The sequence below is a fragment of the Sipha flava genome, unplaced genomic scaffold, assembly GCF_003268045.1.
Source record: "Sipha flava isolate LNK unplaced genomic scaffold, YSA_version1 170_pilon_pilon, whole genome shotgun sequence".
Classification (NCBI taxonomy): Eukaryota; Metazoa; Arthropoda; class Insecta; order Hemiptera; family Aphididae; genus Sipha; species Sipha flava.
Window position 1 is genome coordinate 778219 of NW_020271906.1, and position 62454 is coordinate 840672.

Here is a 62454-nt window from a genome sequence, read left to right on the forward strand (position 1 = left end):
TATTTATTGCAGGTGCGATCACAAAGGGAGGGTGGAGGGGTTCAACTCTCCCCGAAATATCAGAAAAAAAATGTATAAAAAAAATTACCTGAACTAAAAATGTAATAGATATTTTAAAGTCTCTCGTGAGACTTACAAATAAAATATATAATGAGTAATAAAGCATGCTATTTAACAACATTTTACAATTTTTTTCGAACCTCCTCCCTAAAATATCTTTAGTTTCCCGATTTATCGTATTAGGTATGAGTTTGAATTCGAAAATTATGATAATTCATTTGAAAAATAATTCTGCTTTATCAGTATAGTATTATAGTATGTATCGTAGTAATAATATTTTATAAATAAAAAAGAAAAGACATTTTTTTCGTCATTATTGATCACGAATATATTCAACTAATTCAAAATTGAAACGTTGATGAAACGTTTGAGAATTTTATTTTATTTTCAACACTAGGAAAAATATAAAATATAGTTAGTTTTGTATAACAATTATATGTCATATAGAATAAAAATATTTGATTTATCCAAACAATTTTAAACGTTTGTTAAATTTATTTTCACATATTTTTTAGATTTTATTTTATATAAGTTAAAAGTGACCTCAAGGTACCTTCTGAATTCGATTTCCATTTTTGTAAAAATTTATTAAAATATTATGTTAAAAATTTAAAATTCGAATATTTGATTACAGAAAATAACTTATCAATAATCGCCAACAATGGTAAAAATAATAGGTTTTACTGTATTTCGAAATTCCCAAATCGTCTTTTTTAAACACAATTTACCGGGACAAATCTTTTGATTGTTTATGTTCAGAATAAAGATTTTATGTTATCCTTAATATATTTTTCAGGAAACTATTAGATAAACCATTGTGTGTTGCTGCTAACTATTTTGTCATAATTTATGACATTAACCGTCATTATGTATAAGAACTGACTGTTGGAATATATTGATTTTACAATTATGTGTTTCCGTGATCAAACTTACGATTGTACAACACATAAATAAAACCATAACTGTCTAATTTCATTTACTCATTCTACTAACTAACTGTATAGATTGTAAATATTGATAAAAATATTTTTATAAATAAGAAAAAATACTCCAGTTTAAAGTATATCAACCAATAAAAGTCAGGTTATTTATCAATATTTTATTTATGTTTTCCGATATGAACGAAATAATAAAAAAAAAAAAAATTAAAAATAATACTATTTCGTTTGGGGAGTGTTTTTATTTTTTTTAATTATTTTTTCGTTTATGGAGTGTGATACGCGTATAAAACGCGATGAGTGAGAGATATTGAGTAATATTCGAACACTTGCGTTGGTATAATTCTTCTATAGCTTGAAAGTTATTTGCATAAATACTCAAAATAAAACATTATCAAAAAATATCATTTTTAATTTTTATTTTATAATGATATACAGCACACGTTCGTTTTATTTTTTTTTAGCAGAAAGGTTTTCTTTTAACATCATTTTGTACACGCCATATCATCATTTGTACACCTATATCTATAGTACAAACTTTAATTCATATTTATAGGTGACAACATTTTGATTTATTTATGCGATTCGAAATTTAAATTCAATATTTCTTAAAACTTTTACTTAAAAGTAACTGAATATACACGAATATATATATGTATGTATGTATGTATAAATAAAGGAGAAAAATCGTTAACTTACATGTTTTGTACCAACGTTTTGGACTCACTGACACGTAATATATATTATATTTGCAAAACATAAAAGTTGAACCCAGAATCGCGTAGCGTTACAACTCATAAATATACGACACATGAATTTCAACCAATATGGCATTTGTGCAGTTCAAAGCGAGAAAAGTTTGACTCCGTCGTACACTTTCCGTTTATAACACAATAATATGTGCGGGGCTTCATGAACAGCGTAGACACCTACTATGAAACGTGTACACATTTTCATCGATCGCATTAGGCGCTCGACACCGTATATGCAACGACGAAGGACTGAAATCCAAACGATTTATTAATGTTTGATGCCATTGAAAAATCAAATGGTCAAGGCACATCGCCATAATCTTCGAAGTCTTCGAATCGATAATTTTCGAATCGACGAAGGCATAAAGTGTGTAGGACCTACACCAAAGATAGCACGTTGATCAAATTGTAATGGCACACGCAAAAAATTTAAATGGTTAAAAATTGTATATGAAAAAAAAAATTATACCTACTATTTGTAAAATGTTGATTATAAGAAATTCAAAGAAAATATATATGTTTTAAAAATGACAATATTCCTTATGCTTTCGTATTATTCGTCGACTTAATGTTTGTGAAAGCTTATTCGCCATAACGCATTTAATTAAATCGAAGGAAAGAAATGTTTTGACTGATGAAACAATTGCTGCTTGTGTTTCACTAAGAATGACTAAAATTTAATAAAAACAATGTAATAAATATGTAATTTTATTTTTATTCTTAGAAAATATAATTTTCTTTGGGAACGTGAACCATTTTCAAAACCTTAAATGGAAAAATTTGGCATTTGAATCAAAAAAGGTTTGCCACCCCTGGTGTAGGTGATCGTGCAACGGGTTTACCGTGAACTATTGTATTTATTCAATAACTAATCGATCGGCTTCCCTACCGCGGCTACACTTCAAACATTAATATTATTATTTATTTTATCATTTTTCCTTTAAATCGCGACGCAGGAAGTCATGTCGATAACATGCTTTATTCACTACGCCGCACATAATGCACATAATACATTTTTCGCGTATTCATTCGTATTCGTTTTTTATCCTTAAAAGATAAAACGAATACACTGTCAAATTATCAACACATCAAAAACATCTATGTCCGTCGTCGAACAAGTTAGTAGGAAATGATCAGATCCTAAGTTTGTTCGTGAAATGTTTTAATATTTAAATATTTCAATATAAATTATTTAATTTTTTACATCATAATTTTAATTCTTCATTTGCACCATATTTTCTATTTAACCGTAAACAAACGGGCTTGTCGGTTATCTCAATAGTAATAAACATGACACGAATACGTTTCTACATAGACTTGTATCTTATTCTTATCGTCGTACCCATATATTTTTAGAATAATTTAAACTTTGTTGATTATAAACAGGGATTGGATAGCATTTGCTAATTTTTATAGGATACAGATAAAAATAGCAAAATGAGAAATAAATTTGTTTTATGCGCCAAAAACTCAGAAAATGAAATTTAATTTTGATATTTTTTGCGTGTTTGAAGTGTTTTAGATGTAATACAATGTAAATATCATTGTTGCAGGTAACTATAACTTTCGCGCCACGACCTTTTTATTTAACAATACTGCTTTATTCATTGTTGGTTACCGCTCGGCATCTGTTGATATAATTTATGATTGTATTCCCGTTCACAATTTATCATAATATAATTTTATGAGTAAGTAATCCTTACAGAAATACACTTTAAATTTTTAAAACATAAATTTAATATCCGTTAAATTGTGTCTCTAAAGTCCTCTAGTTACAGTGGATAAACCACATTCTAAATTAATTATTATGTATAATATAATATATTATATTTTATAAAATAAAGAATAACTCTATTCCAATACAGGTGTATCGAAATTTCAGTCAAAATTAATTTTGACAATGTATCAATTGCTTTAAATAAAATTGATTTATGTAATCTAATTTCTTGTAATAATGATACGATATGTGATGGGATAGATATATCTTTACAAATTTCACAACACTATTTTTAGTTTTTTATAGTTATATATATCAGATAATTTACTGATATGATAATATATGGTAGTAAACCTATAACAAGCAAAAAAATTTAAATTATTAACAATTTTACTGAAAAAAAAAAAATTATAAAAATAGGCTATTTATAAAATTTTAGTTATAAGAAAAATTTAAAAGAAATGAAATAAATTATATACATTTTATAAAATGATAATATTCCTTACACTTTCAATTTTTCTTCAACCTATGCTTGTAAAAGTTTATTTTTCATAGCGAATTTAATTAAATCAGAGGAAAGAAATGATTTGACCGATGAAACAATTGCTGCTTGAGTTTTACTAAAAAACGACAATGTACACTCCAAACATCAAAACTTTATCCATTAAAAAACAGCATAAAATAATTAAATATATAACACAAAACTTGAGGATTTTTAATAAAACATAATTTATAAAACTACAAAAAATAAATATGTGCCTTCTTAATAAAAAATAATGTAATAATTCTGTAGTTTTATTTTTATCCTTAAAATTTCCTTTGGGCACGTGTACGATTCTTAAAACGTTGATTAAAAAAAAATTTGCCACTTGACCCAAAAAGTTTCGCCACCTCCGATACATAATACATAGTTATATAATCAATAATAAATATGATAATATAATATATCATATTATATTATATAATGAAAGTATACGAGCGATAAAAGTTTATATGAACCGTCGATAACGAACGTACACATCGAAATACATTTATTGTTGCCGATCCTGGACGTTTTTCATAATATTCGACGGACGTTATTTCATTCCCCCCCCCCCCCCCGAAAAGATAGCGGACAATTAGCCAACCTAAAGGCCCGATTATGTTATCCGTTCGTAAACCGAGCGTTAATTAATGATGGCAACCCGAACCGTCGGCGGTGATCCCGCGGGATACCGTACGCGGTTGACGTCGATGCGTAGAGATATTCTCTTTCGTGATTGTCGCGGGACGCGCAGAACGGTTGACAATAATGAGATCGTAGGCTCGAGTCGTTTTCGTGTACACGAGTCGAGTCGGTAATGCCGATAAGGTGCTTTCAAAGTTGTACACTGCAAAAATCTTAAATCAATTTGTACTTATTGTTGAACATCACATATACTTAATCCTCTTGGTTCGACAGCAATCCGCGTACCTCGGTATCTCGATACGCAGAACTGGACACGACAAGATCGGAGGGTTTGCCGATGAAATGTTGTAGAACGGGCGGTACTCAGGATGCCGTTTTCCTTTTAGCATTGTTAGCGCTGTTTTAGCCAATACTACTAGATCTCGATATCGTTATAATCACATCACCAACACACACTTCATCTATTTCCAGGAGTATCCGCTGGGGCGGCACTGGTTTTGATAGATATAAAATGACTCCCCGCCCAACCTATAACAGTCCGTAAACATAGTAATTATCTCGTACCCAGTCCTGTGAGTCTCAGTCCGTGGTTCTTACGTCGAGTGAAGAAAAACCGCTTACCGCACACTGAACATCATATAAATTCCAGTCAAACGTCTTGCGTGCAATTTTCCGAATTACGAACTAAATGTTAACACATTTTTAACCGATGCCGTTATCAGTATTTATTAAAAATACTAAACAACCCATCCGCTAATCCTCGACGCTTTCGGAAATATATAAAAAAAAATAATAAAAACAACAACGGATTACCCTCGTCTACGAATCACATCAATGTAAAATATGTTAGTAGTGAAGACCATATGCAACGCTTTTGCCGATTATTTATCATTTCGGTGTACACCGAGTAGGATTGTAAAAGTATTTCTAATTAAATTAACTTTGATCACGAGTCACTGATTAATATATCTTCTTTGCATATTTATAACTGAAGTTCTTAGTATCATTGGTAAAAAAAGGACAAGTTGACGCCATTTATACTAACCTTAGTAAGCCATTCGACACGGAGGACCATACATTGTTAATTATTTAACTTAATATCCTCCGTATTAGTGACCCATTATTATTCTGGTCAAGCTCACATTTAATAGGGCAAACGCAGCAGATTATCGTTTTACTCAACGTTTTTACTCCATTCGCCATAACTTCGTGAGTCCCCCGGAGAGGACAACTATTACTTTTGCTCTTTCAATTATCTATGAACAATGTAGAACGGCGATTTTTAACCTTTTGTAAATCACGGATCCCCGATAAAAGATTTTTAGAAATCGCAGACCCCCTTATCAATTTTTTTTCGTATACATTTTTTTTTTACAAATCATCTTGTGTTATTTAAAACCAAAAACATAATAATTATTTTATATACCTAATAAATTACATAAGTAAACATAAAAAAACAGGCATATTTATAATTATTTTTATTACACTTAATTTTTGAAACACGATTTTTTGAACATCCTAATGTAATCTCTTATGTAATGAAAAAAATAATAATAATCCAACAATATTGTAATAATGCACTTATGTCACGTATTGACGTGTGTTATGTGTTAAAGCTGTCGCGGACACCTAAAAGGCCGCGGACCACAGGTTAAGAACCCCTGATGTGAAACATATGTTTGATTTCTGTACAGTTTCGCTATTTACTGATGACCTGGAAATGTTTATATCAAGGTCAATTCTATAAAAAGTTATGAAAAACTGCAGTTGGATATTGTGAATTTATCACATTGGTGTACCATAAACAGATTAAAATAAATATCAATGAATGCGTCAGTACCGTTCACGAGACTTAAAAATCATTAAATCTTTAACCACTCTATATACAGCCATATGATAAAATCAGTTTTTTCTATTCAAAATCTCGGTTTAATCCTGTCTGCTGGTTTTTCATTTAACGAACATATATACTTTATTTACTCAGAATCATTGCATATGCCGATATTTGTTAGACGTTAATGTTGAGATTTCACCAGTATTATTTGCTTAAAAACCCTTTATTGCTCAATCGTTCGTTCTCATATTGAATCCATAATATGAAGTCCTTACGAAGCCTAGTTAAACGTTTGACAATGTTCAATTCTGTTTTTTAATGTACATACTTATATAATATAAGTTTAAATTAAACATGTTGGTTGCTAACTTTGAACTCGAACTTGGCTTATATATTCTTACATTGACACGTAAATTCAATGATAGATAATTTATTCATAAATTATTAAACAACAAAATAAACTGTCCTAAAATACTTAATAAAGTAAGCTAACATATTCTCACTTTTAATACTCGTTCCACGACTACTTTTTAGGTGATTTTCCACTCACAGTAATATTGTTTTAATGAACCTATAATTCGTATGTTAAGAGAATGCAACAGTGTTGCTTTTGACTTAAATTTTGATACCGAATTTAAACTTTGCTATTTGTGACTTGGTTTTGGATAAATAACTGCCATGTACTTTTAATACTAATACTTTATAGTTAATGTTCTTAATATTCTATTGTTAATATTTTTTATTTTTTCCCTTTGTTTTGTTTATTGTAACTCTATGTATACTCTTTGTCCGGATGGGCGTTAATTAATAAAAACTAATTTTTCTTAAATATTGTTTAAATTTAATGAAAAATAGTATTAATTTATGTTTAATAAAAAAAAATCCCATATTTGTTTTTTGTCAAGTTATTTTTAAATTGTTAACAAATTAAGGTAATTTTAGTTTTTTTTTTTATAAATTTATTAATTCATAAGATCATTTTGTAGATAGTAATTTAAAAGGTTAAACAAACTATCAGTAAAATATAATAAATTTAATTAAATTTTGATATACATAATTTATTTTTTACTGTTTTTAATGTTTTAACTTTTCAATGTTATACAATTCGAACTCGAATTATAAACTTCTCACGCAAATGTAATAATCGCAGTGATTTATGGTGGCTATTAATAATATTTGAACTACGAAATCTGGTTTAAAAACATTAATTGTTTATTTGATTTTCTCTCCGTTTTAAAAAACAGCTTATAGACATTATAGAAATTACATTGTTAAAAAATACAAAAGAGTCGTACAGAGACAATGTTAAAATGTTGTTCTACTCTTTGTTAAAAATGGTTGAAGTTTGTCTCGGTCATCAAGTAAATAAAAAAAAACATTTGTTAATAAGTATTTTCTAGTAGCACCAACCTTATAGAAAACGTATAAATGTGGGCATGAATAATTGTACCGATTAATAAAAAACAATAATTATTAAAATCGTATAGAAATCAAAAAATAAATTCGTATTTTATAAGATACTATGATATTCGATTAAACGTTGTTATTTTATAAATATTAAAAATAGCAGCTTATATTAAATATTTTCTTCGAAATGAAATACGTAATAATACGTTTTAATATCAAAAAGATTAATCTTTTAATAAATCAAAAGGATTTGAAAAAAAAAAAAAATCCGACGGTTATTTCAGATTTGATTACTAGTTTTTTTTTCCTACATAAATTATGGCAGTATCGATTTTCAAGCTGTAGAATACTACTACTGGGAATCAAAACGGTCTCGCGTATTATGCAATCTCGCGTCCATATAGTTATTGACGTCTAGATAAAATGCCTCTTCTATTCAAATAAACTTGCTCTATTCATCATCACTCTTCTTCAAACCCATATACGTCCGCGAAAAACGGCAAAATCGAACAAATATGCTTGCCAAAATAAAAATATATCAACGCGGTTATCTTCATTTTCGTTAGTCAACCTATTGTGTGAAATGCACGTATTGCCGAAAGAAAATATACCGTAACCCGTGACCTCGCCGGTGAAAAAAGTGGTACACGGAAACGATATTATTTTACCTCAGAAAAGAATAATCATGATTTTCGACGTCAATAATAAACGGTTAGTTAATAGAATGTATTCATATACATTTAGCGATTTACTTAATATCGTAAACATTATATTCATTCGAACACATATTTATTTACATATTCGTTTTTATCGATTCATCGAGTTTAAAATATTTAAATAACAATTATTAATTTAAAATCGAAAAAATAATGATTTTATTTATTTAGACTGGTGTTCCGCTACAATACGAGTATAAAACAATTATATTAATACTATTACTTTAAAAAATTATTTAAATAAAATAAAAAATTAAATTGTTCTATATTTCAATATACATAATAATATGTTCGAGTACAATAGAAATGTATTTTTTCACCAAGTGAATGGATACGAAATTCGATCAAAATAATATTAATAGTTCAAATATTATCATTAACCTATGTGTCATTAGATATTTTGTCATTTGTCATTTCATTCTCTAATAATAAATGTCTTAAAATGTTTAGTTTTGTCAAACGTGATAACTTCTTTGTATTCTATAAAATATATCACGATAAATACAAAAAAAGATTTTAAATCATTGTAGAGCGAGGCGTATAACTTTTGTTGTTGAAAATCTAATTGACGTTCTCCACAAATCAGATTATATTGACTTTATGTCAAATATAATACAACCTTCTCACTCTTATGAAGTCAATAGGTTATATAAACGACTAAAAACGTCGACTAATACCTATAAACTACGTTTATAGGTATTAAACACAATATACACTATGAATAAAGGAGGTGGTTGAATGAAACACAAATTAAATTATATTTTGTGCTGAAAATCCCAAGCAATTTATCTAAAATTGGCTGTTATCAAAGAACGATTTAATCGAGAGAATATCTTCCATATATAATGGTACACAATGTACAATAAAAAACGTATTGTTGATTGATTTTTATTTTTCTCGTATTTTTTTTTTCTTTTTTTACTACTTTACGAACCAGTGAAGAGTTCAGGATTTTTATATATATTGCATCTCAGGTGCTACTGAAAAATGTTGGTGTTTTTTTTTTTTAATAAAATATAAAAAAAAGTTCTAAAAATCTACTGCATAAGTTCTATTTCATATCTCTCTCTTTCTCTCTCTCTCTCTCTCTCTCTTTTAGTTTCTTGGCCTTAATAACTGTAAATTAAAAAAAAAATCTACGGACTGACTCACGACATAGCATATTATAAAGATACTATAGGAGAACAATATCTAAGGATAAAATATCAACGTTGAATAAAATAACTATAAAAAAAAAGTGATGTATGAAATTATATAAAATTTAGATATATAGGAAGTAAAAATTTTTTTTCTTACTCACTCACCGGGTTAGATTTTATCCCTATTCTTTGTAGTTAAAATATTTGATTTTCCTAATGGAAAGATTTTTCACCTTAAACTAAGTGTCTCTCAATTTAAACTTTTTAGTCTTGGTCCGCAAACATAAAATTGTCTATATATGCATTATTTTTTGCATTACTCAGATTAACCGTTAACGCTTGGGTAACTCTTTACTTTTTCCTTATGGTTATAAGTTATCCCTTAATACTACACCATTTCGTCCTTTGCGTATAAATGAACGTCTCCTTAATCCCCCTCCTGTATCCTAACCCCTTCTTATACACCTTCATTATCCAACAAACAATCTATCTTATTCAATTTCTTAGCCACTTGAAATACTCGCCCTATTGTATCCTATATATTCTTAACACAAATTTCAAACTTTCTATGTTCCTAGCGTGCGATTTCTTTTATCTCAGATGACTAGTTTTGGCATTTCATTTTGATAAAGTAATTTAGTAAAACAAAAATTACATTATTTTATTTATATATTAATTTAATTTACCTACTTCTTGATAATTATATAAATTTTTTATACTTTTACAGTATTGTCGTATTGGAATACTTTTTTAATATGTTTATCGTATAAAATGTTTATAATTGATCCGTCGATCTGAATATTATTACTAAATGCTACTTATGGAAAAAAAATATCCCCACATTAGGCTTTAATAAAACGTCAACCATTTTTATATTAGTGGAACTTCTATAATTTGAAAAGTTTTTTACTCACGTTCATTCATATGAGCTATTATCCCTGCAAAAAATTAACTAACAATATTATTATTCAATTTAAGAATGACTAAGAGTTTATTGATTTCTAACCTATTTTATAACTTGGTACCTATTTCATACTAAATTGTTTTATACTTCAACTCCAGATAAAATGCACCAATTCCCATAATTTATTTACTTATATGAAGTTCCAATCAAACAATTAATTATTATAATAAATATTAAGCGTTTGTGTACAGTCATACAAACAACTATGTAGACAAATATTAAATATGATAAGTCTTTGATTCTTTATTGGTCATTTTTTGTTTTTTAAAATAGTTTTTTTCTAACGTCTATAGTTATGATATTTTTTTTTCGTTCAAAATTAAAATGTATTAATGTATGAATGTATATAATTTCATGAAGTGCGTCCTTATAAAAATTGTTTAACGAGTAGTTACATTACTTAAAAGATGTGTTTCAAGAGCATTGGCTACATTTAAATTCAAATTGATTTTAAAATACATTTTCTTTTCATTAATATTGAAATTATAACCAGCTATGAACGATGATCGAAGCTTTGTTGTTATAATACTTAGCATACTCATCGTCAGAAGAAAATAATTACTGTTTGTGATAAACGAAACCTATAATAATTATATTATATAGATGAAAGATTTGTTGCATTCGAAGTATCTTCGATAAGATTAAAATATGCTATTCGAAATTGATTTTTAAAATTGGATTTAAAAGAAACGAGAAAAATAATTTAGTAGAATACTCATTAAATATTTGGACCAATCGTATCCGACTGACCGTCAACGATTTCGATCAAACAATCGCTCGATTTTGCTCAGTATAGTATATATGTGTGTTATGTGTGCGTATTTAAAATGTTATAATACACAGAATCTATTTGAATGGGATATTCTGCAACATAAGACAATAAATAAATGCAATGATAGTTATCATATACATAAATAATAATATAACTCCTACTTATTTTCAATTTATATAATTTTCTTTTGTTGAAAAATTACAATTTATCATTTTTTTGGTATTGCATTCCCTTATTCGATACCGATCTTTTCACTTACAATATATTACGATTTTGCAATTTATATTTTTATTGAATTTTTTCCATGTCATTTACTTAAAACATTTTTTGTAGTACACATATAAATATTGAGGTTTAATAAAAAGAGAAATATTTTAAATTTTAGTATTTTATATGTCATACGTTAGTACATGAATGACAATTTTTCAAAATTCCCATTATTAATGCATGACCTACTTCTGATCTTATATAAAACTTAGAATCCTAAACAGTTTCACCATCCGACAGTTTGATTATAAAAATAAAACCCCAATAAATCAATACATTCTTTAAATAGGTTGTTGGAACCGAAATTGTGCTCAAATGATTTAGTTAATCATAATTCTTCTCATCTTGTTACTTGACGTATCGTCAAATAAATTTAATGCATTTTATAAAATGTATTTTTTAGAAAAAAATTATTATAAATTTAAAAATATATTTCTAACACTTAATAATATGTTTCACCATGTGTACTATAGATTCTAATGGTACCTACTGACAAACATTTTAACCTTTAGAATGCATTGTTTGATAATTTTTAATTTAGTTGTTTTTATTGTATTACGCGTTACAGCTTTCGTTTTACATTTTTCAAACTCCGGTTTCGAATAAATTAAGTATTGATTTAATTTTAGGTCAAAATCCAATTTTGGAGTGTTTAAATAAATATAAGTAGAATGTAAGTAAAAGACTTTTATGATTTTAGTTAATAATAAAAGTAGCTATAAAGGAAACACTCCACGACTACAGTGCTCAACAAACGAACGTCTTGAAATCACGATAGTTGTCCAATAGGAAACAAAAGTTTGGCAATAGGAAGGACAAAGCTGTGGATAGATGTGAAAAAGAAGTGTTCGACTCGACTCCATCTCCCTCTCTACTTAATAATTCAGCTACCGAGCTGCACATTACAGTTATTAGTTCACCGTTGTATTTATAACGACTACGGTCTGTCAGGAGTTGAACTTTTAAGCAAGATGTGAAACGTGAGCAGTGGTAAGCGCTGAGCGCACACGAAATTCCGAGATATAGGTTTTAATTGTATGTTTCAACACCTTAGTCGCAAATCTCGATTCTAAAATATTTGAAATCGTTGTGTTACAACTGCCAGGCGTCTTTGACGTGTTTTATTTAGCCATTTTTTTTCGTTCTTTTGAACAACGAGTGTATTGGAATATAAATAGCCAATTATGCAAATTGTTTTCCGACAAATAGGATGAAGCACGGCGAATGACATGGCGAGAGCGGCGCCATCAATACCGCACAAAAGGCACTTACGACGGACCCCGGTGTTGAAAATTTCAGAAATAGCGAAATGCTTAATTTAAATAATCAAAACTGTTTGATTAGTTTTAATCAATGGTAACGTTAACAGTATATATATATATATATATATATATATATATTGCTTTTTCGTATTTCAAATTTCAAATTTTCGAATTCATTTTTTGGATATAGTGAAGGTACACGATAAAAATAAGTTTTGATCGATCGGACTTGTATTGACATTTACCATTAAATTATAGCTACATTGTCTAGATGAGCTAGAGAAAGAAAAAAAACAAATAAACTTTATAAAAATATTAAGTTACGATATTTCTTTTTTTTTTTTTATAAATATATATACATATAAATATAAATGTTTACTTTAATTGTCAACATTTTCGAAGACACGTACAACTTATTGTACTTTGTAATTTTTCTTTTTTTTTTTATTCCGTCTGTTTAAATTATTCTGAAATTGATGAATCGATTACTTTGGTTATTTTTTAGAATTTAATGTCAATAAGCCACGACAGCGGCTGTATACATTAACCACAGTATTATAAAATGTGTTAATTTAATAAATTTTCATACCGTAGTTAACGTTTCTTTATTCGTTTTCCTATTATTTATTTTATTTTCATAATATCACTTACCTATCACATCTTAATTTCTGATAAACACAACGCAGCCCGATGACCAGGTGTCCAATTCAAAAGTGTTTAATATAAAGTTTTAATAATTTATTATTTGGGAAACTGTTTTTTTTTTTTTTTTAATATTTAATCAAACAATAATGTTGTATAAAGAATAATTGTATATATACAATAACACACATAACCGTAGGGCATTGAATATTAATAATCATAATGCGATTAATTATAATATTCGTCAATCCTTTTCTGGACGATTTGACGACGAAAACAACTCGCACGTAATAGATACTCGTATTGTATTATGCTATACGCATTAAACGTATACAATGCACAAGCCTTAATATATCACTGTGTAATTTCTCAGCGGGTAAATGACGAAACAGAAACCAGGCGGATGACACGCTGACATGTTAGATACACATATATGTATAACTGCGTGTGTATATGTTTTGTGCCGTGCACTGTACTGCGTTGATTGTTCTCCGTGCTTGTGTAACCCGTTGAAGTGTCAGTCTGAATTTCATCACCATTTCAATTCCGGTTTAGTAACAATCGCAATATTATAACGATTCGCAGGAGTCGAACGCAATATCGTTTTATACATAAAATATTGCAACTAGGATGAATCTGGTGATACAAGAATCGCGTAAAATTATATGCCTAAAATCACGAACTAACGAGACGCATTGTTCATCCCGTAGCTGTACGGCTGCTCGAGAGATTAATGTTAAAAAAAAAAACACAATCATCGATCACGTGCACGCTGAATTTTAAACTTTGAAATATTTATAATTTTAAATCGTCCGGCTTCCGGATTACGAGCCAGGTGGAAACGAAATACTTATATAGGTAATAATCTTTTATCGTGTTCTGTTTACACTTTTTTGAGCAGTAACTGCAGTGCGCCAAAAGTCTTATATAGAATTTTATTAGATCAGCGATTGAACGTATATGGCACTTTAGGTGTAATAATATTTTGTGATATTCCAAACCGTTTTTACTGTAGGTATAAAAAGAAAACTGAAATGAAAAACGTGAGAACAATGTTGAACTTTTCCCGTAACATTCTTTATATCTCATAGGTAAAACCAATAAATACGTTTTTCAGATAATTTGAAGATTCTGTCACAGTAATTACAATCGTTTTTGACTAGTTCAAATAATTTGATGTGACAAACTTCTGTGTATAAAATCTCTGATCGTTTTATTATACAACAAATGTCGACAATATTTGTTTACCTTAATGTATAATTCATTAAAAAAAAAAAAAAAAACACAATGATACATTTTAAGTTTTTATAACGAATATATTTTAAGTTATTTTTTTTTTTTTTAAATAAATCACACATGGATAAATTATTTTAAACCGACCAATAAAAATTACGCAGTCTCTTAGGTTGTTCAAATTAAACAGAATTCGGTTGAATTATTTACTTAGGAAATTTCAATTATTCAATAATATTGAAGGATGTTCTGTAGGTACATCAATTTTACCATAATTAAGGACCAAAGGATTAGTACCTAGTGTCTTGTTAATTTTGTATTGTTTTAATGACACATTTTTAGGATAAATTATCAGGACCTGCAAATACCAAGTCCGGTACAATATTTCTAAGTGCATTCTTGTAAAATATGAATACCAGCTATATGTAAGAACAAATATAAAAATACAATCTTGATGATAAAATATATCTTATATCCAAAAAAAGAAAAAAAATTATTTCAAAATAATTAAGGTGTTAATCAAATAGATATAGCATACCACCAAATAACTGTATAGTATATAAGTTCCTTATTACTTATTCCTTGTATAAAAAAAAAAAAAAAAAAAATAATTGTAAATATCGGCTATTGACATTATAAATTAAGATAAGTCTCGTATCAAATTTACTTGTCACATAATACAAATATTTATTTTTGAGTAGAAATAAAAATAAGTTACAACAGAATATTTAAATATGCTCAAAGAAATTAAATTATAATTTTACTCCTTATGAAAACTTAAATGAGAAAATTTTAATTGATTTGTGTACAACATAATGTTTATAATAAAATGCACAAAACTTTTGGCCCATTTGAACTATCCAAAAGCTTAATTGCAGAGAAAAACATCAATGAATAGTGAATTAATTTCTCATTTAATTTGTTATTAAGCAATACATTTTTATGTACAATTTTTTAGGAATTTACATAAAATATTGTAGCAATTACAACAATTTAATATTTTTGTAACTGTAAAATAAAAAAATCTTTATCAATCTCATATTTAAAGGAAATTTGAACATAGAAATTTGAATATATGTTTTTTAAATGGTTCATTGCTTGTTTTGATAAAAGAATAAGAATATGAACGTTTATTTTGTACACTTAGTAAACAATTGTACATCACTCAAATTGTTTGATTTCGACTTTGATAAATACATAAATCATAAATTGCAAACATTACCCGACAATAATTAAATATCCAAAATGTAGTTATTGTGTAATCTAATTACAGTAAATAACTATAAGTTCGCACTCTATTAAATACATTAGTACTAATCACCACCCACCTATCAAGCAATTGTAATTGTTAACCGTCTTACAGTAGTCAAAAATGACTGTTAATAAGTGTATTAAATACATTCAGGGTGACCATATACGTCCTGTATTTAACTATTATATATTTCAATGTTGGATCAATTATTATTATTCATTGTTCTTCGTATTTTTACGCGTACCAAAAATAAATAACAACCACCCATAATATTAACTATGACATCCGACAAAATTTGAAACATAAAATATAAAAATATACTTGTGTACAAACGTCGATAAAATATCAAATTTTTTTCGACTTTTGAAGTGAACGTGTTTTAATGATTAAATTGTTCCGACATTATGGAATTATATTCTATACTTGGCTAAAATGTACAGTTATTAATAATCTTGAACAATTTAAAATTTAAAAATATGTATACTGTGGTAAAAAATGGAAACAGAACTTGGATATATGCCGGCAAAAACGCAGAGACATTATTGTCATAGATTAGAAGAAGGCAATTGTTTTTTTTTAAACATAACTATGATTAATATACCGAATGGTGAGTAACATAGATCTAAATTAAATGTTTAAATGAAAACAATGAATATGAGTTGTAATCTAAAAAAATGTGAATAACACTCCGTACCCAAGAAAACGTCGCTGTCCAACTATCGAAAAAAACGTTAGCTTCCAAAAAATATATAAAAACGAAGCACATGATGTTATATGGATATTTTGTACCAACAAAAATGAAAACTTTTTATTTATAAACGATAAAGGAATGAACATAAATAATTATGTTAGCAATAAATTGAAAATACTATTGTTCAATTTGAAAAAATTTCCATTGACGATTACATTCCAGTTAGAATTTTTTTCCATCAATTTTCGTTCTTCGTGGATTCGAAAATGTTATAAATACGTTTCTGTTGTGTTCTTCCCACTCCCCTCTCTAATAAACGTACATTCACGTATGCATTTTTATATAAAAAGTTGTGCGATGCATGTTTGACCAAAGGTTTTGTACTGTATCCAAAAAATGCTCATAATGGATTTTGAAATCAGAATACGTATTACATAGAAGTCGGCAGTATAGTGTTCGTGGACGGTATTTTTTATCTCGATCAAAACTTGGAAAACTACAAACTTTAGGTCCATCTAAACTTTATATTGAAAAAGACAAAACACGAGGAACAATTTCGAATAACGCTCTTAAAAATTTCTAAAACCAGATGACTTTGAAGCATTGTTTGATTTGATAGCCGATACACCGACGGTGGAACAGAAATAGAACAAATTCGCACATAATACGCTACAGAAACTTACGTGAAAGGAATAATAATTATCCTTCTTAACGCGCTTCGTTCACCGTTGAAATATTAACGGTAATAGCATATGCGATGTTTGTTTTCGTGCAAAGTTTAATGCATATTTTCACCCGTCTTTATGGAATTACAAATGAACGCTGTCGACGAAACGTCAAAAATTGAAGCTTCCGTAAGAAATCGTGCACGGACCGGTTGAATTTTGGCGGCGTTTAACGCAACGTTTGCCTGTTTGCGGCGCGTGAAACATACTGAAGACGTGCTCTACAGTATTTATTTATATTTTATTAAATAATTTTTAAAACGAAATATATTACGTTGGATTTACTAGGAACGCTAATTTTACACACAGCAATGAGCTCATTATGATGTATGCGTTAACGCGAGAAAATTCAACCGAACGACCTTTTAAAAAGCGTACGGAGACAAATGAGATTATTTGTGCCTATAATAATGCTGGTCATACCGTGTAGGTATTCATTTATTAGCAGCATCGCGGAGTAAACATAGAGAGTTTTTACGGACTTTTGGTCTTTTTTTTTAAAATATTACTTTGCCTATTTAGAAACGTGTAATAATAATTGGACAAAAAAGGCACAACCAAGTTTAAGGAAATTATAAATAATTTAAATGCTACCAGAAATTATAATATACATGTTTACATGCATGAAAGATTATTTCTATTACGACCGTCGTCATCTTGAATTTTTTTTGCTACCTCTAACTGCGTTGAAATCCACATGAAACCACCACTAAATTGCGTTTCGATGTCGAAAGCTCGATGTAAAATTAATAATTTTTTCTATATCCAACACGGGTGCACAACTTTTTTCACAAACAATTTTTATCGCGGTAAGAATGGAAAATCGTGCAACATATTCAGTACAGTCATCGTCCGCGCTCACACCATAGTGTGAAATGTAAAATAATGTACAAAAATTAATTCTTCTTATGAGTTTCAGCAGATTTTTCGAAGACAGTTAATTAAATTCCATAATGGATGACTCAAACAATTTCTGACGGTCAACGAAGTTTGGTTGCCGATCGTCTGACCGTTGGACGATAGTTTGTTCTCGCGCTAAGCGAAGATGAACAATGATGCGTACATTTGTGTGGAACACGGACAGATAACGTTTTATAAGACACCATCGAGAACATTAATGATAGTAAAAAGCGATCGGAAAAAGAGGAGTCACTCTGAAGTTTCGATAGAACAAATGAAAAACTGTTTGAAAAACACAAATATCTTCTTCTTTTTTTTTTTTTGAGACTAATACCGTTGTAGGAGTTTACGATTTTACTGCATAATATAATTTGAAAAGCATCGTCACAGATAAAATTAATGAAAAACAAAGATTTTTTACGGCGGTTTTTTAAAAATAAATCTAATTTATTAAATATTGTAATTCATATTATATGTATGTATGTACGTATTTATACTTTAGGTATTCAAACCGTGAATTTTAAATAATTCTTTTTTTTAATTTTTAATAAAACTCAATACCTCGAATTTTTCGACATTCGAAATTCTTTCTGTTCATCTTGGAATGCGACATAACGAAATTCTACTGAATATATATTATAAGCTACGCTATAAAACTGTTTTATAATATATTTCTTTAATTACTATAGTAATGTTCGTAAATGTTTTCAATCTCATTTTAATTGGATCATCTAATTGTTAACTATTATTTAAATCAAACGAGGATAACAAACTTATAAAATTAGGCATTCACCTGTATACACCACAATTAGGCATACACCACGGCTGAAAAGAAAATGAGTATAATGTTGTTTAAACAAAATATTTTCACGTGCATATTTAACTTATGACGGTATTTAACTTAAACTGTAACATCATAAAGGTTATAGATTAAAATAAAATGAATACGAAATGCAATTAAAAACTGTTTTTATTAAATAATATTATTATTACACTTACATTATGCGTAGATAATTAAAAATAATATTGTGTTCTTATGGTAATGTTGAAAACCGCAATAGTTAGTTATGAATGAATACTATAATAATTATATTTACTACGTTATAATGTTTTCTCATATAAATAATAGTTGTATTTTTACACACAGTTATAATATATAATGTAATATTACTGGGCATATACGCCTAGCGTACCCACACAAAAATCTAGACGTACAATCGTTTTCAGTTTTAAGAATATACATTCGTACATAAATATATTGTTACATGATTAAATATTTATCTAAAATGAAAAACAAAACCACTTTTAAATCAATAAAATCAATAACTCTTAAGTATCTTATTATATGTATAATGTTCAATCCTGGTTGAAATATTGCATCAATCTTGAAACACGATTCTGTTTGTTCCGTCTCCACTCTCACATGCATAAACATTAATAATGTACACAAGAAATACCAATGTGACGTTCCAATGATGATTATTTCAACCAAAACCTGCATTAAAGAGATTTTGGAAATCGTTTATAAAAATGTATTTTTTAAATTTTTGTGTACAACGATAGCATGCCAATTTTACGCTACGAAAAACGGGTTGTTTCAAAATAATTTATTTTCGATTTTCTTCCATTCGAGTTACAACTAAATTAATAGGGCATTCGTTTACGGCGTCAGTTATTTCTAGAAAATGTGCAAATAATATAAAAATTATTATTAGTTAAGTGAGATTCCGCAATAAGGGCTATATCAATTATTTTATCGTGTAATATTACAAATAATTCGTTTGTATGGTTTAGAATACCGTTACGATTCCAAAGGAAGACAAGGAGAGAGATTATTTATTAAAATATATTTCGGGTGGTGTTTGAGCCTCAAAGATTAAACATTTTGTAGGTGTAGTCGTTAACTAATCACTGGTATTACATGTATAATATACACTGTACATTGTACAGTTTTAGATACTGGGATACTCGGTGAAATATAGCATTTAGTGTGAATTTTATTAAAACAAGAAAACATGCATTACTTTATATTAAATTATAGTATATTTTCATTAATATTATAAGCCACCGTGTGCTGCGTTAATTTGTTTTTAAATAATAATCATCGGAACTTGCTCTGGTTCATTAGAAATGCAGTGTTCTAGATTAGTGGAGCCACGTCTGTTTAAAGATAAGTTAACTAATTTGTAATAATAATTAGACTTGCTGAAATTTATTTTACTAGGTCATATACCCATACAAATATTATCCAATAAGCCTTTTTAAAAATTATCTTATCATTTATCTCCGTTGAAAATAAAAAGTTGTTTAATCTAAAGGTGCTATGGGAAAATAAAATCTTATTAAAAATAACTAAAATATAATACAAATTACAATTATATAGACTTTTTATGACGAAGTCTTATATATTTTCAATTTGATAATTTTTTTTTTTTTTTTACGATTTTCTGAATACGTCAATAAATCTATATATATAGTGATTCATAGCTTACTGGAAATAATATTGTACGAGTAATTGTTTTATTGTATTTATGTTTAAAATATATCAAAGATCAAATCAATATCTAATCAGTAATTAATCTCACGTATTACTTACCTGAAATATCAAATGTCCTAGGCCGATTCATTGGTATTTGAACATGAAGGTCCTTCGCCATATATGTTATCTATCAAACATGGAAAATATTAATTATGTACAATTACAGCAAACATGCAGTTACATAATAATAATATAACCGTACATCTAGTCATATATTACGAAACGATTATTTTTTCATACTATTTTTTCAGTACTAACATATTTAGAGTTATATAGATTCCAAGAAATGAATGTTAAATTAATCAGTAAACTTAACGAATTAGTATATATTTACAAAGAATACAAGGAGCCAATATATTTGCGGTTCATGACAAAATTAAAGGTTTTATGGAAAAACTTAATTTATGACAAAACAACATTGAAAAGCAATATTATGATTGCTTTGAAACATTTCAAACTTTCATAATTAAAAATGATATAAAAGTAACTGATGAAAGTAACTAACAATTCCAATTCTTTCAGCTGAAGCTATAAAAACACTACTCGAATTCTTATCTTCAAATATGTGTGAAGTTGAATTTTTGGTAATGGTGGGCATTAAAAACAAACATCGGAATAAGCTAAACTTATCGAACTCTTTACGTTTGAAAATAACTAAAATTGACGTCGATGTCAATGCTGTTATTAACCAAAAGAGAAAACCAGCATACATTTTGCATACAACTCATTATTAAAAGTACATTTGTAAGAATTTATTAATTATAAACCTATAAAATACTAAATACTTAATAAAAATGTATACATATTTATATAATACAAATATTGTTTTTTACTTCTTTTTGAAAAGTGAAATAATGTGGGTCACGAAAGATTTTTCAGAGGAAATTTGGGTCGCGGTACTAAAAAGATTGAAAACCGTTGTCATATGTTATATCTATATTCTATCATTCAAATAACATACACCTAGGTATTTTAGGTAGGCTAGGTAGATAATCTACATTTGTTCAGTCAACAATTAAATGACAGGTCTCTTCGATCAAATAGCGTGGATAAAATAATAAAATAAACAGTTGTTATTACTCGTCCGTGTATGCTCACTGTGTAATCAACGTTTTAATAAAACATCCTAAAATGTAAATTTTAAGTCACATTTGCAACATAATTTGTTATATAATTGAACACTATATATGAACACTCTTGATACCACTTCGGAAGCACTTATAAAAGATACTAATAATTGGCTAATAATCTCTGTAATTGAAGCCTTTATGTTAATAAAAAATTAAAAAAGGTAAGTTCTAAACGCAACCGCTGCATGTGTTACATTTTGTCCTCATCTTACAAACAGGTATAAGCTACAAGTCGAACAAAATTACAAATTTGTCATGTTGTTAGTTTTTTGCTTTAAATTTAATATAAGTTAACCTATGTAAGATGTAAACAATAAATATGAGTATGATATTTTATCAACGGTTTATTCAATAAAATAAATACATGGAAAGGTTTAAATTTACATACAGGTATATAAATGATTTTTGTTTCAGAATAAAACGACATGGGTTATAGTATTATTTTCTATATCAAAAGATTATAGTGTTGTACCGACTAACTGGCTAATTCAAAATTATACTTTCAATTTATAAAATTGTAATATACAATATATATATATATATATAAGTCTTCGGAAATTTACAAACTATAGTATAATAAGAACTGTTTTACATGTATATAATTAAAAAAAAAAATTAAGCAAAAATATCTTTTAGGAGGTATGCAGATATTGACTTAGTCATTCTGCTCTATAGTGTATGTACTATTTACACATACATTTATTTATAATATTGATTGATGGACATATTTAGAATATTTAGAACGTATAAGAAATTTAAATATAAAATCCGAACTAATAAGATTTTAGTTGACTTCAAAATGCCAAAGCTAAAAATAATTGTTTTAATCGTTGTACCTATTGTAAACCGTGAAACCCATAATCTATAATGGTATTAATATTATTTTTTAATACATAATAGTTTATGAAAATCCTGTATTAAAATTTATTTTTGTAATTGTATTAATAGACAAATATTGTCGTAAATAAAGTGTACAAAGTGCAAGTAAAAAATAAATATCATAAAAGCCACTATTGTTTAAAATAATTAGGTATATACAAAACGATAAAAAAAATTAATTAAATTAATATTGACATTCAAATTTATCGTATAAATTAATACAAAATAATCTGATAATTCTTCGTTCAAAATAATTTTTAAACTTTAGTTATTTTACAGTTTCCTTAAAAACTTGCTTTGTTCTAAAGTATAAATATATTTATCATATTTTAATATATGAAAAGATTCTTTGGAAAATCCTTAAGTATTGTTTATTTCGTTTACCTAATATTGGATTACTAAGTAAACACATCAATCAATTACCTACATTTTATTTTTATTCCTTAATCATTTTTTTTTTTTTTTTTAATTTACATTTTTAACTAGAAAATTTGCTTCATACATTACGCTCATAACATTAAATTTATTTCTCAAAAGATTAAATGCTGTGCTAAGTAAAAAAAAGCATTTCGAAATAATACAATACTTAGTAATGTTATATTATATTATATGTGCATTATGAATGCATACTTTCGTTTATTAGACAGTTTATATTCTTATGAAGTTTTAATGATAAATTTATTTTAATTTAGTTCCGATATAAATACAAAATATTGTTTTAATAGTATAAAGTCAAGTAACAAAATGTAATATTTTAAAGAATATAATTTTAATGCAAACTCATTGAATGGTATGTATATAATTTTTAAATATAAATTCATAAATTATTATACAATTCTCTTAATTTTATATTCAATTTATTGACTATAATTTTATTCATCGCCATATTGATTAAAATCCACACCATTTCGGAGGAAAAATGGTAACATTGAGGAAACCGTAGTAAATTGTAAGGATAGCTAAACATGATATGTTGCTCATATTATCAACACTGATAAATCGCTGGAGAAACTAAAATCAAGAAATGATCAATCAGAATTTTAAACGGCCCAGACGAATGCCACGTATATTACAAATCCAAGACACTGATAACAGATACAGATGGACAAATTCAGAATGAAGAAAAAGCCTACTTAAGCCGTCTTGTCCAAAAGTGAAATGTTTGTTAACAACTGCACATGAAATGTTTAAAAAGTAAGAGCGCTGTACAATGAGAAAACTACATTTGTGTACTTTATGTGAGCAAGTGTGATATTTCTGACAGGCGTAAGTATAACCGATGTTTCCGGCTGTTGGTCAGTTTGCATTCGAAATTGGGTTTGAGCAAAGATTGTTATAATAATTAATAAATATGAAATTGTATAAATTTGGTACGTTTTTTAGGTAATGCCAAAAAAACCAAACTACGAATGCTTATATCACAGTTCGTTATAGATGATATGATTTTCAAAAGATTTTTATTTTAACAATTATGAAATCTTGAAAAATTAATACAAAGTTGTGAGTCATATAAATGTATATTTATCTTACTGGCTTATGAAAAAAAATTTAGCTCCAATTTCAAAAAAATAATTTTATGTGCATTTGAATATAACATTTTGATAAAACTCTACAGGTTACAGAAAATCCACAACATTATTATGGTTGAAAATGCATGTAACTTTTAGTTTAAAAATTTAAAGCTTATTTATAATGATAATCGCAGCAATTCGAAACATTTTCTTACATTACAGAATTTTATAGACATTTCATCATTTTCGAAGTATTTTTTTCGATGAACATTTAGAAAACGTTTAACAATAGCTCGACTGATAATAACAAATGGCATGGATAAGTATTTGGTTTAAACGTTTATTCGCCTTAAGTCAACAATACGGTTTCTTTTCAAACTTATTCAATAATATACATATAAAACTAATAATAAAACTGTTCAAAGTGATATGAAAACAGTGTATTTCTTTAAACTAATGATTTTGAAATTAAATAATCCAAAAATGAGTTTTAAATCAAATTTAATGAAAAAAAATAATAATTTTGTAAATTATTGGTTATTAAATTCTGTACAGAAAATACTTGTAATTAATTAAACTAGTTTAAGATATTTATTAAGAACAACCAAACCAAAAGAATTTTATACTATAATAGAGAAAGTAACATTTCCAATGTGTTATAAGACACTCAAAAATAATCGGGAAACTAAGAATCAGATGGAATGTTCACGATCTCAATAGTAACATTATTAACGTTACGCATTCTGTAATCGATATATTTTTTTTTTATCCTTGCACAAAACGTGACAATTAAAAAAAAAAAAAAAAATTAGCTGTAAAGCCACTTATTTCCGACAAGTTCAACACCCGTTGTGAAGTTGATTTAATCGACTTTTAATCTAACTAAAGCAGTTCAAGAGGTACTTCAAAACTTTCGTGTTTTCTTACAACAATTAATTATTAAATATTCACCCGGGTGATGAAAATCTACAGAAGGTTGCAAAAGATAATTAATCCAAGAAATTGATGTAATGGACCTACCACTCCGTTAAAATTAAAAATTAAAAATATCTGATGCAGATAAATATACTCGTAATATATTTTTTTGGTAGTAGGCTACTTAACGCATTTTCTTCCAACCGATCATAAACATTTTATCATTTAATGATACCAAGGGGTAAACACATTATGGAACCACTTGATTATTTGGTTTAATTACTTTTTGAAACATATAAAAATATATTTGTTTACAGGCAATATAAGAAATATGGCGTTATAAGAAAAAATTTTATTATTTCATTTTAAAACTTGAATGAAAATTATAATATTCATAAAAAACATAAAAAAAAAAATTTAGGAAAAAATATGCAAATATCAATAAAGTCATTGTAAAATAGAAGCTATCATCGTAAATTTAACAAACCATTTAAACATCAAATCAATGCACATATTTTTTTTTATTATCTTGATCTTCATCATAAAGATCGTATAAACATTTTTTTTGGTAAATAAACCACATAAAATCAGAACACTTTTCGCTTTTTACAAGATCTAATAAAAATTAAAATATGATTTTCTATAGCTGAATTTCATGCATTAATTTCACTTTATTTTCTTTTGATCAATATCATATTATAAAAATCGTTTGATTACATTATTACCTATTTAGTAGAACACACAACAATCTGAACATCTGCCTACAATATCACAGTCTCATATTTTTTATACAACTTAAATTTGAAGAAAATATAATACTTTAGAACAATATAATAAATGAATTGTATATAAACGTAATCATCGTATTTTTAATTGTTCCTAGAATTATTTGTTAATAGACAATTAGAGAATTAAGCTGTTGAACTACGATTAAGATTATGTTCAAATAATCTCGATGTGACGGCCAAACATATTATGAGTAAAATGTTTATGGCGAAAAATTTTTGCATAAAAAATTAAAATGTAAATGTAAAATTTACAGTAAGAGTGTAAAATTTACCAATAATTATACATTCAATACGATTAAAAATTAGTATATTTTGAAAATACGTATACATAAGTGTTTTTTTTCGTGTAGGTTTTAAAAAATGGTAGCTATGTAAATTTAACATTACAGTTGTGTTGGTAAATATGAAAAACATGAATTCCCTTCAAAAGTTTTAATTGGAATCAGTGGCGCTTACTTATTCTAACCGACATGGGTCGAACATATTATATTAACACCGACCACCCCCCACTCATTACCCAAAAACATTAGCAAAGCAACTCCAATAAAGGTAATTTTTGAGCTCGAGGTAATGGAACTTAGCATTTAAGGCATGAACCTAGGTCTAATCAGGTTTCACGTATTCGAAATTTAAACAACATATAACAAATTGCAAATATTTTTAACCACCCAATTTTTTTCGAGAGATCGACTGACCCCCTTGACCTATGAAGTGGGCGTCTATGATTGGAATTCAATAAACAAAAAATATGTATCGAACCATGTTTTTAACGAAATTGAAAATAAAAATTCCACAATACGGCGACAATTATAGTGGATTTAATTTAGTATAAAAGACATTTTTGATATTAGCAGCAATACTTTAATGACTAAAATTTTAATTTAAAATTTTCTTAAATATAATATTTTGTTTTGTCTCCGTGATACTAACTACCATTATTTTTCTAAAAGCTTATTGTATTATAAGTGTTCAGCTTTTAACAGTACTTTTTCAATTCAAAATAAATGTCAAGCAAACTTATACATATATATGTGTGTGTGTTACGGTAATAGTACGAATACCGGTGAAACCTAGGATTTACCGGTAAAACCTAGGATATACATTATTTGTTTGGTCAAACCCCGAATGATTTTAGCAGTTCGGACTTTTACAAACGAGTTTTGGTAAATCCTAGGATCGACAATCAATGTTTGTAAAAGTCCGAAATCATATATTTTTTCCGATTCTCTGATAATTCTTACCTGTATTTATTCTTGTGCATTGGTGTTGATACCAATAGTTTTAATTTATATACCTAATTCAATTTTTGACTGAGATACGAATTATAATAAAAGTTGTAAGCAATGATTCAATGATTAAGATATGGAACAGGTTTAATAGAAGAATAATTTAATAAATTGATATCAGGGCCAACTGCAGGAAGTAATTTTATAAGCAGTATTCGTTTTACAATTGTCGCGGTTAGTAATACGAGTATACACATTATTCAATATATCGTTTAAAATACGATTTTATGAAATTTTAAATGGTGTTGTGGAGTTAAAAAATGACAAAAATAATTTTTATTTAACTGATGAAAAATATAATATATTTATAAGTGAAGTTAAAGAAGCTAAATCTGTTAGTGTGAAAAAAACAGTTCACTTTCGGCGACTTAAACGGTTTGATATTGTCAATATTACTGGTGAAAAAAACTGATTGTTCCGATGAATGACGACTCCGAAGTAATACATTATTATGTTCGATATAATGAGATATATGAAATTATCCACGATGCTCATATTGCAACAGGCCATGGAGGTGGAAAACGGATTATGTATGAAGTTAATAGCAAGTATTAAAATGTTAACATTGAGGCAATAAATATTTATTTAAAATTATGTGAACCATGTCAAAAAAAACATAGTATGCCCAAAAAAGGTCTTACTGTTAAACCAATTATACACACCGAAATTAATTCACGCTGTCAAGTAGACCTCATTGATATGCAAGCAAACTCTGATAACGATTATAAATTCATAATGGTGTATCAAGACCATTTAACAAAATTTTTTATTTTACGACCACTGAAGTTCAAACGGGTTGAAAAAGTCACATACTGCTTACTCGATATTTTTACCCTTTTCGGTGCACCAAATATTCTCCAGTCAGACAACGGGAGAGAGTTTGTTAACGCTGTTATTACGAATTTATGTAGTATGTGGCCTAAAGTGAAGATAGTTCATGGAAAAGCTCGTCACAGTCAATATCAAGGTTCTGTTGAACGTGCCAATCAAGTATGATTGCAATCTGGATGGAAACGAATAACACAACAAAATAGTCAGAGTCTTTAAGATTCGTGCGAGCTATGAAGAACGGAGCTTTTCATTCTAGTACGTATTATTATATACTATTGTATTGAAAGTAATACTAATTTAATTTCGTATTTATTTTTTTGTATAATATAATTAAAATTATATTGTATAGTATAATACATATTACAATTAATAAATTGTATTTATTAATGCATAAATTATATAATTATATATTATGTAAGTATTTTTATACATGTCTAGGAATAGAACGCTTTCCATATGAAGCCATGTTTGGAACTAAAATGAAAATGGGATTAGCAAGTTCAATCATTCCAAAAAATATATTAACAAACCTTCAAACAAAAGAAGATTTAGAGGGAGTACTTACACACCTAAACTTAAAATCAATTGAAGTTGTCGAGATAGATGAAGAAATTGGAGTCGTCAAAGAACCTGTGGAAGTAGAAGGAACGAGAGAAACTGAAGATAATAAAATAACAGATCGGGTACAAACAATTAAGCAACACCGAAACGAATCGCATATGGAACTACAAAAACAAGCCACAAAAATGAAGTCAATATCAAGCAAACAAATATCGAATGTATTAACTGGACAAACAGTTAAAATTAAAATCTCAGAAGTCGATAGAAGTAAATTTGATGCACGCACATTACTCGCTGTGGTATAACAAGTTATGGATGGAGATTTTTATCGTTTGGGTACAAAAGCGGGAACACTATCTCAACTATTTACTCGAAATCAGTTCACTCTATGCGAAGAGAACTTTTTGGAATCGACAATAATCCAGAAAATGAAATTAGAATTTGTCAAGCGATATCACAACTATCTTTGACTGGAAGACAAGGGTTAATAAGGTGTGACTGTTTAAAAAAAATGTATTACAAATCGCTGTAAATGCTGATCTAAAAATGTATTGTGCAACTCAAGATGTCACGGTAATCAAGCCTGCACAAATAAATATTTTTTCTTAATAAAAATAAAAAATTTAAAAAAAAAACGATCGTAATAGGTAATATGTAATAATAAGTTGAAATAAGTTTAAATTTTCGTTTTAATATGTACCTAATAATAATATTAATATTTATATTAAATAAAAATATACATCTTTGTCATAATTACATGTTATAATAGTGTGCCTACAATATATCTCCGCGATTACCCACATGCTGTCTACAAACATTTCCCCCGCGCGCGATGGCACTATCGTCGAATGATTTATACGATAAAAGGCAAACCGATACCGTAGCTTTTTATACCGACCAGCAATCATGATGAACTATGTAATCAAAACTAATTATTATGTTGAACAATATTGATATCAACACGAATGTCATGTGGTACTATGATGCACCATACACGTACAATGCTCAAGAATAAATATAGGTAAGAATTATCAGAGAATCGGAAAAAATATATAATTTCGGACTTTTACAAACATTGATTGTCGATCCTAAGATTTACCAAAACTCGTTTGTAAAAGTACGAATTGCTAAAATCATTCAGGGTTTGACCAAACAATAATGTATATCCTAGGTTTTACCGGTATTCGTACTATTACCGTAACATATATATATATATATATATATATATATATATATATATATGTATAAAATACTCAGCATTAACTATTTGGTCTACTATTGATAAATCGATAATACATTAATACATTAATAATTAGCAATTGCATACCATTAGAAATTAATATAAAAAAAAATAAAAATAGTTGAAAAGTTTTTATGTGTATAAATAACATACATAAATAAAATTATATTTTATAATTATTTCGCACCTAGTCATTTACCATGGGCTGTAGGTACACATTTTCCATGGTAGATATAACATTTTTGGAGACATGATTAAAATTCATAAAACCCGAATTCATTATTCATTGTGGCTTTCGTTTGTCATTAATTACGTACCTTTATCAAGTTTTAGCTCGATAATTGAGTTAAGAAAGTATTTAAAATCAATAAAAGTAAGCAGTTTTTGTAAACTCTTATAAAATCTATCATATTTTCAAATTGATCCTACACTAATCACCAATCAGGTGGATAAATGAGCAGAGAACAAATTTTTATTAAGTTAATAAAAAAATACAAATTTAATACATATAACACATAAGTTAATACTTAATAAAAGACAAAAATTAAAAAATGAATTGGTAAAAATTAGTTTGTATTATAAATTTAATTTTAATTAGTAGAAAAAGCAAGATTTTTTTTTTCAAAGTGCTTTTTAAAAGATTAAATGTTTATACTTTCTTATAAAAATATGTGAAAAATAATTACTGGCGAAATATATTTTTATTTTCTTAACTCATGTTGTTCTGTATCGAACAATTCTGTATATATGTTGTTCTGTATGTATGTATTCACATATTAAATAAGACATAATAAACTGTTAAAAATGTTGTTTTGAATTTTGAACTTTTTGATTAAAATACTTTAAGGAGAAAACATTTGAATATTTATCTTTAATTGCATAAATCTCATACGAAAGGTTCCATTTCGATTCTTGAGAACTTTTCAAATGTTATTAATTAACTGTTCTAATATAATAATTGTAGTAATTATTACTACTACTACTTCTACTACTACTACTACTACTACTACTACTACTACTATCACTGCAACTAGGATTTTCGCAGCGTAAACTAGCTGAATTTATATTCGTTACATAGATACTGACCAGGTAAATATTTTAATATATTTTATGTTATTATAATGCAATTTTTATTTATAAAGTTTAACCAATACAATATTGTAAACAATGATTCACTGTTGGTTTAAAATGGCATTATCTTACCGTTATCATCGTTAGATTCAGTGCAGACCGGCTGATCTACACCCGATGTCGTATGACAACTGCAACTACCTTGCACGCAGTTACACTGAGCTACGTCTTCGTTGCTAACCACCGAGTCTTCAGGAGATTTGGACACTTCGTAAGCATCGTTCGTTTCACTTATCTCTGACGAGTCTAGGTCCTTGTTTTTTTTCCTGATTTTTATTGACGACTAAAAAAAGTCGGAAATCAAACCAACACAGCCCGAGACATTAATAATTATTCATATTATTTATACTAATTATTAATAAATGTGTAAAAAAATAAATAAATGTATACGAATTCATATCGGCCAACAGTGCTGTGCGTACCTTATCTTTGCTTCCTTTCTTCTGTAACCATTCCGAAAACATAGAAAAAAAACATTTTGTGTTTATTTTATTCAACCATTCAATACAATTTTCCACTTCTGGTTTCAGCTTGCTCAGTTTATTTACCTGTAATGAAAATCGTCTATGTGGCAATTTCTTTCCACCTTTTCTTTTAGATATATGAGGGTTTTTCTTACATATAGTTTTATCCCGTAATAATCCCATTTGGACGTACACACGATTGAATTCTTCCTAGAATAATTATTTATTTATTTTACCAAATAATTATAATTTATTATGTTATAACTCATATATATATATATATATATATACGTATTGTGCATGCCGGACGACTATAGGTACATTAAAAATGTATACACATAGATCGTTAAAAAAAAACATTTGAGCAGTCTTTATTTTTCATGTTCTTATAATTTTAAAACAATATGTCTTTTTTTGTGTCGTTACAATTAGCATTTTAATTAAATCCGTACGATCATGCAGCAATAGTAAATTAATCTTAAAATCATTAACTATTTTCACATACATAATTTTTTTTATTACTATAATCCACGTACATCAAATGTTTAATACATTTTTTAACCTCTAATAGTCAAAAATTAATTACAACGATAAATATTGTAAATAGTTTACTAAGAACTATAATTGACCGATTTCATGCGTTTTCACTTTCACAGTTTAGCGAAAGGGGTGTTATATCTAAACAATATTTTGCTCTGAGATATAAAAGGACGTTCATTACTATAGTAACTTGAATATATTTGACAGATTATGCAATTATGGTATATAAATTATACTTCAAGACTACTGTGTTAATATTCGAATATACTTTTATTTTTAAGTTAAAAATCTTTCATTGCACTTACTGATTCTTGTTAAAAATAACTAAATTCATAATTATTCGATACTGTATAAGTAAAAACTTTTTACGCAAAGTTTATAACTGCAAGAGTATAGTCTAATTAATGCAAAGAGTAAAATGTAGATTAGTGAGAATACGTTACAAATTACAATCTCGGTATTTTGAATGGCTAAATAATTATGTGTTTTAAAAAAAAAAAAAAAAACGTTTAATTAGTATAAAATGGTTTTTTTTTTTTTAATACTTGTTAATACTGATTAAAAACAGACATTTTCAGGTAAGTAGTTTCAATTAAAATGTTTTATATCTCTCTCTACTTCTGTTTTTAATGTTTTGTTTTTCTTCCTTGAGTTAAATTAATAAAATGAATATACATTTATTTAAATGTTAAATTCCTGGTGATATAAATACAATTTAATTCAAGAACTTTATTATTCAACTAAATCCAAACGTAAATAATGATCATTAAGTACAAAATGATTTTATTAACAATAGAAATTTTAATTAATTTTAAAATTAACAATTGCATGAATAAAATAATTTTTGAATAATTCTTTATTATTAAAATAAAATATGTACCTACCTTAAGTATAAGTTAAAGCGTGTGAGTGAAACTTTATATTTCCCCCGGTAGTATGGGCCGGTCAAAAATATTGCCCCCCCCCCCCCTATCAAAAACTGAAATGACGCCACTGTACGAAACACTTTTCTAGTGACTAAATAAACTAAATATTACTTAAGTTTTACGCAAATGATACGTGGATTATTTGACAAGTTCAAAATCTTCAATCGTACTAAAATATGAAAATATTACCCTTATTTCATCCGCAGTCATTTCTGAGATATTCATATCTCTAAAGTCTTTATCGATTATCTCAGGTTTCAATGAATCAGACAGTTCTTGATTCATAGAGGCATTTCGAAGTTCAGCGTTCACTTTTTTTTGATACCATACCTAACAATGTTAATTATTAATGCCCGTGTATATGCAATATATATATACATACATATACCATATATATATTAGACACTTATATTTTTCAATTTATTATTTTTTATTTAATCTTATTTTATTTTAACTAATAACTCAAATAACTACTAATAAAAATATTATAAAAATTTGGATACTATATTCAACTTATTGTCTATTGATGTTTATGTTAATCAACTAAAAATGCTAAAATAATATATATAATATTATATTTTTGGTTTCTGAGAAGAACAGCTTAAGTCAATTTTTGGCATTTTTTTTTTTTTTTTCATTTTGCCTTATGTAATTTTTTTCACTTTATTTTTTGGTCTAAATGGCATAAGTATGTATATTTCAATTCAAGTTATACTGAAAATAAGAATATCTTAAGTCAATATGATGTACTTTTTGATTGGCAAAAAAGGCATACATCGATGATATGACTTAAACCATTTAGAACGAATATATTTTTTTTCTGATTGATAGTTTTGGCTTAAGTCCATTTAGGCCTTTTCAATACATCACATATTTTATAATTGTTAGACATAAGATATTTTCTACCTTATCGCAAACGCGTTTGTACCATAAGACATAGGATTTAAATCGTTTAATTTTATATTTATAACATCGATAATTGAGGTAAATAACGATAATGCTATAATAATTATAATATATAGTATATTATTTTAATAGTATTGACTATTGACGTTGTTTATCATTTACGATGTTACGATGTCTTATTCGTATTTCGATATCTTTAATTTGGGCACATGATGTTCCTGTTCGTCCTTATTCTAGAAAATTATAACTGATAAAACAGGCAAATAGACAAAGAGGACTTCTATACATAACAGCAAATGGAAAAAAAATAGAGGCTCAATCTAGTTCTAAGGAAATGGTTGCATATCATATGAAATATAAAGATTGGCTGTAAGGAATTAAATCTAACATATTCAATGAATACTGGAATCTGGGCTCTCGTGGCCATAGAGTAGATTTTATTGGATCATCTATAACTAAAAAAAAAAACTATATATATAGAAATAAAACAATAAAATAAAATAACTTAAAAAAATTTAATAAGTTCTAGGAAACGAAATATAAATTCTTTAAAGAAAAGAAATGTTACTTTTGAATATTATTTTAATTCTAATAGACGACCTAAAATTAAAAGGACCTAAAAATGTGCTTCAAAAAATATTTTCTAACAACATTGGATGAAAATGAAAAATTTGTACGTTCAGTCATTGAAAATAAAAAACTGCAGTGTATTATTATGTATATATATTATATTATTACTATTATGGTATACCTAAGTTAGATTCCCGTGAAAAAAGATTACCTGTTAACAAAACAACTGATAAAGCAATTTTTAATGTTCAAAAACATATTTCATCATTCTCCACATATGAAAGTCACTATACTCGCCGTACCAACGATACAGAGTATTTACCATCACACTTAAATTTTACTTTAATTTATAAACTTTACCGTTCCGAGTGTAACGAACCTGTAAGTAAAACAATTTATGAAAGGGAATTCAAGAAAACAAAATTAAAGTTTAAGTTGAAAAAAGCGGATACTCGCCACAAGTGTGATGTTTTCAAAATGAAAATTGAAATGGAAACTAATGATGAAAATAAAAATAAATTCATTGATGATCGTGATCACCGTGTGAAAAGTGCTGATAATGCATATAATTCCAAAAGAGTTGACAAGGAAAAATTTAAATTAGATCCATCAATAACTTGTCTAACTTCTGATTTGCAACAATGCTTGCCGACCTCACATTTAGAAACATCCGTTGTTTTTTATAAAAGATTGTATGAAACTTACAATATCTCTACATATAATCTTGAAACCGGTCAGGCATCTTGTTACTTGTGGCACAAAACAATTGCTAGAAGGGGCAATGAATTAAAATGAAAAAAATGAAATGAAATGAAATTGCATCTTGCGTTTATAAAGAACTTTTAAATTTACCAAATAATGTGGAAACAGTAATACTTTATTCAGACTCATGTGCAGGCCAGAACAAAAATTCTTATATATCAGCTATGTTTTATACCGTTCTTAAAAACATAACTACTTTACAACAAGTAAATCATAAATTCTTAGTTCCTGGTCACACTCACGTGTAGTGTGACTCAGATCACTCGCTTATAGAAAAACAAAAGAAATATTCTGCAATTCAAATAGCACATCCAAGATACTGGGCTATACTTATAAGCTGCACAAACAAAAAGAAACCCTTTCATGTTCATGAAATAAATCAAGAAAACTTTTATAATTTTGAAAAATTGTTGAAAGGACCTTTGGTAGTGCGCAAAAAAAATGAAAAAAGAAATAAATTTATTTGGCATGATGTTGCATGGTTGCAATATAGAAGTACTAATATTGATTTTTTGTATTATAAAACTAGTTTATGTGAAATCGAATTTTTTAAAGTATTAAATCTAAAAAGAAGAGACCGGATCAATAATTTTTCATTGGAAAAAATGTATTATGCACCAGTACCAATATCTAAAGAAATAAAAAGGGACTTACTGCAACTTCTCACATTAATACCTACTATTTACCACGATTTTTACAAAAATATGGTTAATGATAGTGCTGAAAATCAGTCATATGATCCAGATCTCGATGAAACTGTATCTGATCACGATGACTAGGTTTTATTATATAGTTATAGTTATTTTATATTATACTTGGATGTATTTTATTATGATGTATTTAAATATAAAAAGGTTAAGTTTTATTTTGATTTGTTAAAATATTAGGTATTTTGTTATAATTATGATATTGGTTATAATTTTTATTTGTTATAATTATTATTATTATTATTATTATTATTATTATTATTACTATTGTGTTAAGTTCTGTTCAAAAAATGAATCATAAATTCTACCTATATGATATGAGAACATAAAGGCTATTAATATTAAATATTATATTTAATATTTTATTTATAAACACTTTTAATTTAGTATTTAGTATTTCTATAAATTGTACAAGTATTTCACATTCAATAAAAATAAGAAAGTTTAAAGAATTATAATATTATACCGTGTTATGAATTCATTGAAATTAAGAGTTAAGTCAAAATGTATAAAATAAAAATGGCTTAACTGCAATCAACTTGTAAGCCTAATATTTTCATAATTGTGTTACTAAATATTAGTTTGGCATGAAAAACTAAAGTAGAAAGTATTTGTAATAGTAATATATTAAATTTTCACTTGTAGCAATTTTCAAAATTGATTTACTTGTTTTGAAAACTATTCGAGATTGGCTTAAGCCCTTCTTCCCAAGAACCAAAGATATACTCTAAAAATTCATAACTATGTTAATATATTTAACTCTACATTTAACAATAGATCTTATTACTAATAAAACTCAATATTTACAAATCGAATAGTAATTTTCATCATTGAAAAAATATAATAAAAAAATATAATTAATTTACCATTATAGACGATCGATGTATAATTTACTTGTCAGAAATATAAACATCGAAAATTACTTTATTAATTTAAAAGAACCAAACTTAATTGTTAAATTGATATGATATTTGCAGTTCGAAAAAATAAAAGTAACAAATTTTTAATTAAGTTATGTTGTTTTTAATTATTTTTAATTTACATTTTAATTTAAAACAGTAAATATTATCTTAGCCCAAAGGGTTCAATATACCATTTACCCGGTCCTGTACTGTTATTTATAAAAAAAAGTATGCACATAATATGTTATATTATTTATACTTATTTAAGCGAGATAGTACCTACTGTATAAAATATATTTTTATAATTATAATTATTTAAAATATAATCTGTAGTGCCTATCGTATCAACTAAAGTGAGAACAATTTTAAGTATAAATTCTGCTTATTGCAAATACAAATACATAAGTTAAATTGTTCTTAATGTAAGAACATAACATTAGATTTAAAATAAACAAGTTTCATTGTTGATTTGATACATCACCACGTAGACTCTGTCATAGGTCGAGAATGAAACAACATATTATAGGTAATTCTGAATTAGCTCATAAAGGTTTGAAAAAAAAAAAAAAAATCCGTAAAACTTTTAATTATGAATTATACATATTTGTGATGAAAAGTATAGGATATATTTTTAAAATACTTATTACACCAAATAAGTATATCGATAATCATATGAAATTATGACTTTTGATAAGACAGGAGACAGAAAGAATAATTTTGTTTAATATAAAAATGTATAATCAATCTATCCACCATCAGGTTAGTTATTAGAATTCAATTATGACTTACTCAATTTTAAAATTATTTAAATATCATCCAAATTAAGAAGGCATCAGAATCATCGCAGTTTGATGGATCATTGTATTTGAAACATATATACTGAGATTTAGTATATATTACATCGAATATGTAAAGTAAATTTTTTATACAGTCATTTTGTATCTTATCTAAAATAACCGTAATCCAAAAGTCTTAAAACCACGAAATGCAGTGATTATCTTAGATTAAAATATTTAAAAAATGCAAAGTAAAAGATTAAAACAATTATTAAAATAAAGAGTGTTTTTAAAGTCTTAACAAAAAATAAAGTGGTCCATGGATTATCTGCATTTTTTTTACATAAAGCATAATTTCTTATTTTAAAGCTTTGTAAACAATTTTTGAAGCCAAAATCATTTATTTTACGGAAAAAAAATGTATACATTTTTTGTTCTAAATTCAACAATATTTTCAAGATGTTTTCAAGTTTCATTAAAAAAAAAAAAAAAAAAAAAACACTGTAAATAAATAAATATTTCAATAAAATTCTATCCTAAAATACAGTCTAATGAAATTCTAGATACAGATTTAATATTCCAAAAATGTCTACTGGTGATAAAACAAATAAGACCTGCAATGCATTGTTACATTGCCTTGTTCAGAATAATAAAATAACACTAAAATGTATATGTGACGAAAATACATTTAAATACTGATGTATTTTAATTTCAGCTCGAAGTCCGTTAAAGGAGTTACGTACTTTTATACGTACACATAATCCTTGTTCAATTCGATCAATCAAAAAAAAAGTAAATAGATAAAATTTAATTATTAAATTTTGAAAAAACAAAATTCCTCCACAGCCCAATTTTTGAATGAAATTTATCCAACTTGACTTACACCACCATTATTTTGATCGATTTGGAGGTGTACTATTATTATACCGCATCTGCAACCATCGATGTACGATTTCAAAAATGTCGGTTGGATCTTATACTTGCCTTATAATTATAATATCTTATAATTACTCGTTATGCGTTTATGTTTATATAGTCGGATACAGTAATGTGATCTTATTTTGCTGGGAAACTTACCTTTGGTAAAAATATGATGAACAGCGCTAAGGTGTTGGTCAACAGACTGCGCAAAAAGGCGGCCACAAACGTGAAGTCCTGGTGAAACGGTACGGGGTACACGGTACGGACGGCATTGAAGATGGTGCTGAACGTCAATTCCACCGTTATGGCGTAAAAAAGAAAACGGCGTTCGTCGAACTGCACGTTAGCGTTACGTGCCGAATTGCCGTAGTACAGGCCCACGGTCAAAATCATCAGCTCACCTGTGCAAAAACAGTCGGGTGATTTTATATAGAACAATGAAAAAATGAACTGAAATACATATATTATTATAATATATACAGGTGTATAATCATCGGTTTGTTACCCGGAATACTGAACACCATTGATTATTGGTTCTTATTCGAGCCTCCATGAAAATAAAAATAGATATCGCAGCTAGAGTGAAAAATTTAACTGAATAATAAACAGGTTATTTTTTCATTCGTACGTCAAAAAGGTTTAAAAAGAAAAAAACCTTATAAGAATGTTTACTCAACGTCTTCCACGTTAAGTGATCCGAAAAATAAGGTCACTTCACTGTTTGGGAATAAACCAGCGAAATTCATGTTTTCGTTGTTTTTAAACGGGACCAAGACACGGTTATTCGTTAACTATATCGTCAACATAACATTTTTTATGTAATCACGTAAAAACAAGTACGAATTCGCTAGTAGTTTTGTACATAGGAAGAAAATAATTTATGAGTCGTCATCAATTTATAAAATGGAAAATATGAATGTGAAAATCATACTCGCGTATTTAAAATAGTTTGCTTTAAGGTTAGCTTTAAGTTTTGTAGCATAAAGGCCATAGAAATATATTTGTCTCGTCGAAATAAGTTTTAAAAAATGACCGTATAGGCAAACACGTTGTTTCAATATAGATCGTTTCCAAAAAGGTTTTTTTGTAAGTTTAAAATTAAAAGTAATTTTAATAACTAAAAAAAAAAAAAAAAGCTATAATCGTCACACTTTTAGATCAAATACAAGTCCCGATAATATTTAGGTGAAGTTGTTGCGTCAAATCATACATATTATTTTAAGTACGTGTTATAGTATATAATAAATAAAAAACTACTCAATTCCTCAGAAATATTATCGAAATTGAAAACAAAATTAACCCAGTAAACTAACGTTTAACTTGCATTAAAATTGATCGTCTCATTATTTAATATTGTTTCATAAAAAATAATTCATTAATATTACAAGTGAACGGTTTTACCAATCATGTTCAGTCACGGCTCGACCAATAGTATATTCTTAGTATGCAATAAACATTAAGTTCAAGCAGTAAACAATACAAATTAAAAATATTTGAAAAGCCTATTTTATAACTATGTGTTAAGTCAATACGAACTATTTAATTTTTGAACGGTCAAAAAAAAGCTCATAAGACGCATAAGTCATGATTTGTACAAAATAACAGTCTAATAACGCGAAAAACGATACAGTTTGTAAGCAGTGTATCGTGTAAGGATAATATACATTTGTGCGGCACCTACCTAAATATTTTATCATTTGTTTAATTGTTGTTTTAAAAGTAAAACACTAAAAATTTTATGAATCGTCAAACGTATTGATGCGCTTTCCACGAGTGTTGTATAGTAATGATGTATCATCTGTTATCAAATCGTAGGATAAATATTTAAAAAAATCACTTGTAACAAATTTTAAGAGTTCAAATTAAATTCTAAGAATCCCAAGGCATTACGTATGTATGTATCTAGTGGTCGTTAGGATTTACGATCCGAACAGTCGTACAATTAATGATCGGTGGTTTTTCATGATTTATTATTGTGTTCACATTTCACGCTCAGCATTAAGCCGAATGATTGATATATTTTGTGCAGTGTACGTGTAAAAGATATATAAGTGTATAAAGTGTATAGTTACTTGCATCGTTTGTATTTTTTCAATCTAAAATGATACGTGGAAATGGTGAATTGAAAAACACTGACCGTAAAAGTCCCAAAACAACATTCTGTTTTGACTAATTTAAATGTTCAACTTTGGCGCACGCGTGTATTGGTTAAAAATGTTTCACTTGATCACGCAGATTAAATTCGCTTACTAGCGCGGTGTTTTCGAAAAATTGATGTTTCATAACGCTCAAAATCGTTAACTAACGATCGACTGCAGTGAAAGCGTATGTTAATATTACATTATACTACGTAAAAATATAGACAGTAAACAGATGCAGGGCAGTTTAAAAATAATGAGAATTTTCCAATGCATAATTGCATTTTCCCTTCGATTTACTTGTAGAGAGGTTTTACGATCCCTTTCCCTCTCCCAGAGAATACTTTATGTATAACGATGTACTAAAATCTTATCGCTAATTACATTATTGCGTTCCATGATACAATGGAGAAAAAATCACTGTACACTTCTAATATTTTCCACTTAATTTCAAATAATAAAACAGCGAACTGAAATAAAATTAAATCAATGTTTATGTTTGTTGTGCTTTACACACATATTTCATCAATGTTTTGTATTACCAAACTTCTTATAACAAAAGCGTTACAATATTTTTCTCAAATTGTATGTCCCATGATATATTGTTAACACCCCTAAATTCACCTATTCAACCATAAAACTTATTTCATTCCTAAAATATCAATACAAAAATGTTTAACAAAAGCAAACGTAATTATACCCAAGAGGTGTACGAAATTATTTGAAATAACATTTGTTATTTGGTTTTAATTTGTTTCCGTCGCAATATAAAAACATCCAAAAGTATAATGTTTCAAACGGTATGATTAAAAATTGTAACTGTAGTAGGCACAATATAAAATAGCTAGTAGTAGGTATTTATGGTTTTTAGTTAGTATTATATAAGTATAATTAGAACAATGATAAATTAGTTGTTTATTGTTAGTAATGAAGTATTATTTTAATATTTTTTTTCGTGAGTAAAGAAAAAAAAAATACAAAGAGGTTAAAGTATCTTATTGTAATAATATACTAACAAGATACTTTTATAAAAATATTTCTAACTTAATTTGAATTAATATTGATGTATAGATTACTTTTTTTAATATACCTTCGAAAATGAATTTATAATGGTAATATGAAACGGTCAATCATATTATCAAATAATATGATTTTCGTGGAACAATCGTTCTAATAAATAAAAATAACAACATGTAATAAAAATAATATAAATACTTGAATTACCGAATTCCGTAACGTGATTCCACCACTGAGGTTTGCACATAAAATGCGGAATTCCATCTTTGGTTTGAATTTTGATTAGTAGAACCCAACCTTCGTTGAAAAAGTTTAGACTAGACGCGGTCCAGGCAGCGAGATAAACGGTTACCACAACAATTGCGAACATCAGGTATTTCAACAGATCTTTATCGCTGATTGTCCAGCAATGTGCTTTTCGGGTTCGAAATTGCATCAAAATCCTAATGGCATGCGTACTATGTTAATAAAAATGTACAGCTTAATAAATTTACATGTAACTTACCTATACAACTTCAGATCGATGGCACCATATAATATGACGAATCCTAATTCCCGTATCCACGGTGACAAGAGGCACAGTGGTAGTGTCGGCGTGAAGTATTGGACAAGCACCTTCGGAGAAAATATCAGTACATTTTTATTGCAATTGAAACCACACATTAATTTAAATATTTCCATACATCGTAAAATATTTTTTTCAAATAGTTCTATGCATGTAACCACTAAACATAATACAATGCGTCAGTAGCGTGCCCAGAGGGTAGGCCTGGTAGGCTTGAGCTTAGCCTGTTTTCAAATAGTTATTATTAATATTTCTTCATCATTTTTATTAACTTTTTAATATCTTTAAATATTATTAACAAATCAAACCGGAAGAATTGTGTTATACTTTATTATATTATATGATTATTTTTCTAAAATATTGGTTATTATCATTTAAAAATTGTAAGAAAAGTTTACGAAAAAATAAAAAAAATGTATACTTATATAAATTAAAATAATTATAACTGGGCCTGTCCTACATTTTGATCCTGAGCACGCCTCTGTAATACGTAGCATACAAAGCCCAACATCGTCAACTTCACAAAGTGTACACCACACTGTTATGTAAACCAATTATCAAGTTATACATGACGCTAAATGATGTACAATATTTTTGTAAAATGTAATATTAGTCAAATGTATTGTAAATAATTACATTATGATGTAAATGTATACCAACATAAAAAAATATATATATAAATAAATAAACGAATAGTTTATATATAGAAATAAATAAATAAAAGCTTAGCCTGGAGTATTAATATAATTGTAAAGTATGACCGGTTCCGAATTAAAAATTCATCGTCAAGTGTACAAGTCAATTAAATCGCGATTGAATACAAAAAAAAAAATATTCAATCGCGATAATACACTTTTATACACTTGAAAATAAATTTTTATTTCAGAACCGGTCATACAATACAATTATAATACTCTAGGCCATGGGTTCCCAAAGTGTGCGCCGCGGCGCCCCGGTGCACCGTGATATCTGTATAAGAGCACCACGCCGACATGAAATAGTATCGGGTCTAACATTTTCCTTATGATTTAGTCATGCTATGATTTAGAGAAGGGCACCTTGAAAAAACCTTAAATCAAAAAGGGTGCCGTGAGTCAAAAAAGTTTGGGAAGCACTGCTCTAGGCTAAGCTTTTATATGCATTCTTTTACATGATCAAAATGATAAATATTTTAGGTTTTATTGAACATTCTAGATATCTGTATAATTATTATATATTTATGTACGATGGTGAATTGAGAGAAATCTAAACATAATTATGATTTTTTTTATAAAAGTCTCAGTTCATTCGAGGAAATTTATTTTGTAAATACATTTACGATAACAGACGATTGTGACTAATTTTAATTATCACCAGTAAATTACGTAATTAGTCCTTTATTTTGATTACCGGATATACTCATAATATATAATACATGTTACATGAAAATATTTACTAGATTTTATTTTTTTTTCATAAGGTATGTATTATATTGTTGATTTAGTTTTAATATAACATATATTGGTTTGTGTGTAAATGCAAATTCACCCCCATTTATTATATTTTGCACGATTAGAACATCGATTGTCGGACTCATCAAGAACTAACACCGCTCATTGACTTTCAGGCCCGATTACAATGAAAATCTTCGAACAAGAATTCTTTCCACGTCACCTCCAGAACTTGTCTATATTTTTTCTTCCAATCAAGGGCATGGTGGCGATATCTTAGACCCTAAGGAAATTATATAATACTAGCCCACTTACTCACCCTTAAAAGAACAACGCGATCTCATTAAACAGTATTTCTGTACACTGTGTAATATTAACCGACAGTTTTGTCATATAATCAATAAAACTATTCGGAGATTTTTACTTGTAGTTGTATTATACACAAAATAGGAAGTTTTTGAAGCCTAGTTTCAGGACCTGTGCCTACAGTCCGGGGGTTTATACGCCTCCCGTATATTTTTAACGGTTGACAGAATTGCATCAGGCAAACACCTGTCATCACACTACTGCTTCTAATCACTTGTGTTTACATTCTTTCCCCGTGGATGGACTGGAAAACACACAAAGTTGTATGCAGTCAATAGAAAACGTAAGAAATCGCAAAATAAATCAATAAAATGTATGTACATTTGGGTTGTGTGTAAAGTAAAAGGATTTATACCTTTAATTAAACGACAACGCGTTTAATTTATTCATAAATCGTAGGAGGGGGTCACTAAAACATCCCACTTTACTTGACAGTATCATAATACAGCTTATTATAAATTATTGAGTATAATGTATTATAAATGTGTAATACATTTTCTACAAGGTTTTAATTCCATTATCGTGCATGATACTTTCTCAATTGTCTGAGAAATTTTACCAGGTATAATGTTACACTTTTAAATTTGTAAGACATCAACAATTTCTACTGTGCTTTAGGTGCAATAATAACAAATATAATACCATTATCTCCACCGGACGTTTTTGTCGTGTTATATTCTGGTAAACAATGATTTTTAAATTCTAATTGAAACGAAAAATGATTAAATTTATTCTGTACTTTTGGTTTATAAATCTGGTTTTAAACGTAAAATTTGAAAACTCATTCAGATCATACATAAAGAGAAATTTAAGAAACAATTAGGATTTAGATTTATTAATTTAATATTGTTCGCGTCAAACTTTTAATTAAATTAAAACAGTGAAATATTAATAAATGTTAATAAAAAACAATAGTGAACTAACATATTAATTGTAGATTTGATTTAAATTTAAAATTAACAGAAATTAAGTAACATAAAACAACTTCACAAAAAGTTCATTAAAAATAAGTTTTTCGGTGATTAATTTTGTTCCAACGAAAAATGTTTGAAGCTTTTAGTTATACATTTAAGATTTCGATATAATATACATTGTTATTTATAATTTATATTTTTGAGTGATATGATAAAGTAAACTAGTTAAGATGCTAAGATAAAAAATATTTAGGTCCTTACATTTTTTTTTAAAAAAAATTACATTCATAACATTTTTTTAAAAAAAAGTAAGAAAAATAAACTTATTTTATTAGTATTCAGCGATCCTAAAGAAATACAAGGTTTTCGATCTACATTTTGTACATTTATAATTACGAGGCCATATAAAATTATCAAGCATATTCACAGTTTAATAGATCAAGTTTTTACAGAACTCAAAAATATTTTCACGAACAGTTATCTGAGGCCAATAAGTAGGTAAGCCATACACTTTTAAATATTTTATTTTTTATGAAAATTCAAAATAACTACAAGATTAATTGATAAAATAATAATAATAAAAACAAATAGGATACTTAAAATAAATTATTATGGTTCATAACATTGTAAACATTTTTAGTTCGTCTTTAGCAATAAAAAAAAATATTCTTCACAGTTTATCATGCGTTGCTAGAATAACATTGAGGACTCCGATGTTTGTATTTAATACTTATTAGTTATTAGATTGCATCATCTTGTTTTTACGCGGCACTTTATCTCGTATTTTACTACTATTATACTTCCTATTTGAGACTGATTTCTGGTTAAATATTATTTCAAATGCAGAATGAGAATACAAGAATTTAATGCGTTTGAAACGTTTCAAAACGCTTACAAATATTTAAAAAGCATTGCAAATGTAAAATCTCAATGTAAATATTCCGAAAGAGGATTTTAAAGCACTTCTAGAATGCGTTTTGTTATTTTTAAAAGAATACCATTCTGGGAATTCGATTTCACCAGACAGGTGCTTGCACTACCTAATTCGAGTAATATCAACGTTTACCGTCCTGAGCACTTATAATTTAGTTATAAATTTAAATTCACTTAGTGAAAATAATGTTTCGTAGTAAAATGTTCTATACAAACGCCAGAATTAGTTCCAAATATGAACACAACTCTAAGAAATTTCTTTTCAGACTTTTATCGTGATACATACAGCTAAGATGATTTTAAGAAAAATACATATAATATTAAGAAACCAACATAGTGGATGAGTTTTCTATTAAAAAAGATAACTGTGTTTGAAAATAATTAGTTAAAATAATCAATCAAAAAAAAATCATCTCAAAATATTTTATTAACTATTTGTGTGTTGTTTGAGTAAATATAGTCCTAAACTTTTCATTTAAATCTTTATTTAATGATTTTATTTACAGTAATGTTCAATAAAACTTAAAACTAAAAACGAATAACGAAGAAAATCTTATCGGAGAAGAGAAATGAAGATTCAGATTCTATCATACTGTCTCATTAAAAAAAATATTTATATAATACTTATTATTATATTATAGTTACCTATATTAGTCATACATAAATATAATAAAACTAAAAAATTATTTTAATTGCAATATACAATTGTATTTTATAAATATAACTAAAAATTAAAGTGTAAATAATTGAAGAAGTAAATATTTAATCATTTTTAATTGTACTCGACTTACTTCGATATCCAATATGATTGAGCCCATTATAATAGTTACCAATAAAGTCCACATACTTGATGAAATTGTCTGTAAAATAGTTTTAAAAATAACTATTAACTATAAATATTTAAATTAATTAATTTATTTATTAAAATAAAATTATAAAGAAAACCTTTGAAACTTCTTCGCAAATTTTTATATGCGATTGAAAAAAAATCAGTTTTCATTTGCAAGTTATTTTTATTTTACTCATTCAAGCTACAAAAAAAAAAAAAAAAAAAAAATACAGCGAAATACTGTTAAATTATTTGATTTATTTTTAAATTTCTTATAACTGATATTTCAATGTTAAAATATTAGAAATTACTATTCAGTTGAATTTAAAAAATCTACATATCTCAAAAGTAGGTAATTTGGCAGTATTTATTTTTTTCTATTAATTTTTTTCTCGTAGTTTAGTTTATAATTTATAAAATAATATGATAAAATTAGAATGGTTTATATAGAACTAACAAAAATAAATAAATATTTTACCCTGCATTTTCTTTTGTTGATCACTACAACTATCAAACATATATTCAAGGCGATGATAATCAACTGGACGACCAGTAAAGATGTTCGGAGCAAAGCATTTAACTTTTGAATCTTCATTTTATTCAAATTAATTGAACCTGAAATATATAAAACCAATTATCTTTAACAAATTTCATTTTTACATTATATTATATTAAAAAATTTACAAACAATTACTGGGTAGAGACATTACTATTTTATTTTTATACACTTAGGTAATAAATTGTAAATTAGCAGAAAAATGTAAAAATAAGCTTTAGGTTATTACTAGTCTTATCTATAAAATTAATTGGAACGTTAGCATTTTAAATCTGCCGATCGATTATTAATTTATTTATTTGTATAAACATCCATGAAAATTCAAGAATAGTAAAACAAAGCAACTTAATTAACATTAATACAATACTAAATATGACTGTTAATAATTTCGTTCAGCTGATATTTTAATTTTAAAATATTACCGACTTGTATCTACGGAAATGGAATATTATTATATATTTAAATTTTAGTAAATATAACTAAATTAATTAGTTTTCCATATTATACCCTCGAATGTACATTATAATTAATAGTCCCGTTAATTTAATTTCAGTTTTATCTATGAACTTTTACTTGAACGATTTCAGCGGTTTTTACTTTGATACTCACACGCATCAATCAAATTACATGATACGCATAAGCTTTAATAAACCACCAGAGCGATTTTTTTTTAAATAAAACATCGGATACGCCAAAAATCATGTGCAAATCGTAATAATTATTATTCTGACGACGGGAATAATATACGTATACGCAAATATGAATAATTCCTATATGGCTATATAGGTATGTGAGATAGAGAAACGCAACGATGATTTGTGTCCCCGTGACTTGCGTCATTTATCGTCGAGTTAAAACAATACTATTTGAGTGTACATACACACTGATGATATTAATGGCATAATCTGAATGCCAGCGTAATTTATTTCTTGTCGTTGACGCGGCAAAATGTACCCAAAATACGAGTAGTAAGTGGCGCGTGTGATAATCCCTCAGTCTCGGCTGTACCTTAGCAAAATCTTCAAATAAATAAATGTCGGACTACTACGGATAACAGAAACAACAGGATTCTAGGATCGAAATTTAATCCGTTTATGTTCACAAATTACATACTAATATATCGTCACGTTCGCGACGTGCTTGTGCGCTCCTGGAATCAATTTTAAACAAATATATGTAGTGTGTGTGTGTGTATATATATAAATACTCCTATGTATTGAATGTATTATTTGAAAAAAAAATTATATTCATTAATTTACTGAATTTTTGCAAGTTCGGAAGTACCCATACTCGGAAAACAGCTAATGCACATAATTGTTCCGCATTTTACAAATAAAATCATTTTAAGTCGTGCGTTTTATTACTATCAATTTTTATGTTTCATAATATGAATGTTTTATCGAATTACTACTAGTTGTTTGTAGAATAATAAAGTATGATAAATATGTCTAAATCCACATAAAATACCTGTCGTTATATGTTTACAATATTTTTTTTGAGTACCTATATGGAATTTCCTCATTAACTCCGAAGATAGTATAAACATAAAAAAAGTACTCTGTATGATCCGTTCTTTCTTAGAATGGACTAGACTAATAAAATTGTCTGTATAATCAGGATCAGACCAGATATATGAAATTAAAATGAGCTGGGCCGAACCGGATCATTTTTTTTTCATTTACTCAAAAGACTACCGCCCTGTACCAAATCAACATTTTTAGAAATCGGACTAGTCTAGACCACGAGTTATGAGATTTGGCTGACGATGGATCGGACAAGACCAAACGATCAAATCGTATAATGATCTTTCTGACTGTTTATTCTTTTGTTTGAACTGATGACAAATAGTTCAAGTACTATAGTTATAAAGTAACTACAAATAATAGAAGATAAAATATGATACTTAATTTTAATAAGAATAGTAGGTAATAAACAATAAATATCATAGTTAGTTTACTTATTTTTAAGTCTAATCTGGCTTATAAAATCAAAATAAGTTAATTTATTACATTACATTCAGTATATATTTAATTTATATTGGTGTATTATAACCATAAGAGCTTCTTATCAATGATGTGATGAAAAAATCGAATAACAATTTGAGACGGGTAGTTACTAAGTATATATATATATATATATTAGATTTTTCTCACTCATTAGTGATTCGTGAACGATTTTGGTATTAAACTGTAGGAGTAAAAAAATGTATATAATCCTCCTTTCCCTTTGGATAATATAAAGTTATCTAACTTAGATAATGATGAATAATTATGATCCACCATTTCTTATTTAGAAATGTAATGTTATAATTTATTTTGCCCAAAACACTCTCTATGATTTTTATTGTTATTATAGGTTTTGAATATGAAAGGTTAAAGAGTAATTGGATTTTTAACTGTTTATTGTAATCGGAATAATTTCTATGTAACTTCTTGAATTAATATTGTTTACTGCTAAATCAATATCTATTGAAGATTTAATGCAAGTTTTTAAATTGATCCATGTAATAATGAAAGTGCCTTCGGTTGAAGAGTTTATGAGAGTGGTTTTTGAATTTAAATTTATTTTTAAAGGGTCATTGAAAGAAATATAATACATAAGCGAACATTTTGTATATAAAAATAAATAAATAAATACTTAACCTGTAGTATTATTATATTTATAAAATACGATCAATTTCGAATTAAAAATTCATCCTCAGTCATTAAAATATTAAATACAAAGTCAATAAAATAGTGCTTCAAAGAAATATGCTTGAATTATCTGAATAAGAATCGATGAGGTTTTGAATATGTAAATAATTATTTGAAAAAGAGATTTTCATAAAAAAAAAATATTTAATATGTCTAGACTATATTATGGAATAATTTATAATATTATATTTTGGAAGACAGGCAGTCATTTCATTTGTGTTTGTTTGGGCAGTACAGCTTTGTAATGTCTTCATTATAAAATATTTTTTAATTAATAATTTATTATTTTAATGATAGAATTGTGGTTAACATAACAATTCTAGACATTTTTTTATAAAAAAATTATACACCGCAAAAAGTACAAAAAATATAAATTGTATACAAAAAATTCAAAAAATAAATAAATCTTTTCTGATTATATGTTCTTCTCAAAACAGGTCACCTTAAAAACATTAAACCGGGAATTTATTTATTTAAATGAAAAAGTCGAAAAATTCATGTGCTTCATTTTCAGTATAAGTATTGAATACAATCTTAATTTTTTTTTCACTGATATTTTAAACTATTCCAGCTTTTATACGATTATAAATTAAATGACAACGATAACCAGACCAACGTAAAAATGATCAGTGGAAAATATTTTCAACGACAGATAATGCTTTCACTAAATTTGTATTAACCAAATTATTTAGATAAGTATAGAATAAAAATGCTACTAAAAAGAAAAAAAATTACAAATAATGGCTAATAAAATAATACTCAAACATTAATATTAGTTTTATAAAATGTTTCCTATTTTGGTTGAGGTAGTCTACTTTTAATTTTTTAAATTGCAACTGATGTTTTTTTTTTTTTTTTAATATTCTGATAAAAATGTTATATAAACAATAATGATAGTTTATATTCAAATATATATAATAAAATCAACTCAAAATATTTCAAAATAAAACAAAAATAATCTGTGTATCAGTATTTTAATTATTTTAATCTTTGTCATTTATTTTAATATTCATTTTAGAAAACATGCATCTACAATCCTTGTACAACATTAACTCTATTATCTCACCTAGAGCTGTTATTATTCGTTGTTCTGTAATCATACCAAACAGGACTAAATAATTGCAATTATATATGATAAAATATTCTATTGGTATATCATGTATTGTATATTTTCAGAAATTATTCCAGAATCATTATTTGAATTCTGTGATCATATTGTTGTTAAATTTATACAATCAACCCTACTGACTCCTGACATAGATCTAACACCTGAAATTAGTGTATATCTTACTGTATTTTTACAATTAAACATCAAATATTTTCCGAAGATTGATAATATTCAACTTCATATTCATACCTATAACATATTCATATTTATAACAATTATATTTCTGTTCTAATTTAAGTACAGATCTATGAATTAAAATTGAATATAGATATCAAATCTAATTGAGTAGATTTTTATTTATATATAATATTAATAATAATAATTTTATTAATGGAAATAAATTCCAATTATATAAAAATTAACTGTTAGTAAGCATTTTTGCATATAAGTCAAAATCATGATCAGCAGCGTTATGTAAATCAGTCAATGGTATACAATTAGAATGACCGCTTTCAATAAACAAAACAAATTAAAAGAATAGTATTATTTTGCAATTGATTGAATTGTTATTACCTAAAAAATCATTTGTTTGCTCGATATAAATTTATAATACAACTAAGGTACCATTTAATTAATTAAATTATATACAAGAACGATAGATGAAAGTCGGTGATTTGAAATTATTCGGTATTATTGAAATGTAATATCAAATAGTTATACAATATTCATCATAATTTTATAAATTGTATTCAAATATGATGGCATCGATAATATATCAAAGTGCATTAACAAATTAGCTACGTGAAAGTTAAATATACCATACTCTTAAATGTTTTTAAATTTAAATACAGGATAATACAAAGAATTAATAAATATTTATATTTGAGAATCCTGTGACTTGGAGGCTTGTATATTACTCTTAATTATTTTGTTAAATTACGTGATTAATTATAATTTTGTAAATTATACATCATGAATTAATATATTAGACGTAGTAAGTAATTAGTGAATGCCAATTTTATATTATCAAATGTATTAATTATGAAAAACTCTATATCTTTCAAATTCGAACATATAAAATTAATTTTCAAATCACATTTGGCTGTCAATATTTTTAGCACAGTAGAAATAGATCCAATACGTTACATATATTCAAATAATAAAATGGTAAGTGAAATGACGACATTATTTTTAGTGTTATCAGGTATTTTACTATGTCGTAAGAATTTATGGATGAGCAATTAGCAAGTAGATAAATTATCTATAAACCAACACTATCATTAAAAATATTTATTAATTTCCAAATCATCGTTTTGAAAAAATTACTCGTTTAAAATTAAAATTGTACTCTTTATTATTTCTAGTTAATATTCACTTAAAATAACAAGCACTTAAAATAACGGTTTGAAATTAAAAAAAGGTCCTCAATAAAATATTAAAATTAATAACATAATTTAGAAAAATGAATTGGTAATTGAAAAAACCTTATATGTATAAAACACTTTGTATAATTATCGATACATATACATAAATGTGTGTCTAAATTATAATAAATTTATATTATAAGAAACCTGTAAAATCATTGTAATTTTGCAAGTACAGAATTCATAGAATAAGTGTTTAGTAAAACTTATTTAATAACCAATATAGACTTTTTAATTCAAGCATAAAAATTTCTGTTGAATTTTTCAACAAGTAATTCAAATCAATATCGTTTTGTGTTGTGAATTACCAAAGAAATCGATTTAAAAATTATTGATAAATGATCGCTCATTAGCTTACCGTCCATTGAAAAATAAATGTCCATGTAATTACTAATCCTTATTATGTTAGTTCTAAAAATAATTTCTTAGACTAAATACTGTTATAATACATTAAAATAAAAAGTTTTTTTCTTTGCAAAGTACCTACCTAAAATTAGTATTAAAACCTCGCAGATTTATGTTTTTTATTTTTTCATAAGTTATGAAACATTTAGTAATTTATTTTTTATGTAATTGAAATAATCACATTTTTATTAAGTTCCACGGCTTACGATCATATAATTACAAAAGTATTTTAGAAAATTTTTACTGGAAAATGTATGGTTTTTAGAAAACAAATAAACACATTGTTATAAATCATCATTCTGGTCGATACTTTTTTTAATATATAGTATTTTGCATGTTATTTAATACATTTAATAGAACTAAACATAGCTGCTGTTTTCAAATATTCAATTTTTATAACACTTAATTAGATTTAGTCAAAATATACATTACTATACAATATTTAAAAAGACATTTCTTTCGCAATAATACGTACAGTTTTCTCGCATTGCAGAATATATCTCATATTTGAGTACTACATTTTCAACTAATGATACCACCAAGAAAATTGTGGATATAAATTATTGAAGTAAAACTAAAGTAAATAAAAAAATATTTACCTGTGGTAAAGTAAGACGTACGAACAAAGCATGAATTATAATTTAAGCGAATTAAAAATATAATATATATCTTACTCGTATACATATTCATACGATTGATGCGGCTATAAACTTATATAATTTATAACAATTATATCGTTTTATGAACAGCAATAAGGGAATCTTAAAAAATACATTTACTAAAATAATTTTATTTGCCATTAATTCATTTGTAGACAAAATTGATCCAAAATAAAATAAATCAAGACAAATATTTAAATATCTGATATGCCTGCATGATATTCTGCATGCAATTAAATTACTTCGTTGTTTGGCATCTCAACGTGCAAGTAAAATTTAAATCGGACCAGGTTTGTCTGAAATAATAATCACCGACAGCTCTAATACATTTTTTCGATTGCAACTCAACTCGGGACAATCGATTTTAATTATCGAAGACAATGTTTCGGAAGGAGGACGGTAAAAACGCAGTAGCGTTATGGAGGGTTCGCGAACGAGAAAATTAAATGTGAGCGTTGCGCTTGTAGAAAAGAGCTTTTTCGGGCGAAAAGTGTATTTGATGTTTAAACGTAAATGGCTTTGTGTGTATGACTGTAGTAACGTTTGCGAACGAAATGCTGTTATCACCGGATAACGTGTTGGTGGCTGTCAACCAAGAGGACACCTAACAGTTGAACAACGCGTACCGCGGAAAACGATCGAAAGGGATACGAACTCGTGACGCTAGTCCGGGGGTGTCAATCGGCACGGAAACGACGACGTAAGATCGTAAAGTTCGGTGATGGTAAGGGGGGGGGGCGTCGGGACCACGTGATCGTTTTCACCGACACACGTTCGCGGGTACCCGTTGAAACCGTGTAGGTACCGCCAAGACGGGAAAAAAGATAGATAGAGATAGAGAAAAAATAAGTGATGAAAAAAAAAGTAATGAACAATTTACCCGAATGATCGTACGTAGCCGCGGTGCACCGTGCGCGCGGGTGTGCTGCGCGGAGCCGAGCATGAAACCGAGTTCTGCACACACGAGGGAGCGTCCGTGAAAGGGAGAACTTCTCGTGGCAACGGGGGGTGCACGACCGGCACGGACGCACACTGCTGGACCGACTGCCGCGGCACACAGAGTCGCGCACCCCTCGACGGCCCGGCGATGCGCGCGCCCGTGCAAATCCCATGCGTGCGTGCGCCCCCCGGCGGCGGCGGCGCGGTATGGGACAAGTCGTGCGGACGATATCGCGTCGTCCCCGCGCGCTCGCGTCGTGATAATAAAAACGTAACCAGCACGCGCGTCTTGCGATAAACGCCGGCACACTCGACGGTCTCGGTTTCGGGAAAGTACGAGGGAAGAAGAGAAGAAAAAAATGGTGGCGGTTTCGGACGTGCGTTTACGACGAGTGCGCTTCGAGTTCGCGACGGGTCCACGTCGATGTCCGCACTGTCCGCGGTGATACCGATTTCGCGATGTCGGGACGGTTTCTCGTGGACCTACTGACGTACTTGTGTACCGTTCTTTTTTTTTCTTTTTTTTTTTTTCTAGCAGCTTTACGAGAGATCGAATTTTAAGACTTTTTCTAATCCTAATGGGCTGGAAAACCAAAACCGTACAATACGATCCGTGGACACATTTGCGGAGCACTGCGTTTTAATAGAATATTGATACGAGCTGTAAATAATGTTCACTTCGAATGTGTCGTGTTTAAGAAGTATAACGATCGAAGCGTAAAAGAGCTCGATAGTAAATAAGATTTAATGGTACAAACGATGCGTTTATGTAATATATGCAGCACAGAATTACAAGTAAACGCGCAACCTCTTACAAGTCAATTTTTATACTAAATTGTATTACATGTGAAAAGGTAACGCGGTCAGATTAAAACGGTACGTGGTCCGCCTGCAATTTTTCACGCATACGAATAATAAACGATAATTTAAGGCTGGGATTTCAATACATGGTTTCCAACAGGTATCTGCGCGATGCTCGTTTTGTCACGAATCAGCTTTCATTTTGAAATATTTTTTGATTTTTGGATCCTAAATTCAAATTTAAAAATTTATTTTTAGATTTACACGATAACAGAGTTCTTGGTATTGGTGTATTCTAATTAGCATTGTATAGGTTAACCGAAAATTATTAGTACTTAATGTTATATAATTTTATGAGGAAATTGATTATAAAATCAGTATTTGGCAGTGGCCACTATATATAATCTATAATATCGATTATAATTATAAATAATATTATTTAGGATGTGGTTGTGGTAGAAGGTAGAATAACTTTGATTTACGTATATAAGTTTCTTCGACCTTTTCTAATCCGATTAGTTATAACTAAAGAGCGGATTTAATTGATATTGCAACTTTTTATTGATACCCAGTAAATCAAATTTGATCAAATATGTTTACGAATCAGATTAATTACAGTATTCCTATTTAATTTAGTGATGCAATTTTTTGCAATTATTGCAATTTTTGTATATTTCACATGATAAAATATACAAATTATTATTTGCAGAGTGATTTTACATAAAAAATATAACTATGACGTAAATTTTTACAAGTAATTAAATGTAGTTTAGGATTTTTAAAATTATATTTATCTGAGTTATCCACAAAACTCACAAGTTTAGAAGAATCAAATAATCAATTACTTAATAGTTTAAACAAATTTAGTGTAAATACTAAATAAATAAATTGATAAATACTAAACAAATACTAACTAAATAAAAATATTTAGTATAAATATTTCTATAAATATTACCGGTCCCAAAGGAAAAATAGTTAAAGATAAATTTAAATAGGTCTTAGAAAAAGATGAAGGGTATAAAACTATTAAAACTTACTGAGATTATGACAGAAAATCAAAATATTTATTTAGGTATATCACCCAATATTTTAAACTATTTTAAATATGCATCGATAACAAGTGTCGACGTTAAACGTACTTTTTCATTATATAAACATATATTAAGTAACAGATGATACAGTTTTCAAGAACACAATTTAGAGATGTATATAATTATAAATTTTAATTCAAAAAAATTATATATTTTGTAAATATTATATTGAAATCTATAATATTATTTAAATAAATAATGATTATATACTTGATATGATTTTACTATGTAATTTTAATGTATTTCATTGCAATTTTAACATACTTATATTGCAATTTTGATACATTTTCATTGCAATTTTGGCATATTTTTAGTGCAATTTTAAGATATTTTTAATGCAATTATATCTAGTCTTTAGTTATAACATTTGGTACTTTTGAAATATTCCTATATATTAAAATTATTTTATTATTAAAACAGTGGTAAATTATTTTATTATTATTCCAGTTTGCATCAGACTTTTATTTTTTTTTTTTTTTTGTGGTCAAAATTTAAATGAAACAACTATATAATTTAAATGAGCCTTGGTACACAATTTAGGAGGGCGTCACGTCGGCATTTACCGACTTAACGACCGTTAAATCTGCCACTGAAGGTCGGTGTATTATAATAACCCGTGTAATACTCGTATGTATAATATACATATTGTATTTCAAATAAAGAGTATATTTTAATATTATAATATTATATTGTCAGTCAAATATATCCATATATTTGTGTATACAAATTACGAATTTTTCATCCGTTCGTTAAAAATAAATGAGTTGAACGTTGTTTGTTATACTTAATAATTTTTACTGTAAAAGGTTATTGCTTTTTTTGATTTTACTTAAACCAAGTCCCTCGTTTTATTGTATGTAAGCTTATAGTTTCTGAACAAGGTATCTCTTATATGAAGCGCAATAAAAATATCTATAGGTAAATCATTTAATACAATGATATAAGATAACTCGCAGTTGACATAGGTAATACATTTTTTTTTTTTTTTAATATTAGGTTAAATATTCTATGCCTAAAACATTTATTTATTTTATATGTAATATATTAACATAACATTTTTAAGTGATTTAAATAGAAATTAATTTTAGGTTCAATGTTTACATTATAGATTAAGACTGCACTAAATGGTGTTATAACAATACTATCTACTAACACCTATCTTATAAATGCGTTATTACCTATTTTTACTGCAAATTAATTTTAAAGTCCTAAGAAATCAATTTAAATGTTAAAGTTTAAAAATTGAGTGAAAACTGAGAACATTTCGCTCTTCTTATATTTTCTCTCTCTCCTTGCCTTTCGCTCATTGAAATTTTAATAAAATAATATAAATAAAACATAAAACGTAGGTAAAGATTCACATTTATAAAATAAAGGAAAGCAAGGTATATTCCGTCCATGGAAATTACTTTATACTTTACACAAATTACCTCCGATGATTAAAAGTCATCAATAAACTCTTCATTTCATTCATTCAAAAAATTTTTTTTTATGTTACAGTATATGAACTCTGAAATATAGTAAATTAAAAATAAATTACAATAAGAAAAAAAAAATGTCTAAAAGAGATTGAAATTAAATGACTTTACCGATTACACAAACTTATCAACTGAGATCTTTACTAACATTTAACACAGTGGCGCAATTTAGGGGTGCGAAAGGGGCAAATTTTTGGGAGCGACAAAATATTCTAACTTTTTTTATTAATGTGCTTATGATTTTTTAACTTTCACACATTTTTCGGTATTGTTAAGTATTTTAAAAAATATTAATGAAATTAAAGAAATTAAAAAAATTATACCTAGTCATCTTTTTTTTTTTTGCTTTTGATCCAAAGACCGGGTGGATGCTGTTTTCACATTACTACCACTCGGCCCCCATACCTTGTCACCTAGGTAATACTGAAATAGCAAAATAGGTGTATTAAATTTATTATTTGATAAGATATAATATTTTCGTTCAATATTTATAATAAAAACTCGGGTACACAAAACGTGGTATTCACTTTAGGGCACATTTAAAAAGTTTTTAAAAGAAGTAAAATTGTACCTAAAAGTTTTCAATGTATATTAGTATTTATAAAAGAAAATAGTTTAATTGAAGTATATCCTTATTGATATTGCTCTAAGGATGCTACTATGTACACCTTCAAGTAATTGTTCAACGGAAAAATCATTTTCTACATTAAAAAGGGTCAAAACTTATTTAAGATCAACAATGGGAGAAAATCGTCTTAATTAATTAGCAATCGTCAACATTGAAGCGGATTTAACGAAAACTATTAATTTTAATGATATTATTGAAAATTTTTCTTCTCAAAAGTCAAGAAAAAAATCATAAGCTATCAATTATTTTATAATATATAATTAATAATAATATATTAAATCTAATAAAAAAAACCATGTATTGTTAATCATTGTGTATATAATAAGTGTTTATTCCGTTTTTTATATTTAATACATGTATATATTACGCCGAATTTATGAAATTGCCAATTTCACGTATTCGGTAACACATTATTATGATATAATTATAAATAGTGGCTTATAAATAGTATTCGAAAGTTGATGTTTATCAATTTATTAATGATATAATTACAAATATTTGTTTTAAATTAATAAAAATACGTTTTTTTTAAGTATTTTACTCTATTTTACTGCAACATTCTGTATAAATTTATCAAAGCTTACAAATTACTCAAAAATCAAAATAATTGAGTATTTGATGTTATCAAAAGTAAATGAACGATGATTATCTGTTTATAAATATTTATAGTTGGAAAAACTTCTCTCCACATCCACTGAAGTGATTAGGAGGCACAGACGAGCACTAACCGACGTCATTTCGAAAATATTACGAACAAAATAATAAAATTTAGATATAATAGGTATTATTCACTATAACATGACAGTGAGGCGACGACTGTAATCGACGAAATAAAATCAGATACTAATTGAATATTAGGAAAAAATAATAAAATGTAGGTACAATAAAACCTCTTTAAGATGGAACTTCGATAAGATGGAAACCTCGGTATAACGGAACATTTTTTTGATCCCGTTTCAAATTACATACAATTAACTAACCCCGTTAAAACGGAAAAATATCATGGTCCTAAGCGATTTCGTCTTATCGAGGTTTTACTGTATAATAATAATATTCCCTACTATTTCCTACAATATGAAAACTATTTTATCTTGGTTATTGAGGTATTTTTATTGCTTTGATTAAATAATGTAGTGACTACAAACATTGGCAACATGTTCAATCTTCGATTCATCTGGTTCTTATAGTGTGTGAAGTACGAACGTTGAACGGTTCTATAAGTGCGTTTACGTTGCGAGATTAATATTTTAATTATTTTATTACTATATAACTATGGACTCTAAATGGACAGCAGAAAGAGATGCAGAAACTGTTAAAATTTTAACTAATGACGGTTCTATAAATAAAGATAGGCGGTATTATCATGTCCGTGAAAAATTTGAATTAATCGAGGCATCTGGCATTCGACGAGTGCGACGAAAACGCGATCAACGCATTATAGCAGTAATTGAAAATTTCACTAGTATTATCCGTGATATGCATGTGGCCAGTGGACATAAAGGCGAAACAAAAACACACAAAAAAATGGAACACTATTCTAATATTACAATAGCTGCTGTAAAAGCTTACATTGCTAACTGTGAAAGATGTGTGGAAAAATCAAAAAAAAAATGAACGCGAGGTGTTGTTGTGCGGCCTATTTTATCTTCTTCTTTAAATGAACGCGGGCAAGTCGATCTTGTCGACTTTCAAAGTTTACCGGACGGTGATTTTAAATTTATTCCTCATTATAAAGAACACTTAACTAAGTTTTCAATTTTCCGTCCTCTGAAATGCAAAAAGGCTTCGAAAGTGGCCAAAGAACTATTGAGCATATTTTTGACGTTTGGTGCCCCTCATGTTTTGCAATCCGATAATGGTCGCGAATTCACTGCCGGTATTATAACTGAATTAGCATCATTGTGGCCAATCTAATAGTAGTAAACGGACGACCATGTTATCCACAAAGTCAAGGATCTGTAGAAAAAGGTAATTGTAATTGTACGTTAAAGGATTCACTGGTGGCGTGGATGCAAGATAACAAAACTGCGGCGTGGAGTTATGGCATCGCCTTGTACAAAGTGGTGTTAATACAACATACCATGAAGCCATAAAAATGACTTCATATGAAGCGGTCTTTGGTCAAAAAGCACGGATGGGACTGGCAACAAAAGTACCTCGACAGTTAGTAGAAAATATAATGACAGGTACACTGGAAGAGGATATGTTCGAAATACTTTTAAATCCAGTTACTACATCTACTACTACAAGTACTCAATACTGAAGTAAGTAATAAATCAAATATATATTATATGCATAATATTTATCGTAAATATTATTAAAATGTATAGTAAAGAGTAGTGGTCGGCAACCGGCGGCCGGCGCCGCTAATGAACGTTTTAAATTTTAGAACTACAACATATTTTTTTTTACAATAATTTATAAATGTAAAATTTCTATTTATATCCAACCCCTCGCCAACTCTTTTTAATTCGTGAATATGGTCCAAAAATCTAAAAAGGTTATTATTACATTTATTATTAATTATTATTTTATTATATATTAATATTTTTTATAGACAATAGATTTAAATATATAATTATATTTATAATAATAATAATACATAATTGTATAAATATATAATTATTTAATTATTTACACATTTATTTAAATAGGTATATTAATTTAAACTTTATAATTTTTTAAGAATGATCTTGCCGATTTCTCGCAATCGGCAGTATTATGCACTATGAATTGCCAATTTCATGCGTTCGGTAACAACGTTGTTGATTTCATGAAATCGGCAATTTCATAAATTTGGCGGAACATATATATATATTATTTTTAGGAAAGGAATATTCACATAGAATAAAAAAAAATAGGTTAAAGATAAGGATATGTATAACTATAAAATTATCTAATACAATATTGCAAAACAACTGATTAATAATTTGTTTCATAAAATTAATTTTTTTATTACTTAGCATTGAATTGATTTATATTATTTTTCTTGGTAAGGGGAAAGGGCGGAAAAATTATTTTGCTCCGGGGCCAGTATATATTAAATGCACCACTGACTTAACATTATTTTTTTTTCATAAATTATTTCATACATCATGTATACTTCCATCTGGTCGTCAGTTTAACGACAATTACTATAAAATTGATTTTACATATTATAATACATTTTAATTAAAAAATTAAACAAAAAATTACATTTTAACTCATGACCAGAATATTATACTTTTAAATATTTAATACAATATATGTATATATTTTAAATCTTATGTTGAGTTATTCTTATTTTTACTTATAATTATATTCTCATTTATTTGTCTTTAAACTTACACAACTGAATTAAATTATATGAAATTTGAAAAAATCGTAATGCTGGGCCGAAAAGGTATTATAATAAAATAACTTTGAATTAAAATTATATAATTCAATGAAATATGATTTTATGGATCATTTTGAACAATATTTTTCAAAGATTTATGGTAATGGATGTTGTCAGAAGTGATTTGAATGACTTTTATGATATAATCAAATTTTCTATGGTTATTACAAAGACGAAATTAGAATAAAATAAAGATCGACTACTTGGATTTGAAAAGTTCGTCTCATCAAAAAAATATTAACAATACAATCGAAAGCAGAACTGTTCGTAATTTTTTGTTGCTGAAATTTTTCCTTTTTACTACCAGCAGTTTTTTTTTTTTTAAAAAAAAAATTATAAAGTACTATTTGTTCTATTAATGTAAATTGAATTTCCAACTT

At 27.2% G+C, this 62454-nt stretch overlaps 1 protein-coding gene across 2 annotated transcripts; it reads right to left on the reverse strand.

Annotated features, from left to right (window-relative positions):
* Positions 1 to 19424: 19424 nt before the first annotated feature.
* On the reverse strand, positions 19425 to 54828 carry LOC112679918 (probable G-protein coupled receptor 158). 2 transcript variants are annotated; one of them, XM_025549865.1, is made up of 12 exons: positions 54642 to 54828; positions 47395 to 47531; positions 46879 to 46947; positions 42385 to 42494; positions 42087 to 42322; positions 38881 to 39125; positions 33370 to 33510; positions 31799 to 31924; positions 31673 to 31693; positions 31323 to 31533; positions 21036 to 21105; positions 19425 to 19934 (listed from the first exon to the last, which is right to left on the reverse strand). In XM_025549865.1, exons 2-11 carry the CDS (start codon positions 47509 to 47511, stop codon positions 21053 to 21055), a joined length of 1329 nt encoding a protein of 442 aa, XP_025405650.1. In that variant the 5' UTR covers positions 47512 to 47531; positions 54642 to 54828; the 3' UTR covers positions 19425 to 19934; positions 21036 to 21052. The 2 variants fall into 2 exon arrangements, with proteins under 2 accessions (XP_025405650.1, XP_025405651.1); XM_025549866.1 differs by lacking the exons at positions 19425 to 19934; positions 54642 to 54828 and adding an exon at positions 19953 to 20117 and having other exon boundaries at positions 47395 to 47511.
* Positions 54829 to 62454: the final 7626 nt, after the last annotated feature.

Excerpts from the sequence above, each read along its gene's own strand:
- LOC112679918 (XM_025549865.1), bottom strand. The coding sequence starts at position 47,511 with ATGAAGATTCAAAAGTTAAATGCTTTGCTCCGAACATCTTTACTGGTC. Across the intron at positions 42,495-46,878 it reads CAATCATATTGGATATCGAA|GTGCTTGTCCAATACTTCAC; the intron begins GTAAGTCGAGTA and ends TTTTCTCCGAAG. Across the intron at positions 31,694-31,798 it reads ATAGACGATTTTCATTACAG|AAGAAAGGAAGCAAAGATAA; the intron begins GTAAATAAACTG and ends GAATGGTTACAG.